The sequence below is a fragment of the Grampus griseus genome (assembly GCF_964374135.1).
Source record: "Grampus griseus genome assembly, chromosome: 6".
Classification (NCBI taxonomy): domain Eukaryota; kingdom Metazoa; phylum Chordata; class Mammalia; order Artiodactyla; family Delphinidae; genus Grampus; species Grampus griseus.
The window spans coordinates 75,368,843-75,440,931 of NC_139000.1; the positions used below are offsets into that span (position 1 = coordinate 75,368,843).

General features: G+C 40.0%; 1 pseudogene across 1 annotated transcript; it reads left to right on the plus strand.

The window, feature by feature from the left end:
• The first annotated feature begins 2,380 nt into the window (after window positions 1-2,380).
• On the plus strand, window positions 2,381-55,241 carry LOC309824167 (protein disulfide-isomerase A3-like; annotated as a pseudogene). The gene is made up of 3 exons: window positions 2,381-2,488; window positions 10,931-11,034; window positions 54,085-55,241. The product of its transcript is annotated as a protein disulfide-isomerase A3-like (transcript).
• Window positions 55,242-72,089: the final 16,848 nt, after the last annotated feature.

The following is a 72,089-nucleotide window of genomic DNA, read 5'->3' on the forward strand; positions in this document are numbered from 1 at the left end:
CACATGTGGAACCAACGGAACTGTTTTTTTTGTTTTTTTGTGTTTTTTTTTTTTTTGTGGGACGCGGGCCTCTCACTGTTGTGGCCTCTCCTGCTGCGGAGCACAGGCTCCGGTCACGCAGGCTCAGCGGCCATGGCTCACGGGCCCAGCCGCTCCGCGGCATGTGGGATCTTCCCGGACCGGGGCACGAACCCGTGTCCCCTGCATCGGCAGGCGGACTCTCAACCACTGCGCCACCAGGGAAGCCCTTGGAACTGTTTTCTCCGTATATTAGTTGGAGTATGTTGTCATTAGACAGGAAGTCAGCCGTAGAATCAATAATTCTCTGGATAAGAGGCATTAACCACTCGACCATTGTTAATGAAGAGGATTTACTGACTAATATGAAAAATTACAGACGATGCTAACATTTGTCCAGTTTTCTGGAGGTAAGGTTAACGTTTGAATTACAACTTAATTTACATTAATATAATCTATAGTGTATAATACCATACACTATGTTTGGTGATTTATTCCTCTTTTCCTTGGCCATTTCAAATGTATCCTAGGTCAGGAAATAGATTTTCTTTGCTTTTTTGGTAACTAGCATTTTGAGGCTGGATTGCGGATCATTTGAGTATTATTATCCTTGGTTCCTCATGAATAATATGTCAATATTAACTCTGAATTTTGCCTCTTCAAATACTGTCTATCATTAAAAGTCCATATCAAGCTGCACTCCCATGAAATCTTTTCTGTCAATAACAAATCCTAAATGGGAGCTCTTTTTACTTTTCTTAATCTATGTTTAAAGAGATAGGAATTAATAATTGATCATTTCTTTATATCTAAATATTTATATGTACTCGTCTTCACCACTATACTTAATTAGAAATTCCTTAAAGGGAGGTAATTTTATATTTTAGCACTCACCCTTAGTACCTAGCTTAGGGCTAAAAGCATATAAAGAGCTCAACAAATGCTTATTTTATTTTAAAAAAGATTGATTTATACTTTCACAGCACACACATACATATCTGTTACTTTCAGCTCTAATGGACACAGCTTTCAAAGAACCTCTTGTATAGGGATATGTCCAATTGAACTTATAATCTCCCAAAGAGGAATTTAATATTCACACACATTCAGCAAGATTCCTTGCAAAACTATCAGTTATTTCTGACACATAATGGTTCTTGCTGGTTTTATACCAAATTTAATCAAAGCCCAGGACAACTGGCTGCAACATCTGTAACTGGGTGAACCACATAGGCTGCTCAAGGTCAGGCCTAATTATCCACATTTGCACTCATCTGGCAGATGTAGAAAACTTAAGAGTTTGCATGTGCTCATTAATTGGGGGGCAAGCTCTTCTCTGCAGAATTCAGCAAAACTCCAGCTGAAATATAATGGCATTCATTTTGAGGTAAGATTCCTAGGTCATTAAGCACTTTGAGATATGATACTCTCTCTAGTAAGAGAGAATTTGGCTCTTTTCCTAAAAGCTGTGTGACCTTGGGCAATTCCCTTCCCCTTGCAGAGCCTCAGACCACTGCCTATAACACAAAGTTGTTTGCTAATGGATCACTAAGTTCTGTCTTTGATCAGACTATGATTCACTATTATTTAATTGAATACCTAGATCTAATTTTTATTGTGCACTTACTATGTGTGAGGCAATATATTTTTATGGGTTTGCACTGTGCACCAGGCTGAAATTGGGTTTAACCACCATGAAGATACATTTGCTAAAATATATCTGTTTGCCTTGTCTGAAAGCTACCAATAAGCCAGTAGTTTGTTCTCTCTTTAAGATCTAATGGTTCTAAAACAAGTTGGATGCTACTTTAATGCAGTCATTTTCCAGCCACTAAGCAAGTCATTCATCCCTACATTGTGTTCACTGGAGCAGCTGATACTCCTTTCTAAGTGTGGGTTTTCAAGGTATTTATTCTAAATGGATTTTAGGAAATGAGTTCACATAAGCTTTTTTTCTGAAGTGGACATCAGTCTATGATTTAGTCGCTATTTTAAAAATTACAATGTGTTAGTTTTCTATAATACACTTTACTTGATACTCACTGTGGTAGCTTGTCTCCAAGATGACAGCCATCAATACCTTTTCTCCCTGTACACACTTCCCTTGAAAGGGAAGTTCTATTACTCTTCCTGCTTGAATCTGGGCTGGCCCAGATTCAACTACTTTGATCAACAGAATGTAGAGAAAGTGGTACCGTGTGACTTCTGAGGCTAGGTCGTACAAAACTTTTCAACTTCCACCTGAGTCTTTTGGAATGCCCACTTTGGGGAGGCCACCTGCCATATAAGAAGCCCAGCTGCTCTTAGACCATTATGCTGTGGGGAAGTCCAAGCTAGCCATGTGAAGAAGCTTCACGTAGAGATGCCTGACCAGGCCTCAGCTGTTCCAGCCCAGGCACCAGTGAGGGAATCTTCAGGTGACTCCAGTCCCAACCAGCATTTGACTGCAGGTGTACAAGGACCCAAGCAGGTACTGCCCAGCTGAGGCCTAGAACTACCAGTGCATGAGACAAGAATAAATTATTACTTTAAGCCACTACATTTTGGAGTGGTTTGTTACATCACACTAGATAAATAGAAAAAACACTAAGCCCAGAAGACCACAGTGGATAGAAATTTATTCCTTATGTCCCTTAAGTGCCTCCGATTCTACTAGTGTGTACAGATTAGGGGCAACCTAGAATTCTGTCTTATTTTTTTATGCTGGTTAAGATGTTGGTAGAATAGAGAATTCAAGCACACTTAGGAATGCAGAATCAAGAGTCAAAAGGTCTCTTTTGAGACCAAACTCAAATATACCTAGAGGAAGAAAGACATTGGGCCTTAGACCTCAGGTTCTAGATAGTGCACCTGGCTAGAAATTAAACAAACAAAACAAAACAAAAAGCACCAAGACAGAGAAACTAAAATGGATTAGGAAGGCCATAACCAGAAAGCATAAACCACGTAAACTATCATGGAGAAATGCCTGGATGAGACACTGATGGAAGAGAGAAAACAATTACGCTTTGTGTGCAAGTGCAACTGGCCAGGTGACAGACGATCTGAATTCACAAACCCATTCAGCTTAATCACAGCGTCTAATTGTGAGAGTGTATGCATGTACGTATGTCGGGGTGTGGGAGGCCTGACGTGAAGGATACTCATTGGGCTTTCTGCCCTGGAGGCAACAGATGTATGGGTGGGTGAGTTGTTTCCTCTGGGGTCTCCCTGGTGGAGACTGCCACTCAGGCTTCTGGGATGCCCTGCCAGAAGTCTTCGTCTGAATTGTTAGCGAAGTCATTGTACATGATAAGGGATATCCCTAAGTCCAATGAAACAGAGGCTGTCCTAAGGCTTGTTACAGCTTGAGAGAGAGAGAGACGGAGAGAGAGAGACAGAGAGACAGAGACAGAGAGACAGACAGAGAGAGAGAGAGAGAGAGAGAGAGAGAGAGAGAGAGACTGATTTCTAGGACTGGAGAACTCTCAAACACAGGTTATTTAACATAGATATAATGGAAATTGTACAGGAATAGAGGGCAGAATGGATTTTAAATGACAAAATTCTCCTCTCACCCAATATGAGATCCTCTATCAAATCATTGCGATATCAAATAATTGTTGTTATGGTACTTGATTAGCTTTTGAGGGGATTGGATTGTTTTCTAAAACCTCTTTCTTAGATATGTAACAATGATGTGATATTGATTTTAGATACTTAACAGGATAAGCTCAATGAAAAGACCAGAGAGCGAAAGAGAGTCTGAACACCACCAAGAATTGCTCTGGGGGGGGTTGTATTAAAGCTTGAGGAGTAGGACAGAATGGCATTATTCCAAAAGCAATGTGTGAGTCATTTTCTTTCTAACTTGTGACAGGTTTTTAACTGAAACAGCGTTATAAAGGATGGTTAGCGCTATCGGGCAGCCTTCAGTAAACAGTCTCAACATATCATGTAGGCAAACAGTGGTATTAATAGGCCTGAAAGAAGGAGAAAAAAAAAAAGAGAGAGAAGGAAGACTGGGTGTTAGCTTCCTTTCGGCTCCTTCATTATAAATTTTAAAAGTCTGAGTCAATGGGGTTTGATTAAATGCTTTAATAAAGATATCGTGGAAAATCCTTTCTTGATACATGGGACTTTTAGATGGTTCTGTGCTTATCATATAGTCAACTGGATTTGCTAGAATACAACCTCTGTGTTCTTGGCACACTGTTCAATCAGACAAGCATCTATTGAGCACCACTTGAAAGCCTAGCGCTGTGCTAAGTGCCATAAAGCAATAGTTCGGACATCAGTGGATGTAATAGACTTACAGAATCTTAAAAAGTGGGGAAACTATCATAAAGTTGACAAGTCTTTTTATTTTCCAAGAAAGCAGATATAAAAGAAAACAACTGCTACCTGTTCTCATAATTATTCTTCACTGCAGCCTGTCAGGAACTTTACTCAGACTCTCAATTGGAAGTCACTGCACTGTGCAGTACCTAAAATTCATATAAAACATATTCCCACCTGCCTAGTCATTTTCTCCTGACATGTCAGCTTAATTCTTAGTTGAACAGTGACTAAAACTGATGTTCCCTGCAAGACAATTCCAAATTACTTTCATAAAATATTTTAGATTGACTGATCGTTACACACAAATCAATCTGTTTAATTCTAGACCATAATCACCGTCAATGTATTTTTACACAATTTTAAAGGACGTTTCTTAACCTACTATGAAAGGTTTTCAAAATTTCTTTTAAAAAACATAGAATCCTTTCTTCAATAAAAATCTTATTCAGGAAGGGCTTCCCTGGTGGCGCAGTGGTTAAGAATATGCCTGCCAATACAGGGGACACAGGTTCGAGCCCTGGTCTGGGAAGATCCCACATGCCGTGGAACAACTAAGCCCGTGTGCCACAACTACTGAGCCCACGCTCTGCAACAAGAGAAGCCACCGCAATGAGAAGCCCACGCACCACCACGGAGAGTAGCCCCCGCTCACCGCAACTAGAGACAGCCCGTGTGCAGCAATGAAGACCCAATGCAGCCAAAAATAAATAAATAAATTTATATTTAAAAAAAATCATATTCAGGAAGACCTGTCTCCAAAATAGATCAGGGCTTCCCTGGTGGCGCAGTGGTTGAGAATCTGCCTGCCAATGCAGGGGACACGGGTTCGAGCCCTGGTCTGGAAAGACCCCACATGCCGCGGAGCAGCTGGGCCCGTGAGCCACAACTACTGAGCCTGCGCGTCTGGAACCTGTGCTCCGCAATAAGAGAGGCCGCGACAGTGAGAGGCCCATGCAACGCGATGAAGAGTGGCCCCCACTCGCGGCAACTAGAGAAAGCCCTCGCACAGAAATGAAGACCCAACACAGCAAAAAATAAATAAATAAATTTCAAATGATATAAAATAGATCAAAGTGAGCTGTTCTGATTAAGCAGTCTGCTGGGCTCCCCTTCCCAGCTTCTCCATGCCACAGTGGCCCCCCAAAGCACCTCCGCACAACTCTCAGGGCTGCATAGAGCAGCCTTGAATGGCTCCTGATTTAACAAAGCTAGAGACTCGTAGAACTTCTAGGTCAGAAGATACCTCAGAGATGATCATAAATGACAGAATACTGAGTGAAGTAAGTCAAACAGAGAAAGACAAATATCATATGATATTGCTTATATGTGGAATCTAAAAAAAGTGTACAAATAAACTTGTCTACAAAACGGAAATAGAATTACAGATGTAGAAAACAAACTTACAGTTACCAAGAGGGTAAGCAGGGGGTAGGGTGGGATACATTGGGAGATTGGGACTGACATATACACACTACTATATATAAAATAGGTAACTAGTAAGGACCTACTGTATAGCACAGGGAACTCTACTCAGTACTCTGTAATGACCTATATGGGAAAAGAATATAAAAAAGAGTGGATATATGTATATGTATAACTGATTCACTTTGCTGTACACCTGAAACTAACACAACGCTGTAAATCAACTATACTCCGATAACAATTTTTTTAAAATGGCAGAATAGCAGAGCAGGAAGAGTCTTGGAGCTCAACTGGTTTACCCACCTCAATCCACAGATAAGAAAACCAAGGCCCAGAAAGGTAGCAAAATATCCCCCCAGTGTCACATACTTTGCTACTTAGTGGCAGACACATGGCTAAAAATTTGGACTCTTTTGCTCCAGTCCAATGTTTTTCTTATCTTATTTGCAACTCTTTTGGAGGTACTACGTACAGGGAAAATGGCAGGAGCATTTGAAACGGAATTATTGAAAGTAGAGACAGTATCTAGCAGACAAGAGGAAGCCTGAGACAGGCAGGAAAAGAATGGACAAATGGATCCTATCTCTTACTAGTTCCTCTTATGTTCAAAACAAATAGCAGCTGAATCATTGTCTTCAAGAGGCTTCCAATTCAGTTAGGAAAAAACAAAGAGGTAAAAAAAGAATGCTTATGATTTCTGTGATGTTCTAAGAAGACCAACTCCAAGTGATAAGAAGTCACAAAAATCTTGATAATTGATAAATTGGAAGTTACACAGATATGTGAGGAAACATTGCTGCCCCATAATCATAGTGGTTACAAATGAAAGTTAGACCATCATCTGACAATCGAGTTTATAAAAGCTTAGTTATTCATACACTTTGGGAGGGGGTGCTTGTTGCTTTTCAGGATGCAGAGCTGAACTGGGGCACAGCTGGCCCACCCATCAGACTGAATATTACAATGTGAGCACCACTGGCGTGGACAACCCATGAACATAGATAAATGAGTTCTGGGAGCATGCAGGCTGCTTGATGTACCAGCATTGTTTTTGTCCAACTTGAACTCACAGAGCTCAATACATATAAATTCTCTCTTCCCTATCCTCCCTCCATTCCTTTTCTTTCTCTTTCAAACTTCAACTTATTTCAATATATGAGAAATAAGTGTATGTGTGTGTATGTTTAGAATCACTAACTTGATAGAAACTCAATATTTTTTCCTAATCTTTAACAGCAATTTGTATTCAAATTTCTACTCACATTTAAGAAAATGGTGTACCCATGTCTATAAAATTCATCCATTAGCAAGTGGTTCTAAGTTAGGAAGCACTACAACTGAGAAAGCAGAAGCAGACCTTCTATTTGTGCCAATTCATTAATTTTTCTTCTGTTAAAAACCACTATAATAATATTCAAGAGAATTTTTCAAAGAGGAAAAAAATCATTCTCATGTTTGTATTATAACTATTCCCATGTGTCCATGTTCCCATTCAATCTGTTCTTACATTCTTACATATTTTTAAAATAGTTGAAATCATGATGTGTCATGTAATTTTGCTTTCTATTTTGATCGCTTTGCATACTGTAAGCATTTATCTATGCTGCTACCTAGTCTCTTTGTCAGGGTAGACAAAGCCAGTATACATGATGGGGAGATGGAAGGACATAAAAACTAGTGATCCTGGTTGGAACCAAGTTTCTCTCTCTTTTGAATCCCACTATATCAAAAACTCAGGATATGCAAACATTGCTGATTTTGACATATTTTTTTTAAATTACCCATCTAAATAAAGGGTGAACTTGAACCCATTGTGTGGGTAATTTAACCAAAAGGTAACATGTTTTCTTTTTAAGGACAATGAAATAACTGAATTAGCCTTCAGTATGAGAAATACAACTTGTATGACATCCATATTGGAACACTGGAAACACTAGCTTTTTATTAACTTAGCTTTATGAGACAGTGCATTGTTTTTAAAAAAGGAAGTATTATGCAATACAATCATTGTGATACACCATATTAACAAATTGAAGGAGAAAAACCAAATGATCATCTCCATAGATACAGAAAAAGCTTTTGACAAAATTCAACACCCATTTATGATAAAAACCCTCCAGAAAGTAGGCATAGAGGGAACTTACCTCAACATAATAAAGGACATATATGACAAACCCACAGCCAACATCGTTCTCAATGGTGAAAAACTGAAACCATTTCCTCTAAGATCAGGAACAAGACAAGGTTGCCCGCTCTCACCACTATTATTCAACATAGTTTTGGAAGTTTTAGCCACAGCAATCAGAGAAGAAAAAGAAATACAAGGAATCCAAATTGGAAAAGAAGAAGTAAAGCTGTCACTGTTTGCAGATCACATGATACTATACACAGAGAATCCTAAAGATGCTACCAGAAAGCTACTAGAGCTAACCAATGAATTTGGTAAAGTAGCGGGATACAAAATTAATGCACAAAAATCTCTTGCATTCCTATACACTAATGATAAAAAATCTGAAAGAGAAATTAAGGAAACACTCTTATTTACCATTGAAACAAAAAGCATAAAATACCTAGGAATAAACCTACCTAGGGAGACAAAAGACCTGTATGCAGAAAACTATTAGACACTGATGAAAGAAATTAAAGATGATACAAACAGATAGAGAGATATACCATGTTCTTGGATTGGAAGAATCAACATTGTGAAAATGACTCTACTACCCAAAGTAATCTACAGATTCAATGCAATCCATATCAAGCTACCAATGGCATTTTTCACAGAACTAGAACAAAAACTTTCACAATTTGTATGGAAACACAAAACGCCCCGAACAGCCAAAGCAATCTTGAGAAAGAAAAATGGAGCTGGAGGAATCTGGCTCCCAGACTTCGGACTATACTACAAAGCTACAGTAATCAATACAGTATGGTACTGGCACAAAAACAGAAATATAGATCAATGGAACAGGACAGAAAGCCCAGAGATAAACCCACGCACATATGGTCACCTTATCTTTGATAAAGAAGGCAAGAATATACAGTGGAGAAAAGACAGCTTCTTCAATAAGTAGTGCTGGGAAAACTGGACAGCTACATGGAAAAGAATGAAATTAGAACACCCCCTAACACAATACACAGAATACAACATACACAAAAATAAACTCAAAATGGATTCAAGACCTAAATGTAAGGCCAGACACTATAAAACTCTTAGAGGAAAACATAGGCAGAACACTCTATGACATAAATCACAGCAAGATCCTTTTTGACCCACCTCCTAGAGAAATGGAAGTAAAAACAAAACAAAAAAAAACCCAAATGGGACCTAATGAAACTTAAAAGCTTTTGCACAGCCAAGGAAACCATAAACAAGACCAAAAGACAACCCTCAGAATGGGAGAAAATATTTGCAAATGAAGCAACCAACAAAGGATTAATCTCCAAAATTTACAAGCAGCTCATGCAGCTCAAAATCAAAAAATCAAACAATCCAATCCAAAAATGGGCAGAAGACCTAAATAGACATTTCTCCAAAGAAGATATACAAAGTGCCAACAGACACATGAAAGGATGCTCAACATCACTAATCATTAGAGAAATGCAAATCAAAACTGCAATGAGGTATCACCTCACACCAGTCAGAATGGCCATCATCAAAAAATCTACAAACAATAAATGCTGGAGAGGGTGTGGAGAAAAGGGAACCCTCTTGCACTGTTGGTGGGAATGTAAATTGATACAGCCAGTATGGAGAACAGTATGGAGCTTCCTTAAAAAACTAAAAGTAGAACTACCATATGACCCAGCAATCCCACTACTGGGCGTATACCCTGAGAAAACCATAATGCAAAAAGAGTCATGTACCACAATGTTCATTGCAGCTCTATTTACAATAGCCCAGACATGGAAGCCACCTAAGTGTCCATCAATCAGATGAGTGGATAAAGAAGTTGTGGCACATATATGCAATGGAATATTACTCAGCCATAAAAAGAAACGAAAGTGAATTATTTGTAGTGAGGTGGATGGACCTAGAGTCTGTCATATAGAGTGAAGTAAGTCAGAAAGAGAAAAACAAATACTGTATGCTAACACATATATATGGAATCTAAAAAAAGAAAAAAAAATGGTTCTGAAGAACCTAGGGGCAGGACAGGAATAAAGACGCAGATATAGAGAATGGACTTGAGGACATGGGGAGGGGGAAGGGTAAGCTGGGACGAAGTGAGAGAGTGGCATGGACATATATACACTAGCAGATGTAAAATAGATAGCTAGTGAGAAGGAGCTGCATAGCACAGGGAGAGCAGCTCAGTGCTTTGTGACCACCTTGAGGGGTGGGAGGGAGACGGAAGAGGGAGGAGATATGGGGACATATGTATACATATAGCTGATTCACTTTGTTATACAGCAGAAACTAACACACCACTGTGAAGCAATTATACTCCAATAAAGATGTTAAAAAAATAAATAAAATGCCAGACAGAATTACAGTGTATTATTTAAATATAGCATATTTGTGAATGTACAGAAGACTATTAGATCCTTAAAGGTAGGGATTTTTGTCTGATTCATTGTTCTTCTCCTCACAACTTACAGCACTGTGATATACAAGTAGCATATGATCCATAAAAGTTCATTGAACTAAATTGATCTTAGCTTCAAAATAATCAGTGAGCAGGGGACATATCTTTCTGACAAATCTAAGCCAGTTTGTAACCTAAGTTCTGACACTTATCAGATGAGTCATTTAGGGCATGTACCATTCAACTTTGTTGGTGGAAATATATACGCTCAAATCTGAAAAGCTAGTACCTTGAGTAATTTTGCCATTTCAGCCACGGAGTAAATCAATTAACTGATTGCTGACTCCAGCAGCATTCAGACCACGTGGCCTTTTATATTCTGTCGCTTTGTTTAAATTCAGTTTGAGTGTGCATATTCACCTTATAGAGAGTGTATATTATATAATACCCAGGTCAGAAAAGAGTTCCAAATGAAACCCACGGCCCCTGCTGTATCCTCTCAGAGGACTGGCCCCCTGGTAACCCCTGTCTCAGTCTGTAATCGTGTATTTGTGTGGTTACCTGGTTATAGCACATACCCCTCAGAGTCTGTAATGACCATGAGAGCAGAGGCTGCATCTGTTGGTGTATTATTTTATCCCTAGAGTTTGGTACAGTCTCTGGTCCATAGCGCATATCCAAAAAAGGCAGCTGAACAAATTACTGAAATCCAAGGGAAAACACAATTGGAGCTGAGTTTTGAAGACAGGTGAAAGAATTGATCTAGCAGCAAGATGAGAAAAGGCCACCAAGTAGGGTGAGGGCTTGAAATGGGGTTGTGGGTTCGGGTAGAAAGACTGGAGAAGATCCCTAAGGAATGCCTCTTAATACAGCAGGCGCCTCTGTGTCTTAGGAGCAGGTATGTACATAACAGGAGTTCCTTCCAGAAACAGGTTTGTGTTTTTATCTGACTTGATTTCTAAAACCATCAAGAAGCCCAGTAATACTGAGTAGGCAAGGACATGAGAGGCTTGTTTTCTTAGACACACCTTTGTCATGCAAGAAGAGGAAACTTCCATGATACCCATAATTAGGCAGTGTTTCTCTAAGTGGCCAGTTACTGCTTACTGTGGTTTCCCTCCCCAGAAAAACGAAAACTTTAACCATTTTCCCAAGAGCACATGACTCTCACCCCGGTAAACTTTTTATTTCCCAAAGGGTGTGATCAGCTGAGATCATACAGATTTAATGGTGCTCCGTCAAATAGCCGTGTCAGACATTTTCCACTATTCTATAATGTTCTGTGTCCACCATGGACACTTTAGAAGTTTGGAATTTGCATAGCCATGTCACCCTTAGGTGATTTAATTACCATGTTACTTTATCCTGGTCTGGTGATGGAATAATCATATCTTGTGCTTCCCAACTCCTCTGAGATGATGTCAGAACAAATTGAGGGTTCCAGAATTTTCCTCAGGTCCTCCTTTTCCCTCTTCTCTCTCCCTTTCTCTTGCCAGTTCTGTTTCCCATCTCCTTTTTTTCCCCATAGTTTATATCTATGTCTCCATACATCCTCAGATATGCGGTATCCAGCGTCCCAAATTGGTGTACTTATTTTGTACATAGAAAGTTCAATTTTTACCTCCTCCCAAAGTTTTATTCAAAGAATATGGCTGCTCCCAAGTGTCCCATTGGGCTGTAGGCCTATATATTTTGAGTGTGTTATGTTTGAGTGATTTCTGAGATTCCTTTCAGCTACTGGGGGAAGTAAAATGGCCACAAGTTGGATATATTTTGTATATATTTTCAATACATCATCTCTTATTTTGATTGTAGCTTTGACAGAAATGCATTTTGCAAATCCCCACCTCTCCAGGGCAGGCAAGTCAAAAGAGGAAGAAGAAAAGCTTTGTGAGAAAGCATCCAAAATGCATAGATGGCCTTATCATTTTGAGATAACCAACCTGGCCCAGTATTCGTCTGATTTCTATTAAAGCTATTAAGAATGGATTCAGTGGACGCACTTTCTATCTTCCTAGAGATGTAAACCCCCGGTGGCATCAGAATCATATGAATAGGACTGTATGTACTGATAAGCAATTATCACTGGGGTAAAAAGAAGAATGATAAGGTCTAAGACTATCACAGGGCAAAGACATAAAGGTTTATTTCCAGTGTTATCAGAAGAGCTTTTCTTAGCCACGCAAAGCTCCTTCTGGGAGAGAAAAAGGAAGAGAAAAGCATAAGGGTAGATTATATTTCTTGCAAACATTTATCAATCAAAACAGGAAACTCTGAATGCAAAATTGAAACACAATCACAAAGTCAATTTTAAATGGGTGGAAAAGCCACAGAAAACATGGGCCTTCTGAGAATTAAAAGGAAGAAATCCTTATTTAAGATTAAAAAAAAAATCCTTACCAGAGATCAAAATAGAGAGGGGCTATGAGAGAGAGGAATTGTGAGGAGATTGCTTTTACAAATGATTTGGGATTGAAATAATTTATATGGCTTGTATTCTGCCATTGAACACAAGATGGAAAATTTATAGAACTATAGAAAATGGCCTGCATTAGATCAGAACTATAAAAAGTAGAACACAAGCTCAACTCCAGGGACCCAGTGAGATTTTTTGTTGTTGTTGTTAGGAAATACAAGTTGTTCACGAAATACAATTTTAATCATGAACTTGAGGATGATGTACATGAATTCCAACAAATCTTTTTAACGACAGTATCTTTTGCCCCAGTAGGTCGACAATGATTTCTCAAGGAAAGATGAAAACTCTATGAGGAAACACTTCCTACTTTGTGTTCTTTCTTAAGGACATCCTGTCTGAAATGAAAATTTCAAGGCATCAGCCAGTTCAGAAGCTAACTAGCAGATCAAAGAATGCTAAAATGGTTTATCACGATCAACCTCTATGGTTCTATGTCTCAGAAATGCCTTCCACTGAAACTGACAGCAAAACTTAACAAATATTTAGGATTGAACAAATTTAGGAGCCAATGATCCTCATATACTGAGCTAGTCTCATTCATTTCATACATTCACTCATTGCAACAATTATTTTTTGAACACCTGATATGTGTTAAGCACTGGACTAAGTGCTGGGGATGCTGAAGTGAACAAACAGACAAGACACCTGCCCTCTTGTGACCTGTCATATAGCAAACTTGAATTTCACTACCCTGTTAGTTTGCAGTTAAATTTTTTCTAAGCCAAGAACTCCTTTTTCAAACAAATTCACTTATAACACATAGAATAGCAGACTCTTATAGACAGAAGGGATATTAGAAAAAAATCTCAGATGCAGGTCATCTAGCCCAAATCCTTAACCTAAAAAAGATGTGAAATCTAGAGTCCCTTGTCCCGGGTCTTATCTTCATCACAACGAGTCCTGAAAGCCAGGAAATGATGATATGCACAATAATAACTGAAACCTGAGAAAATGCTTTATAGAAGAATTTAAACAATTGCATTGGTAGAAGAGGTAGGCAGGAAAGGCAAAAAGACAGAGCCATGCATGACAAAAGCAAAGAAACTGTCTAGTAGCAAACAGAGCCTTGAGATTACAATGTCCAAAAATGAGCGGTAAACCTGACTGTGAAGATGTCCTTTTAATTATTTTCTCTCCAAAAAGATAACCCCACTTATCTTTATTTCTGGAGCCTAAAATGGCTCTATTGAGAGTTAAAATGAAATGTCCTTGGTGGACCCTCTCTCAGTCACTAAATGCCCTTATGAATAGAACAAAATGTTGGAAAAAAGCGATAGGAAATGATTTCTATCATTTTTACAGCTAACTTCTGACGAATTAACTCATACCTATTCAAAGTCTGTACCACTGAAACTGCCATACCTGAGAGTTGCAGAGCAATGTATGGTTTCCTAAGTACTTCTTAAATATGAAAATTATCACATTTTATTTTCATAACAACTCTCTGATGGTTGGATGGACAGCTACACCAATTTCTATTCTACTGATGAGAAGAACACTTAAGTCAAAAGAAATCAAGATTTTAGATCACGTTTTCTGGCTCCTGGTTTGGTCTTCCTTCCATTGTATCACAGGGCCACTCACCAGCAGCCTAATGTCCAAAAGGCTCAGCAGCTGGACTCCTTCTCTCTTATAACGTTCATGCAGCATCTTCCAAGGAGCTTGGGCAGTGAGGATGCTCAATGCATGTTTACTGAATAACCATTTTTACTTTGAAATCAGGGTCTTTTATTATATATTTTAACATTGCTCCCAGCTTATACATCTGTCTGCAAAATTACCCCACCCGCCTCTCAAGAGAGGTCTGCAAAGGTGGGCAGACTTTCTGTGAAAAGCAACAAAGTAGGGAAAAACTGAAAGTTATTATTTTGAGTTGCAAACTGATGGAAAATACTAAAATTTAACCTAATTTCCTTATGGTATTTCTCAGCATTCTGGTATTTATCTGCCCTGTAACCATAACTTGTCTGCTCTTACAAAATACACATCTTTCCATTTTATATATATATGACAAATAATATGTATAATATATAATGTAACTTACGCAAATATAACCAGAAGGGCACAGTGTACACCTCCTAAATCATAGAAAACATCAAAGTTAAGTATAATTCTACTCTCACTATCTCTATTCAAATTGTGCTGGAGTTTCTACCCAGGGCAATTAGGCAAGAAAAAGAAGTAAAACTTTTTGTTGAAGATATATGATCTTGCATATAGAAAATCCAAGGAAATCCACTTAAAATATCAGAGCTAATAAATGAGTTCATTGAGGATTCAGGATATCCTGTCTATCTATCTATCTATCTATCTACCTACCTACGTATCTATCTATATTAGTTATATTTGTATGCATTAGCAGTGAAAATCTGGAAATGAAATTAGGAAAACAATTCCATTTACAAGAGCATCAAGAAGAATATAGTACTTAGGAATACATTTAACAAAAGAAATGCAAAACTATGAAACGTTGTTGAAAGAAGTTTTAGCAGACATAAATAAATGGAAAGACACCCTACATTCATGGATTGGAAGATTTAATATTGTTAAGATGACAGTACTTTCCAAAGTGAATTACAGATTCAGTGTAATCTCTATCAAAATCCCAGTTGCCTGCTTTGCAGAAATGGAAAAGTTGATCTTAAAATTCATATGGAATTACAAGGGGCACAAGTAGCCAAAACAATCTTGAAAAAGAAGAATAAAGTTGGAAGACTTCCACTTCCTGATTTAAAAACGTACTACAAAGTAACAGCAGTCAAAACATTGTGGTACTCACATAAGGATAGACATATAGACCAATGGCATAGAATGGAGAGTCCAAAAATAAATCCTTATAGCTATAGTTACTGATTTTTTGATAAGGTGCCAAGACAATACAAAGGTGAAATAATAGTTTTTTCAATAAATAATCCTGGCACAACTGGGTAGCCATATGCAAAAGTTAACTCAAATGGAAAACATAGGATTAAATCTTAACCATCCTGGGTTAAGTAAAGCCCCTTAGATAAAACACTAAAAAGCACAAGTGATGAAAATAAAAGATAAATTGTACTCCATCAAAATGAAAAACTTTTGTGCCACAAACAATATCATGAAGAAAGTGAGTAGGCAACCTAAAGAATGGGTGAAAACATTTGTAAATCATATGTATCTAATAAGGGACTTTAATGTAGACTACACAGAGAACTCTCAAAACTCATTAATAAAAGATAACCCAATTAAAAATGGGCAAACAATTTGAATAGACACTTCAACAAGAATATGTAAAAATGACCACTATGTATATGAAAGGATGCTCAACATCATTAGCCATCAGGAAAGGCAAATCAAAACCACAACAAGGGCTTCTCTGGTGGCGCAGTGGTTAAGAGTCCGCCTGCTGATGCAGGGGACACGGGTTCGTGCCCTGGTCCAGGAAGATCCCACATGCCGCAGAGCGGCTGGGTCCGTGAGCCATGGCCGCTGAGCCTGCGCGTCCAGAGCCTGTGCTCTCCAACGGGAGAGGCCACAACACTGAGAGGCCCGCGTACTGAAAAAACAAAAATACACAACAAAATACCACTTCACACCCAGTAGGATGGCTATAATTAAAAAAGACAGACAATAAAAGTTGGCAATGATGTGTAGACATAGGAGCCCACATACATAATTGGTGGGAATATGAAATAGTGCAGATTCTTTGGAAAACAGTTCATTTAGCAGTTGCTCAAAGAGTTACTGTGGTAACACAGATTTACCATATGCCTCAGAAATCCCATTCCTAGGTATACACTCAAGAGAAAATATATATCCACACAAAAACCTGTATGTGAATATTCGTAGTACCATTATTCAAGGTAGCCAAATGTAGAAAAGTAGAAACCCAAATGCCCATCAACTGATGAATGAATAAATAAAATGTAATATATCTCTATAAAAGATTATTTGGGGGCAATAAAAGGAGATGAAATACTGTTCTATGTTACAACATGGATAAACCTTGTATATGTGATATAAATGAATCACAAAAGATCACATATTGCATGATTCCATCTATATAAAATGTCTACCAGTGGCAGAAAGTGAATTTGTGGCTGAAAGGAGCTAAGGCATGGGGGGAATAGGAGGATGATAGCCAAAGAGTACAGGGTTTCTCTTTGGGGTGATAAATATGTTTTAATATTGATTGTGGTGATGACTGTATAGCTCTATGAATATTCTAAAAACCACTGAGTTGTAGAACAAGAGTTGTATACTTATGTATATGTGTATTCAACAAATTTTGGCCATCAAGTTGTGCTAATTAAAGAAAAAGTTAAGTATAACTGACTTGTAGGGAGGTCATTTGTCTGAGTTGTGAGAACATTGAGTTAGCAACTCAGCAAAAACTTTTTTTTCTGAGTAAAATCTTACATGGAAACAAAGGAATCAAATATTGTGCGCATTGTTCTGCGTCGGAGAATAGTAGGAATTTTGGAGAATGGTGGGGTGTGGGTCCAAGGAAAAGAATAAGAATCCCTGACTTGGAAACATGGATACATAGCTGAAAAGCTTTTTAAGAAGAAGTTGTTTGCACTTCTGTGCTGTAAGTCCCTCTCTACTGCCCCAAATCTTGACTTATGTTTGCTGCACACACACTCATGCCTAGAGATTTAACAGTAGAAGGTCAGACAAATGGGTGAGGTTATATGGGTCATTTTTCCATTCTTTTGCCTTAGAAGTGATGTAATCTTATTCTACGTATATGTGGGTTAGAAGCTTCATGACCAAAGGGATTGCTGAGGTCTGTGCATTGTCATCTTGCTGGAGAGATGGAATACTCTACCTATAGTCACAAACTATGAGGCAGCCTCAGGCTAAGCATTTCTGATCTTATTCCCAAAGAGAGAAGTGGCTTGATGAGGAGGGAGCCTCCTGGGGCAGAGAGCCAAAAAGACAGACAGAGCAGGAACTTGGATCCAAGGCAGCCTGTGTGTACCAACAACTGCCCTGCATGTCCAGGGGACTGTGGGTCTTACCTGGCAACCCCATGCCTCTTAAGGATAGTCACACTGTCACTCATATGATTAGAGCATTATGAAATGTATTTCTTCTTCTAGGACCCAGTGGAACTTGGTGATTATTTTCATTTAAACCAGGCTTGTGTCAATACAACCTCATTACCCTTTTTTCCCATGTGAGTTTAGTCAGAACCTCACTAAAGCAATAGGACTCCTATTATTAGAGTGCAAAATAAAGCACCTTTCCTTCTCTGTCTTTTGGGTAGTGGTCGGGGCAGGAGAGCAATAAGGCAACATGTGTAAGTTCACATACGTGTGAGTTCATTCATGTGGAGGGTGTGAAGGTGGGTAGGAGTTGGCCTCTTGTTGATGTTACGCCCTTCCTACTTCTCAGAGGACAGAGTGTTTAAAAAGTGCTGGCTTACCTTGCTTTTTAGGTATGAGCAAAAGGGTTATAGATTTCTCATAATTTACCATTCAAGGTTAAAAAAAAAAACCATGAAGGATTGTTAGTCAAAGTCAGGGTTTTCTAGTTTCAAGCCTTCTCTAACTGCTTTTACCAAAGTTCATTCAAGGGCAGTGAGTGCAGTGGGATGCTGGTCCTGTGATCGTACTTGACTCAGCCTTATCTCTTGCTCTTGAAAGGATCCCTCCAAGGCAACAGCCCCTCCCTGTTGTCACCCAGCTCATCTCTTGCCAACCCCTCTAGACTGCCTGTCTAAGTCACTTTTTAAGCCTGAGTCAGGAGAAGGGCTCCCCACATTGCTGATGATTGGAATTTATAATAGGAGTGGGGTGAGAAGGAAGCACCAATCTGCTATAGTCAGAGAAAACTCTGTTGTTGTTAAACTAGTGTGGTCACTCCTTCCTTTTGCCACTCATTCAGGAATCCATCCATCCACCCATCTATCCACCCATCCATCCATCCATCCTCCAAACATTTAGCTTGACCCTTTAATCAGTATTTTTAGCAACTATAAAATACACCTGTCCAGAGGAATGTGGAAAAGATGGGTAGAGGGTGAGCAGAAGCTGAAAACTGCTTTCCACTAGTGTCTTAATGTCTACATTGGCTTTCCATTTGGAAGCCTTGGCTCTACCTTGCTAACAGGAAGTAGAGGCTTCCCACAAAGAAGGAATTTATAGTTTTTCTTTTGAGAAACTCAGATTTTTACTTGGACATCAGTAAGTGAAAAATTATTTATTACCTTCCTCCTCTTAGCACTGCAAATTGGTCCATGACAGGGTTTTAACTAGTCTTTTAAATGTAAGGATATTTCTAGCTAAAGAATGGTGCATTCATTGCCCTTATTTTCTTTTCAATTCTTTCTTCAATTCCTAGGAAGAACTGAAACTAGTTACATTGCTAAGGTGAAGAGGTACATGCTCTGGTATTCTGCCCTGCAATTTCTGCAGTGAAGGTCGTGTGCCTTCACATCTTGCAAGCTCACACGTCAATCATCATTTCTAGCACGCACACTGCTGTGTAGGATGCGGTTACCACCCAGAAATTATAGCAAGTTAATTTAAAGGCTTTATTAAATCATTCTTAAAAACACATGAACACAGTTGGTGTCCTTGAGCATTTGGAAAATTAAGTTATTCTTTAGAATTAGCCTACTGAGCTAGAAGAAAATAAAGAACACTCATGAAATGGGGAAAAAGTGACAAAAATTCCAATGACGGATGGTTTTTAATTATAATTGCATAAGAGTCTCTTGTTATAAGTGCCACTTAGTGCTTTGATAATTCCCACCACTGATCCATTAGGCCCCTTCATACATGTACAGGCACGCAGAGTAGAGGACAGAAGAATATCAGAATATTCTCTAACTGCACTCGAGTGCCTTGAATTAGATCAATTTAGTGGCACTCCTAACCATCCTACTATTAGCAAATGCTGGCAGAATGAGAAATGATAAGCCACTTCTAGCTAATATTCTAGTGAATAGTTTTATGCTGGGATAGAAAAGAAATAGAATATAACAAAGGTAACATTTAGTTTATGGTAATATTTTATTGTTTTAAGTTCCTGATGATTATGAATGATGCTGCTACAAACATTCATGTACTAGTTTTTATGTGAACATAAGTTTTCATTTCTCTAGAATAAATTCCTAGAAATTGGATTGTTGGATCACATGGTTATTATGTGTTGAGAAAGTCTGACTTTGAAGAATCCCCATGAGATACCATCTGTCTGCGATGGTGGTTGTATTTGTCGTATGTGTTAATTACTCATAGAACTATGTGTAGACGTTGAGTCCACAATTTTTTAGTGGAGAATTGTTAAAAATTTTAATAATAAAAGTGCGTAGGACAAGCACATAGTGAGGCAATAATGAATTGAAAATGTTAAACTAAATCAAAATCTTTACCACCAAGTCCACAAACAGCAAATCAATGAAGAGAGAAATTTGAGGTCTGATGTTTAAATAAAAAGAGTGGACCACTACTCTTCCCTCTATCTTTAAAATTCTAAGTGTTTATGATTGTCTGGAAATTTTATGTTAATAAATATTACCTGTGATGTTGGCAATTTTCAAAGCCCTAAATATATTAGGAAAAGAGGTTTTTGAAAGAACCAGACATCACTTCCGTGAGAGGGCAGAGATACAGAACAGAGCAGTTCTGCTTTTAATAAACAGAGTAAGTCAGATTATGCATTTTCACAAATAATATGCCATTTCACGGCAATAATTATAAAACTGGAGCTATCTTTGTCCCTTTTCTACACTCAGGAGGAGCCATCACTTAGATGATGATCCCAACTTACCTTAGCCTAATGCTAGGATGAGAGATGAGACGTGAAGAAATCTTGAGCTCTTAGTTTTCATTCATTGATTTGTTCACTTAACAAATATATGTTGGGTACAACTACGCAGCACAAACTGAGTGTTTGGGATTCAGTGGTGAGTGAATTGGAATCTGACTTAGCAATAGAAGAAGCCAAATGATCACGCAAGCATTTAAGTAGAAACTGTATTAACTATTTCACAGAAAAATAAAAGGGACCCCCAAAAAGATGCATCAGGGATATTTTAGGGGAAGGTATCTTTTCTGAAGTTCCAAGAAGGCTTCCTTGGAGAAGTAACATTTGAACTTAATTTTGTGACTGCTGATCTACAGTTCTTCATTCCAATTTCCTTTTTCCTCAGCACTCTGGCTAATATCTATGAATAATCATCTCAGGGTATTTGCTTTAGGTTCCAAATGGGACCTAAAATTATATTAAAACCTGGCGGTAGAACCAATGGTAGGGGCTTAGGTGGCACTGTGAGAAGCGGCCTGGCATTACCCACAAGATTTCTGATGAAGTTCCCACCACTGAGCAATATTTACACCAGACTATCTGAGGTACAACGTGAGATGCAAACACTCTTATCCCCTAGGCTACTCTGGTGCTCTGAAAAAAGGGTTTAATTCTTAGATGTGTTACCTGGGAACAGAAAGAAGAACATGATGTGTATCTGACAAACATGACGTTTCCAATCAGAGGTAGAAGCTCTTCTATTGAGAAATACCAGTTTCCAACTTATGAAACCCGGGGGAACTACTTTCCCCATTATCTAGCAATGGATTAGCAAACTAAAAGCTCACTATAGCTAGGGAGCACTGGGTAAAGAACTATGGGAAGAAACAGAGGAAAACTAGAACCTTGATCTGGTCCTTCATGTTACTCTCTTCAGGAAAATACAAAACTCACCTATTAAACAAACTGAAGGTAATGACAAAAAATATTATAAATGATAAATAATACAATCAGACATTCAATCTGAACGCCAAAGAAATACCACATCACAAAGTAGTCAGATACATAAAAATTTAACAGGGTTTCTCGTGAAGTGGTGGAGTTATGACAGATTCCTAATGTATTCTTTTTGCTTGTCTATACTTTCAAAATTTTCTTCCATAAACTATTTTTCTCTAAGAATACAAAAATAATAAAAATTTTGTAAAAAAATTACATTACTATGAACTTCAAGTCTTCAACTCGATTATTTCTTTGGCTGTGTCTAGTCTACTAACAAGCCCATCAAAGGCATTCTTCATTTCTATTTTTGCTTTACGGTATTTTCTTTTGATTCTCAGAGTTTTGATTTCTCTGATTACATTACTTATTTTTGCATGTTTTCTACATTTTGCGTTAGAGCCTTCAGCATAGTTATTTTAAATTTCCTGTCTAATTCCAAAATCTCTATCATATCTGAGTCTGATTCTGACGTTTGCTTTGTTTCTTCAAGACTGTGTTTTCTAGAGTTTTAATATGCCTTCTAATCTTTTGTTGAAAGATGGACATGATTTATCAGGTAATAGGAACTAAGATAAATAAACTTTTACCCATCAGTTTAATTTTTATCTGGCTAGGAGTTCTGCTTATATGTGAAATTTAAAAAAATGATACAAATGAACTTCTTTACAAAACAGAAACAGACGCACAGACTTCAAAAACAAATTTATGGTTACCAACGGGGAAAGGGATAAATTAGGAGTTTGGGATTAACATCTACATACCTCCTCCTCCTTTTTGCCTCCTACTTAAATGGAGCCTATGCCTTGCAGTTCTTTAAGCTCTACTCCACTGGAATTATGCTGTAGCACTGTCAGTGTGGTAGTAAGGTATGTGGAGGAGAAGTGCTCCACAGTCTTACAAATATATCTCAGTCTTTTAGTGAGCCTGTGTTTCTTGGCCAAGACCTTCACGTGTGTTTCTTAGCTTCCCTACCTATCCGGTGAAACAGGAAAGCCAGAGGGTGCCAGAGTCAGAGAAATGTCCTTTTCCCCTGGAGGGATAAGGCTCCGGTAAAGTCTTCTCTTAAGTGTTGGTATTTGTTACAGAGACCGCTCTGGGCATATTTCACAGTGGTTGGTCCTCCTCTCCCCTGCCAGAGCCAAGAGGAAATCTTCCTTGCCTCTCTTCACTATGAGAACCTGGTAAGGTTTCTGGAGGTGAAACCGACAAAAGTATGGAGGTGCCCCTAAGACTGTGACCGTCAGGAATTTCTCACTCTGCAGCTAGTCTACCCCATGGCCCTAGCAATTCATCAGAATTATCATTTAAGTTTCCCTATCAGTTTATGGCTCTAGAAGCTTCTGTCCCATGTAAGCAAGTCTCAGCTATGACTCTTTGGATTCACCAGTGTCACGGACTGAATATTTGTGTCCTCCTAAAATTTACATGTGGAAACCCTAACCCCCCATGAGATGGCATTAAGAGTGGGCCTTTGGGAGGTAATTAGGGTTAGATTCAGTCATGAAGTTGAAGCTTCTATGATGGAATTGATGTCCTTGGAAGAAGAGGAAGAGACTGGAGTGTTCTCTCTCCACCATATGAGGATACAGCAAGAAGGTGGCCATCTGCAAACCAGAAAGTGGGCCTTCACCAGACACCAAATCTGCCAGCACCTTGATCTTAGACTTTCCAGCCTCCAGAATTGTGAGAAGTAAATATTTGTTATTTAAGTCTTTCAGTCTATGCTATTTTGCTGTAACAGCCCAAAATAGACAATTTGTCTCCTTAGGTTTCAGCATGGCAGTTTGCCCGGCATCCTTAATTCTCTGACAGGTCCAAGGAAAGTCATTGATTTTGAGTTCATTCAGATTTTTCTAGTTATAACAGAAATAACCATTGCCAAGCTGTTTGAATGGAAACCAGAAGTGGCCCCCTTTTATAATTACATATAACTAGTAATACCTTTGAGCAAAACTGTATGGTTTTAAACATTGAAGTGTTTTAAGGGCTGCTGCCTACAGTTGTGAAATGTGTGCTCTACACAACGGCACCCAGCCTAGGAGGCAAGCAGGGATGGCATTTAACTTGCGCAGAGGTGCCCTGTGGGCTGACAGCTGACCCTGCTTTGCAGATTGGAAAAAGGGAGATCCAAGCGGGAACCTGTCAATGATAGCCATCCTACAAAACTGTCCAGTGGCTCTTCCCAGCCTAGTTTGTGGGGTACATTCAGACCTACCCTTAGAATTTCTCCAACCTGATGAGGACTTGATAGAACTGGACCACCAGCACAGAGTCCTTGCAGATCCTTCACTAATTTCCAGCCTCACTCTCTGGGAAGGTCAGAGCCTCGCCTGACAATTTCTTCATCTTTATTGTGCCTCCTGCTGCCTCTTGCCTGCCTGGAGTCTGGTTGACTAATAACAATTGAAAGCAACAAGTGTGTCCCCGTGTTCTACAATCATAGCCCCTTAATGGACTCCCTCATGGTTCTGGGAAGCCAAGTGGTGAATGTAAACTTGGGTGGAACAGAGAGGACTTGTGCAAGGCAGCCAACGTCCCCAGTGTGGAGCCAAAGGTTGCATCTAACAGGGGGGTTTGAGCAGCATTTTCCCAGCCCTAATGATTAAATCAGGCCCTTACAAGACGGGAGGGGTTGGTGGTATAGAACCTAGTAATGATTCTGGCCCTGCACCAGCAGTGGGCAACCCTCATTTGTTTTGCTGCCTAGCGCTAGGGCAGGATCATTGTTTTTTATGGCTCCAAGGCAGTAATCATTTCACATAATGTGAAGATTTTTTTTTTCACTCAATTTACTCTCATGCTTTAGGCTGATGAGAATAATAATGACATGTTGATTACTGGTCCCTTGACAGATGATGCTTGCAAATGCAGGTCACCGCTCATTCCTACCCTTTTCCCCCTCAGACATCGTAAGACTGTGATTTGGAATCTCATTCAGTCACTACTTTCCCATCCCAAGGTTTCTGATACTGAGAAGACCAAGACAAAATATTTCTTTTAGGGGCCCCCAATTCCTGCAGTCTGCCCTATGGGATAATTTATGCTGATTTGTTATAAAGAGACAGGCATACATAATTCATGTCCTGTGCATTGTGGCTTTTAGCCATTGAAAACACTGTCTTTCTTTTGGCAGTGCTTGCAGGAACTAGTTACAATAAACATGTCATACCTCAGTGGACACTCTTTTCTCAGCTAATAGGAGCCTGACTTAAATGTAGACTCCATCATGAGAGGAGTGTATTTAATGGTGAATTCAGCTGAGCATTTTCATTCCTTCCAAAGCATAAAATGAGTTTATTATCAGTATCAATAGTTGGTTTTTTTCAAAAGGAGTCAAGGTGTGAAAGGGCATGAAAGGAAAATTAAAATGAAACTCTTGGTAGTTTCATGGTTGGAGGCCAGTTGAAAACTCAAACTTAATAGCTGCTTTTGAGCTAGCCAGGAGAATTTTAGGGTCGGAAAACACACAGATTTGAAAGGAAGCATCAGGGCTGGGCTTACCACCCAGAAGGCAGAGGGCTGGACAAACTAGAGGCTCCTATGGGTTTCGGGAGCACCGCTAAGGATGGCTGAATTTATACCTGTGAAGATTACAGCGGCATTAAGTATAATCTACACCAGCAGAGCCAAAGTGGTCTTTTAAAAGTGCAAATCTCAACAAGCTCCTCTTCTCCCCCAGACCCTTCCCTGGGCTTTCCATTTCACATGGCTTTGTCCCAAGGCCAACAGGCCTACGTGTTCAGGTTTCTGCTCATGTCCCATCCACAGCAAGCCTCCTCTTGCCCTTCCTAACTATGCTCTAGCTACTCGGGCCTTCTTTTACTTGTCCACAACTGCATACTTTCACCTGAAAAACTCTTGCTCTCACCGTAAAATTCATCCTAAGGAAAAATTTCCTATTGACTCTGGAAAGTTTAAGTCCTTCTGTTAAATGTGCCCACGCACACTTTTGCTCCTGTAATTGTTCGATTGTTTGAAATTTTTGGTGTTTGTGTCCTTCCACTAGACTGTACGCTCCTTAAGGACACCTGGACCCTGATTCACAGATGTAGTCTCCTAGGGCATAATCAGCCCTTGATAAATAGTTGCTATATAAAGAAATGAATAAGGGCAATAGTTCTCAAATTTGGGGGGCACCAGGATCACCCGAGCAGCGGGTTAAAGCACAGGAGTTCTGATTCATGGGGGTGAGACCCAAGACTCTGCATTTCTAATGGGTTCCCAGATGGTCCTGGAACAGCACTTTGAGAACCACACAATATTGGGAAGCCCTTCCACAAATGTGCTCTTACCATGGGGGTCCCAAGTGAGGAGATGTGCATTCTGCATCCATCGATGCAACTACCCAGCTGGAGGTCCTTAAGCAGTCCCTGATATTTTCTTCCTAGTCAGTTAATCCTTTTGCTTCTTCCTTTGCGGTATCCCCGTTCCTCCCCTTCTAGATGGGAACCTTTTAACCTTACCTTTGGACTATAATAACCACATTCTAATCATTTTCTTGGCCCCCGCTGCCTGCCCTATGAACCCCTCATTGACTTTATTGCCAGTTTTAAGTGCTTCAGAGACCATCATGACCATGCCCTGCCTTTATCTAAAATATTGATGGATATATCAGCAGTCAAGGTTTTTCACAACCCGAACTTCCTGCCCTCCTGCCCCAATTCAGCATGAGACTCCCCATAGCTTATTGCATTTACCTAATCGCCCATCTTTCCTGACAGGCTATCAGCTGCATAGAAGCAAGCATCGTGCTAGTCTTGTTTAACTGACATAAACTTGACCCGTATTTGTTGCATCATAAAACATTACTGAACAGAGAGGTCGCTGAACATTAGATTTTCCCTTCTGTACAAAAACAATAATCCTAGAAAGCACTTAACTTGGGTTACTCTAAGCCAGATTTTTTCTAATCACTTTGTACATATCAGTTTATTTAATCCTTGCAACGAGCATCCCCATTTTACAGATGAGAAAATCGAGGCACAGAGAAGTAATGTAACCAAGGTCTTACAAGTGGTGACTCAAGGATTCAAATCAAGGAATCCGGTTGTAGAAGTTCATGATCTGACCTACCATGCTATATTGAACAGAGGAGTAGCCCAAATGATGCCTAAAATTACGTAGACTACCAAGAATATATCTGTGCCCGTTTATTGAGCTACACATAATCACTCACACACAAAATTTATTATGTGCAGGGGGCTAAGACAGATACTAGGGAATCAAGCATGAATGGTAAACAGTGAATAAGGTGAGAGGCAGATGGAGTCAGACAAACCATGTTCCACCATTTTCTGAGCTATGTGACCCTGGGGAGTTACATCAGGCCCCAAGGTAACCATCAAATGCTGCACAGACAAGTGCTTAGCAGATGCTTACTAGGAAGGCTCACAAAAGCTTTCAGAAATAGGACTGGCAGGCCTAGATGAGAGTGAGTATATAAAAGGCCCTCTATGTAGAGAACTCCAGCATTGTGTCTTTCTTCCTATGAAGACACCTATTTCTTATTTTGTTTGATGATTTAAAAATGTCTGAAAAACAAGGCCAGTTTAAGAATCAAGTGGTAAAACAATTTTTATCTAGAGTAGTGATTTTCAAATTGTATTGTGTATTACTATCACTAGACTCTTGCAAGATTGCAAGGTCAGACCCACCAAATCATCATTTCTTGAGACTGGGATCCAGGAATCTGAATTTTAACAAGCATCCCAACTGTTCTGCTGCCTTTGATCCATGGCTGACACATTGAGAATCACTAAGGTGTAAATTAAAAGCAGACAGGGTACTCCTCAGAGCTATTCAAAAGACAGAGAGGAGAGAGAAGATGCAAGGCTTGCTGATCTGTGTGGGAGAAGAAATGGTTAAGCCGCTTCGAAATTGAGATGCAGGTAGAGAAATTTAGCGCTCAGAGTGCCAGCACAAGGAGGGGCTATGAAAGGAACCACATTTGTAATACAAAGAAGAGTCAAAAATAAGATGAAGGAGATGGTGTTAGGAGATAGGAAAAGTGACCTGAGATAAACAAGAATAAAAGATAAATTTTAAAGGCACAGTCAAATCTTATAATAATTAGGAAACAGGTAGTAGATTGTTATTTTGATTATTGTTTCTTTTTTTTTTTTTGCGGTACGCGGGCCTCTCACTGTTGTGGCCTCTCCTGTTGTGGAGCACAGGCTCCGGACGCGCAGGCTCAGCGGCCATGGCTCACGGGCCCAGCCGCTCCGCGGCATGTGGGATCTTCCCGGACCGGGGCACGAACCCGCGTCCCCTGCATCGGCAGGCAGACTCTCAACCACTGCGCCACCAGGGAAACCCTGATTATTGTTTCTTTAAAAACTTCTCTGGTTATTTTCCTACTTAAAATGAAAACTTTTTTCCGCCTGTTGTCTAAATAAAGTCCCCCCCGCACCCCAACACACACACAGACACATACCCACATATGCATGGCTCTATAGGTTCTGCATTAATTTCATCACTGGCTGATGGGAATTGTTAGCTATTTTAGAGATTAAAGGTAACTTCCATGGGGTGCTGTGAAGATTAAATATAATAACGTGTGGGAAGATCTTAGTTTCTGGCAAGTAGAATAAAAAAATTGTATTTATTAGTATTAATTATTAATGTGCAATTATGGGACTTGGAGAGCATTTCCTGTTAGTTGGATCAAGGTTGTAAGCCAGAGAGCAAAGCTTAAAGGCACAATAATCCCATAGTCTCTAGAGAAGCAGCAAGGTTCCTATTGAAGCAAAGTACAAATTTCCAGTGATAAGCATAAGAAAATGAATTTGGAATCCCAGAAATCAGAGAGGATGATGCAAGGCCACCAGAGAGCAGAAACCTGATCTCTCAGGAGAAGGTGTTCTGACCTGTTAACATCTTCCTTACACTTCAGGCCATAACTGACTGTCACTGAAGTTGCCGGTAAGGCCAAAAATTATGGGGAAGTAGTAATAGCGGTAGGTGTGACCTTGGCCACGAATGACTCATGTTCAACACAAGTTGGGACATGAGAAAACGGCCTTCTTTGCGTGAGGCCACTTCTGAGACCCTGAGAGAGAAAGTGCTTATTTATATACTTTTATGTTAATTTCCTTCTAACAAGTAATGTGGACTTTTAATTCATAGACGATATTTACGTATTGACTAGTAAGTATCACACCCCGAACTAACAGACTCACTGTTATTTAAGGAACTAATTTAGAAAAAGTCTTACAAAACTCCTGAGAAATATAAAAAGCTTACTACTGCATGCAAGATGAAAAAACACAAGGGCCCAGAGAAACTTCTCTGATTCATGAGCTAGATATCTGGCAATCACAAACAGGCAAACTGGATCGGAAACACAAAATAAAGAAAGCATCGAGTAGCCAATGTGCATTAAGTATCTAACAGCAGATGGTAAGTGTGCAGGGTCCTGGGATCACAGTGACCCTGCGGGAACGTGCCGTCACTTCAGCCTGAGGGAGTGAGTCACACACAGGCTTTTCTCTGAAGCTAATTAGTAGTATTTGAGGCACAACTCTAACACGTTCTGACCCTACCATACATTATAAACAACAGGCCAGAATGTAGCTTGAGAAGGTGGTGCTGGTAAGAACAGAAAGTGACAGGGACTCGTCCATTAGTGATGGAAACAGACAACCTGTGAAACACAGACACGGATTCAAAATGACACTGTGAAGTTATTTAGTTACTATTTCCAACACATTATAAATTCATGTCCTTCTTTTACAAATGTGGAAACAAATCAAAGCAGTGGACCACAGCGTTCCTTTGTTTGCACACTATACATGCTTCCTTCGCACCTGCAGAGACTCTGATATATATCTTGAGGTGCAGGTAGCGCCTCAACTAAGGGTTGGTAGTGATGTCCCTCATTCATAGGTTAATTACTTACATAGGCAGCTAATAAGTCCCAACGATGTGCTAGGTGCTCTTCTAGTGGCTGGGAATACTGCAGTGAACAAAAGAGAAAAATCCCTGTCCTTGTTTTGCTTACATTACGTTGCGTGAGTGTGGAGAAATCAAAATAATTAAGATGCGTAGATAGTCTGTCAGTGAAAAGTACCATGGAAAAAATCAGGGAAGGAGGAAAGGGGGTGCCAGGTGGCGAGGCAGCAGTTGTAAATGGGAGGCTAAGGAGAGCCTCATGTGAAATGATCTTTGAGGGGCTTCCCTGGTGGCACAGTGGTTAAGAATCCGACTGCCAATGCAAGGGACACAGGTTCGAGCCCTGGTCCGGGAAGATGCCACAGAGCAACTAGGCCCGTGCGCCACAACTACTGAGCCTGCACTCTAGAGCACGTGCTCTGCAACAAGAGAAGCCACTGCGATGAGAAGCCTGTGCGCTTCAGTGAAGAGTAGCCCCCACTCGCTGCAACTAGAGAAAGCCCGCGCGCAGCAACAAAGACCCAACGCAGCCAAAAATAAATAAATAAAATAAATTTATATTTAAAACAACAGCCCCTCAATGGACAGGTTTAAAAAAAAAAATCTTTGAGCAAAGACTTGATGGGAGTGAGGCAGGGGGTGATATCTGGAGGAAGACTATTTCTGACAGAAGGAACAGAAGATGCAAAGGCCCCACAATAGAGGCAATCCTGGCCTGTTTGAGAAACAGCAGGGGGCAGCGAGAACAAGAGAGGGCACAGGGGGAGACAGTCAGCGAGATGAGCCAAATCATGAAGGTCTCCGTAGGCCACGTGACCTGGACATAGCTGCAAAACCACTGCAGGGTTTGACGTCTTACAAGTTCAAAGGATCACAAGAGATTCTAAGGAGGCAAGGGCAGAAACTTTAGAAGGCTACTGGAATAATGCTGATGAAAGATGACGTGGCTTGTACCAGCAGATGGAGGTGAAGGTAAGAAGTGGTCAGATTCTGAATATATAATGAGGGAGACTTGATAGGCAGTGGGAGAAGAAGAAAGGACCCAAGATTGACTTTGGGGCTGAACAACCAAAAGGATAGAAGTCATCAACATATGCTGCTCAACAGTGTAGGCAAGTATACTTTATCCACTGAAAAAGATTCCAATTCAGAATGGATACCATAACACTAAGTTTGGTGCTTAAAAGCCTCTGTCACAGGATCCCTCAGTCCCCAAAGATATTGACTAGAAGAGACACTGTTGTCTTTCAAAATCAGGCCCTCCCTTCTACGGGGCCTTTCTAATTTGTTACATTGCAATACCAATGGTGGAATTAAAATTCAATTTCTTCATGTGTAATAATACTAACACATGGCAGTTGACAAACCTATTTGGTCCACACAGTACAGATGAATCTGGAATCACGTTGTTCAGAGGAAATTAGGTATCATCTGGTGACTCTTTAATCCTCTCCCCACACCCCAGGGCTGCCCATGTGGTCTTAAGCGTTCATGAATGGAAAAGTTGTGACGTCTTGAGAAGAAGAAAATTCAACTTATATGGACCTTTTCTAAATAGGAATCATGTCTTATCCGCCTTTGGATTTCCAGGGCCTAACACGGGGCCTGACACACAGGAGGCACTCAATAATTACTTCCGGGTGAAATATTTAATCTGGGTTTGGGGGTAGGAGGGCCAGATGTCTATCTGAACCAATGAAAAATCTGAATTAAGACAGTTTGTTTTCCTAAGATAGATATATTCAGGAATGTTTACTTAATAAAGTTGTACCTAACAGAGGTCCTCAAGGGAGCAGCCTTTAATGAAAAGATAAGACTGACTTAAAATTAGTATATCAATCATTTGCATGTGAATACAATGGAAGCAATTTATTCCAATTGCTTGGAAGCAATTTATTCTCTTGACTAGCTTAAATATTCCATTGCAAGTGTGTCTACCTGATTAATTTGCTTAGCAAACATTACCTTCTAGTCAGTACGAAGCCTGAGTTCAGCCCACACTCCTGTCCTGATATGCAGAAATTCTGAATCCTGAATTTACTTGTGCATTTTTGACAAGCTGCTGAACTTCCCAGGGCCATGGGGCACTTGAGAAAGTGGAGGAGGGGGAGAGAGAAAGGTTTCTTTTTGAGCACAAGGACTTAAATCATATAGTCACTTCCAACTTTTTTGATTCTGATGTTTGATTCTATGATAGTAATGAATGGAGTCTAGTTTAATGAAGCTTTATAGTGTTGCGTCAAGTTCTCCCCATATTCAAGCTTCTTCTTGGCTAATCAATGAGTCTTTAAAATGGAAAAAGCAATAACTCTTCCTAGAGACTGAGATCCTATAGAGGTGTGATTTCTCTGATATACTGAAAACATCAGTGGTGGCCTTGTGTTAGGTTTTGGAGACACTCACTAAAGAAAAAGGGATCATCCCATCATGTTTTACTTTGTTATGCACGAGTTGAGCAGTCAGTCTGTGTTCTACCCACTTCAGTAGAAGTAGATGGCTTCTGACGGAGTCAGATTGCCTGCGTTGGAACCTGGGGTCTGCTATGTGCTTCCTGTGTGACCTTAGTTACTTAACCTCCCAAAAGCTCCATTTCCTCATCTATACAATGGGGACAATGAGACATCTGCTACACAGCGTTCTTGTTGGGGTGGGATTAGTTAAGATAATTATGACCTGCTCACAGGCGTCAGCTATGATTACTGCTTGTCCTGGGCTGCTGTGGTACATCTGGGAGAACCCTGCCAGTTCCCCTTCAGGTCTGCATTGCAGTAAATTGTCCAGAACACACACTCACCTATCAAAGGAAAACAAATGACTACAGGGAGATATTAGCGATTCTATTCTTAAAACTATTGGGCAAAACCACACTTCACCATAATCCTCAGAACCCTCCTTAAAATACCTTTAATCTGGTGTGTTACTGAGGCAGCCCACAGCTGGGAAGGCAGGCAGTACCTACTAAAAGTTGTTTGGAAATTAATTTCGTTTCTTTTTATGGCTGAGTAATATTCCATTGTATATATGTGCCACCTCTTCTTTATCCATTCATCCGATGATGGGCACTTAGGTTGTTTCCATCTCCGGGCTATTGTACATAGAGCTGCAATGAACATTGTGGTACATGACTCTTTTTGCATTATGGTTTTCTCAGGGTATATGCCCAGTAGTGGGATTGCTGGGTCATATGGTAGTTCTATTTGTAGTTTTTTAAGGGACCTCCATACTGTTCTCCATAGTGGCTGTACCAATTCACATTCCCACCAACAGTGCAAGAGTGTTCCCTTTTCTCCACACCCTCTCCAGCATTTATTGTTTCTAGATTTTTTGATGATGGGCATTCTGACTGGTGTGAGATGATATCTAATTATAGTTTTGAAATTAGAACTCAGAGAACAGCTGGGTACCTTTGTTACCGGCAGGCTGCTGACTCAAAATGATGGGAAAAAAAAAAGCCTCACTGGAATGAAGAGAGAGAAAAACTGCAGAGCTGAGGGTGAAAAAAAAAAAAAAAAACCAACCAGCTCTTGGCCTTTGAAAACAGATTGCTCTGCCGTCCTGTCATGAAGTAGGTGTACAGGCATTCACAATTCCACACAGGGCCTAATCCAATTTTGGGGGGGAAAAACCAACATCAACAACATGATAAAAACCCAGGGCCAGGTGCAGCCTGTTTCCTCTTGCTGCTCTGTCTGAGGAGGCATTTGTTGTTTTATTTGTATTACAAAAGTCCACACATTTCCCTCACTCTCTCTGCCCAGCCCCACTTCAGCCTCCCGGGCGGCAGGAATGCTGATCATAGAAAGGCTCCCGCCAGGGAAGGAGAGGAAGCTCCTACCCTGTTGACAATTCAATGTGATTCACATAACTAAGTGCTCACACCTCATGATTCTAGGCACTCGACTCTGTGTGTGTGGATCCCGTTATAACTCAGGGGCAGGTCACAGAAATATCTTCCATCTCTCAGTGCCTTCAGGCACTCTCATTGGGTCTTTTTTTTCCTTAATATATTTATTTATTTTTTTTGGCTGCATTGGGTCTTCGTTGCTACGTACGGGCTTTCTCTAGTTGTGGTGAACGGGGGCTACTCTTCATTGCGGTGCGCGGGCTTCTCATCGCGGTGGCTTCCCTTGTTGCGGAGCGTGGGCTCTAGGCACGCGGGTTTCAGTAGTTGTGGCGTGTGGGCTCTAGAGCACAGGCTCAGTAGTTGTAGTGGACGAGCTCAGTTGCTCCGCAGCATGTGGGATCTTCCCGGACCAGGGATTGAACCTGTGTCCCCTGCACTGGCAGGCAGATTCTTAACCACAGCGCCACCAGGGAAGTCCTCACTGGGTCTTAGAGTAGCTCACCAAGGCAGGCAGAATGGAGTTTCTTAACCTCTTTTACAGGTGAAGATGATGAGACCCAGAGTGGTCAAGCAGCCCACCCAAGGCCACAGAACTAGTGGGTGACAGACCTGGAATCCAGGGAAAAGAACCTGTAACTCACTACTGAATATACACTGACATAGGGAGATCCTGCCAGAAACACGCTCCTACAACGTCATGACGAACAAACACTGCCATCTGAACGTTCTACGTTGGTTAAGTCATCTAGTCTTCAGTGTCAGTGACATGAAGGGAACAGCGTGCAGCAAAAAAAAAAAAGGGTACAATTTTAAAACGAAGCCTTTCATCAAGCTTCACCTTCTCTTGTGTAAGAAAGAGATTTGAGCCTGAACGTTTCAGGAGAGAGCACTCTTGCTATCCTCATCCTTTCTCTGATTATTTGTCCAAACGAAATTCCTGCAGCTCTCCACTGAGATGAGCAATGTGCTTGAAAACTAGAAAACATGGCATCGACAGAAGCCAGGACTACTGCAACCGATAACACAAAGCCTGTCCCCTTCGGCATTTGCTTCCTTAATCCCTTTAGTTACTTATGTGACTTCAGTTGTGTATGTGAAGATAGATACATGTACTCCCTTTGTACATGTCCACTGGGCCCAGCCCAGTGTGTTACACTAAATAGCTATTTATTCATTCTTTAAACAAAATGCTCATTGAAGAGTTTTGGAGACACTGGCAATTTTAGGCAAAGGATCTTGTATTAGGAGTCATCCAAGGCTCTTGCTCTTGCCATCTGCACTGGCTCCCTGCTCTGCCATGCTTCTGTTAATGGTAGGCAGAAGCATAGCAGTAGGGGTGTAAGTTGCCATGTTATAATTTTAAAAGGCTCCCAGAAAGTAAATACATCAAGATATCAATTAAGGAATTTCATCATGTAAGCAGCTCTTTGCAGGAAACTGCCCTCAGCAGGAAGCCCCTTTTCTTGTCACTTTAGCAAAGTTATGTTGTAACTAACTGTTAAACTGAGGACCCACATGCTCTACTTTATCTCCAGCCCAAGCACGCCTTTCAGATCTTTTAATCATACAATACCTTGCCTAACCTGTCATTTTTTCCCCATAGATCAAAGAAGTAGAAATGATGACCAGATCTCTTCCCTAGCTTCCCTTTCAGTAATCTCACGAAAAAACTGTGTGGCCAAACTGTATGAACACGGTAACATCTAGAGGATGGTCACAATGAGTCGATGAGGCTGCCCGCAGTGGGGGGAGGGTGACAAGTCTGACACCCCCGCATCTCAATGATTAACTGAGATTACTTCCTTTCTTCCCTTTAAAACTTTCATGGCCCAGCAGAATCTTCGGAAGTGGTTTTTGGGGGACACTGAGTTCACCATCTCCACAAATTGCTAGTATTCTGATTAAAGGCACCTTTCTCTTCTACCAACATTTGTCTCTCTCTCTCGTATTGATTTTTTGAGTGGAGAGCAGCCGGACCTGATTGAGTAACAATCATGGACTGATTTTTTTCTCCTAGTTTTTTATAGTTTGAGAATGAATTCCTTTCATATTGGCAAAATCCCAACAATGACATGAAAAATTTTCAAGTGTTTCTATTCCACCTAAGATTAATACCGTTCTGAATGAGCTTGTTTCCTCTGTGAAATATGAAGAAGTGTTAAGAAATAACCAGGATCATCTGCTAAATCTATCAGGAAGAGGGCAGAAGACTTCGCTGAGTTCAGTCAGTCAGAGCTTGGTGTGCATTTGGCCCAAGTCGTGCGTTTCGTCTCCTTGAAGGACGTTTGTTTAGCACATGAAGATTTCACACTCCCTTCCCTCTCTCCCCCCAAGCCCCACCCCGCTCATCACTTTCCCCTGGGCACTTATGGATTCTATTCTTGTAAACACAACTTTAAGTATCAGTTTCTCTAAAAAGGCGCAGTTCCTTTTTAGGAACGTCTGAAGGTCTTCCTTCTACGAGATGCCTTGGCGAGGCCTCATTGGCTCTGGAGGTCTTGGGCCCTCCCCATCGTTTAGCAGGCTCTTCCCAAGTGAATCAGCTTCATTTCCCCTGTTGCTCTACCTTAAACCTGGGAGGTGTTTGTTTCCTGGGGCCAGGGCTTGCCGGGGCGTTCAGCTGCCTGCACACCAGCTGCTACTCCACTCCCGGGTGTGCATTTTGTAACCACACGGCTCCTTTGCCGGTTGTTGAATAGGGAGAGGGGCAGCTGTGAAAGGGAGAAGGCTGATTATTCATTTTCTTTCCTTTGGAAATTCTGCTTTGGGATCCTGTTCCTACTTAGAATGTTTCCCCAGCAGCCCATTCCATTTAGCTCTCTTGCTAGGGAGCATTTTCTGTCAATTTTCTGAAACGTATATATTCCAGGCAGTTCGTTGGAGGGTTTACAGAGATCCTTGTTAGCAAAGCTCAGCCTGGCCTTACTTTGTATTCCAGAAGCCTAGAATTTTAGCAACTCACAATGAACTCAAGTACCCTTATGTGTCATACTCAAAGGATAGGGCTTTGCGAATCAGCCTAGAAAACAATGACAGCATCTCTTGGCCATAGAACAAACAGAGAGTTCATCCCATCTCCTTGGCTTGGAGACCAAGGATTTATCTCCTGGAACAAGTTCTCAGGGAGGATAGCCAGTGACCTGACATTTTTCTCATATGAGTTCAAAAACAATATTTAAGCTAGTAATTGCTATCTTCTCTTCTTCAGAACTCATTTTTTCCCCCTCTGACTTGTTTTGGCTCCAGTCTTTAAAAGCAGAACCAAACTACCATTTCAGGTGGATGAGCTGCAGATTAAGGGTGCAGGGTGACTGTGGCTAGCTGTAAGCCCTGGAGTCCCTTCCCGTTCCACAGATATTGCAAACCACAGAGCTAACTACATCCACGCAACTCCAGTGCCTGTTTGGATATTCAAATATTTTCTCAAGAAGCAACAATTACATATTAACTTACAGCACCTGCCCTCCGGGAAATTCAACCCTCGGGGTCTTTGGGTATAAATGGCCTGAAGTTGCTTTTATTTTCCTAGTTCTTGTCAGCACTCTGCTACTCAGCTGATACGTGTTTTTTTCTCTGTTTTATGATTTATGCTTCAGAGGGACTTGTATAGGCAAAGTGGATAAAGCCATAAATTTTCTTATAGGGCGTATTTTAAATATTACTTTGAATTCAGAACCTGTGTTCTCACTGTGGCTATAAATGCTTTTCTCAAAACAATTCAATAATTTCAAGGGCAGTGTCTCATTTATGAAGGCCTTTCACAGTTAATAGGACTTCCTCTGACAACTGTCAGAGTGTTTCTGGTATGCTACAGTATATTATAGAATCCAGTGTTAGCAACTATGAACTAGTAGAATTTCTGTTAAACTCAACATAATTTGATAATTAACCACACATGCTATTATACATTACCCATTCACATAATTAATGAATGTTATACAGGTCTGTCTTCAGTTGAAGCATTTACTTTACGTATCGTATTGACTTTCCCCTGAATAATTCCATGTATTTCAGGGGCAACATTATTAGTAAAATTCTAAGACTGTGTTAGGACATAAAAATTGAAGTGACATCAATCTTTCCAATGTACAGAGCTGACACCACAGTAGGGGTATGTATATTGAAAATGTATTTGTTAAGAGTTAGGAGGGTCTATATGAATGTAAAAGTTTATCATTATTGGCTTTTATATATCCTCTTGCTTTGAATTCCTTATTATTTAAATGGAATGGAAACAGCAAAACTACACAACACGTGCATATACAATACTAATACTGACTCATCAGGTATTTGATCCAATGTGGTCATTCAATATCTGTCCTTCAATGTTGAAAATTATTGTTGGAACAATGCCAAAGATAGGAATATAGTTTACTTATTTAGTAAAGTGCTTTCTTAGGAAGTCTCTCTGCTGAATGTCAGGAAAGAGTTAAAGAATTTAAATGAGCCCCAAAGGGATTTTCTATTGGGGAGGAAACAATTATAAGAGAAGCCAAAGCATCACGTATTAAACAAGACTGTCTTGTTTTGTAGGCAAAAAGGGAAGTTTTTGAAAGGGAAAACAGACAAAGACCATGTAGAAATGACATGCTGTTCTGAGGCAGACAATCTTCTTACCAGCAATTAACTAATTAGTTATTTCTTTTTAGGAAAGCAAAAGGGTACAGAAGTGTCCCAGGTCATGGGAAAGAAGAGGAACCATTAGAACAGGCTGGACACATGTGACATCCCGGGTAGAAGTAGCTTTAGCCTGGTAGCCAGGTTCTTTATAGGGGCTCCTGGTTAGCCAAACTGTGGTTGTCAGGAAAACCACAAAGACTGAAGTTATCAATCTAGCTCTAGTAGACCTACGGCTGGGGGCAGAGTTTGTAATCGATGAAGGTAAAAATCTTTTGGCAAAAAATGGTTTTCATTAGAAAAGTGTCCAAAGAAAAAGTGCTGCTTTGGGAAAGCTACGAAGAAAGACAAGTGAAGTGAGAATACGTTAACCCAAAGATTGGTGCAACCTAACCTAAACCAAGATGCCTCCTAAGTACTTAATTAGATAGAGGGAAGTGGTTCCCTTTCAGCACTGTACTGAAATAGCATGAATGGAAAAATGCAAATAGGCACGTGAGTAAGATGGAAGACAAGTTAAGGGAAAGGCTCTTTAGCAACTTAGTTTAAAAAAATTCAGGAGAAGGGTGAGAAACCAGAATATTTCTAGAAAGAGGAAGTGATGACTAGCTTAGTCCGGACAAGAGGTTCTAATGAAAACTTGGATCCAGAAGTTAGAAAAGTATTCATCTCTACAAATGAGGAATTGGTGTTTAAATGGGAAAGGTGTAATGCTTATTGCAAATAGTTCTGTCAGGGCCTCTGCACACATCTTGATATATCTGTGTGTAATTCGTTCATGCTGCTGCTCTGCTTATTCTAGAGGAATTCCTATTTCCAAGGTTCCAAACTCAAGCACTCCATTCAAACGGTGCTAATGCAGGAGAATGATGAGTGTGGATATAACTAAATAACTGCCTGGTCACAACTGCAGTCTTCTCAGGGTATGGAGGCAACTTTGAGTTGGGGCCCTACTTACATACACACTAGATGTGTAATAAACGGCAGCCTTCTCTGACTTAGATCTATCTTAACAGGGCTGACGGGTCTTCATGGCTCCCACCCACTGGTCTAGCTCCATCTCTTCCCATTTCTTGACTCAAACTCTATATTCCAGTAAGACTAAATTGCTTGCTATATGATAACTGTGTACGCTATTTACTTTGCCTGCAATTGATTTCTTCCAATCATTTGCCTAGTGGGTGCCTGTTCACCCTTCAACAACTCAACTAATCTTTCATCTCATTTAGGAAGTCTTCCTAGAGCTCCTGGACAATATTACCTGGTCCTTGTTTTGCATGAGCTTTGTACCTTATAGGCTTAAAAAAAATTCTTGCACTTTCTTGCTACATTTTGTTTGTTATATGCTCTTTCCCTCTGTAATCTGGGGACTCTTTAGGGTCAACAACTGTGTCTTATTCATCTTTGTGCCATGATTGCTGGCATAATGTCATAACTGTCATGGCAGGGGCTCAATGAATCACCACGGAATGAGTGAATGGATATATCAGAACCCAGGAACTCAAATATGAATCACCGAATAGGGCCACCTTCAAGTCTACCAACTTTTCATGCAATATTTGCCGTACAGCTTCTTTTAAAACTTTTACTTTTTATTGAAGAATAGTTGATTTACAATGTTGTGTTAGTTTCGGGTATACAGCAAAGTGCTTCAGACACACACTCACACACACAGATATATATGGACACATATATATTCTTTTTCAGATTCTCTTCCCTTATAGGTTATTACAAAATATTGAGTAGAGTTCCCTGTGCTAAACAGTAAGTCCTTGTTGGTTATCTATTTTATATATAGTAGTGTATGTATGCTAATCCCACCCTCCTAATTTATCCCTCCGCCCCCCCTTTCCCCTTTGGTAACCAGGACAACTTCTACTTTCTTTTGTGTATGGGGGGGCAGTTATTTTGTTAAGTGCCAGCTACTCTGAGTTCTTTACATGAATGAACTCATTTACAGTGTTACCACAATCTCATGAGGTTAGAATTACAAATATTCTCTTTTTAAGTGAGGAAACTGAGGCATGGCAAGGTCAAGTAACTTTCCCAAGATTAAAAACAGACTGTAGTAGCTGGACTAGGGCTGAACCATGGGGGAGGAGCTTCAGAGCTGAGCTCTTAACCACCAGGCAGCTCCATCCTAATTGTGAGATGATTGATGAGTGCAAGCTTTCCTTAGCTACTTCTGGAAAATGAGCCTGCAATTTCATTTTCTGAGATGATAAGAGGCATTTTAGCCTAAGCAACCCAACATTTATAATGAATTTAACTTGAGACCATGCCAGGACAGACATTTATCATGGTTCATTTAAGTAACTGTTCATTAAGTGATGGGGAAAAGGAAACCACTATGAGACCAGAAGGGGCCTCTAATGAGAAAAAGAGAGGGATGTGGGAAACCAAGAATATGAGCTATTGGGAACATATATTGTAGAAAATTGTAGAGATGTGCACATGCTCATATTCATAAGTTTTAAAAGCACTGCTTATAAAATCATAATACACGTAGTAGTACAGAACCCTGTTGAGGTCACAGAAAAACACTCCAACAAACAAAATCTGTTTTCAAAAAACACAGATTTTTTTTTAACTTGTATTTTTCAAACACTGGGAAGGATATTCACAAACCACAGCAATATATTAAAGTTCCCATTTGTTTTCTGTATTTGCTTCTCTGAGACACCATGGTTGCTCGCTTCCCAGCATTTTCCTTTAAATCTCTTCTGAATGAACTTTCTGAATTTCCTTTTCCTGTACCACTATTCTTTATGATTCTGTGCCATGACATCCCAAAAAAGGAGACTGGCATTGAAAGAAGGCAAGTAGGGCACAGCCAGAATCCTTTTAGCACGCAAAGGGAAGAGGACTTCTATATATTCACAAGTGTTAATATATATATATTATATATATTAATTATATTATATAATATATATAATAAATAATATATTTATATTATAAATATATAATAAATATATAATAAAATTTTATATATATATATATATTATATATACATCCCCTTCGCAGAATTAGAAACCAAGTGCGAGCTGCCTGCCAGTGGGGCTGTGCCGACTGGACACTCATGAAGTATAACTGTCTATATAAATGTTTCTCAAAGGGATGAGGCTGTGCCCTTAATTTCAAGAAATGAGGCGAACAACAACAACAACAAATCAATAAATTTGACTACGTAATTTTAAAGTTTTTGAAGCTCTACATAAAAAATTTAAATTTAAAGAGACCCTCAGATTTTCATTTAGGCAATATGCAAGAAAAAACGCATTACTGCATACACATTCTAACTAATAATAGAGGCACAATTAAAGGTGGGGAGGGGCAGGGGAAGTAAAGTTTACCAGAGGAAATGCCTTCTAGGCTAGCTTGAAGCATAGGAGGGGTGTGTGTGTGTGTGTGCACGCGCCTGTGTAAAAGTATGAGTAGGACAAAATGAAAGTGGGATCCCTTACGAATCCATTGAGTACATTTAAGTCTTTAGGGTCCTGTGTGTAAACAGCCTTACATCTGGGTGGACCAGCTCTTCACCGCAGAAGAGGAAGGGGTAAGAATATTTGTGAGTCCATGGCGTTTACTCTTTTTTTTTTTGCGGTACGTGGGCCTCTCACTGCTGTGGCCTCTCCCGTTGCGGAGCACAGGCTCCGGACGCGCATGCCCAGTGGCCATGGCTCACGGGCCCAGCCGCTCCGTGGCATGTGGGATCTTCCCGGACCGGGGCACAAACCCGTGTCCCCTGCAGCGGCAGGCGGACTCTCATCCACTGCGCCACCAGGGAAGCCCATAGCGTTTACTCTTTGAGGGAGTGAGGGCTAACTCAGTCACAGCAAATCTCAAATCCTGACGTCATTTGATGAGACAGAACAATTTAGTCTTTCAATAGTTTCCTAATAAAAAATTTGGTCCCTCATAGACACAAACGCCAGTGCTCTGCTCATCTGGTGTTGGGGCCCATGAGGAGGTGTATTTCTGCTGTCTTTTCTCCCAGGAAATGCCCCCCTCTGACCCACGACCTTGTGCCTTCTGCTAAAACATCTCCACGGGGTCGCAGATGTGTTCCTCTTTACACATCTGCCACACTCCCTGAAAATGTGAAGTTTATGAAAACATATGCCAAGCCGGAGCCCATGTGCTCATCAGCATGAGATAAGGTGAGCAATTTTATTTTGGTCCTGGGAGATTTTTCAAAACCACTTTCCTCCATTCCTTGCATTTACAGTGTAAATCAAATGTTGAATGATTATCACTCCCTTCCTTACAAACTACATTGTGCCTTCTTTCCTGTTAGTTTTTGGTTGATGTTAGCAAAACAGACTGCTTCATTAAAAGTTAGTTGTGGTCTTTTCAATTCCTCTCCAAAGAATCTATGCTAGTGCAGCAAAGGCAAACTACTAATAATCCGTCTTGAACATTATGGCTTCATGTTTGACTGGGAAGCCTTCACAACTGAAAATGAACCCAGATATCAGAAATGGAGAAACTGCTGAATTGGAAGTCTCCCAGTAATAGCCCAGTGTAACTTCCTTTCCATCTTTTACTGGTTTAAAGACTGCTTGAAGTCTTCTTTTTCTTTCCTTTTTTGGGGCAGGCATCTTCTCACCTCATAAGACAGACCACTCTTAATTGTTAAAACACTTTTCTTTGTATTTTAAATGAAAAAAATTCTTTCTTCCTGATAGGTTCATGGCAGTTTCCTTCTCTACTATGACACAATGGTTTATAACCCAGCCCTTGATAATAATTCTATTGTTCTAACATTTATTTAGTCCTGCCTACCTCCAATATTGCTGCTGTTGGCTATTGCCCAGTGAGTGCCCACAATTCAATAGCTGCTTTGCCTATACTGTCTCTAAATCTTAAACAACATCCCAAGAAGTTTTATTCATCCAATTGTACTGATAAGAAAACTGAGGCTCAGAGAATCGAACCAACATTTCCAAAAACACACAGGTTAATTAGCAGAGCCAGAACTTTGAACACAGGGATGCCTGGCTCCAAAATTCATGCTTTTTTTTAACCCCACCACAAAATACATGCTGCTGTTTACTTGATGTACTGCCACTATGTATCAGGCACTGAGTTGGGTGCTATAGCAATAAAGGGATGTCTACAGTACATAGTGGGCTCTTGAGAAGTTATCAATTTGGCAGGAAAAACAGTCACATACTGATAGTATCTGTGGCAGGAAGACTTCGTCAAGCTAAGAATCTCATTCCCTCACTAGGTGGAATCATGCCACAGCATTGCTGGTTAACATTTCCTCCTTAGAACCCAAAGTCTATATACAATGAAATGCCAAAAAGTGACCACTGTGGACAGCTGAAAAAATATCCTCTCAAAAGAATATCCAAGACCTGCTATGTCTGAATCTAACATCTATTTCTTCATACTGCATGTCACAGTCTGGTTTCTGAGAGCTTGGAGGTAGGTGAGGCCAATATAGACTCATAGCAAAGCAGCCAGAATTCTAGACTTGAGTCCAGATCAACAACCTTCCATGAGTTCACAAGGGGTGGTAGAGGACAGTGGGATGGACAGATGGGCTGTTGTCTTAATGTTCAAGTTGTGCTGAATAACTAAACTGCCTGGAATTCCTCCTTATCTGTGTGCTTTGTCTCTGAAACCAACTCTGAACTGCCCTTCTTTGAGTATAAATAATAATTCTAATTGTACAGAGTGTGCTGGGTGTGTGTGTGTACATGTATGCAGTGCGTGCATGTGTGTGTGTGAGACTGAGAGAGAGCAAGAGAAATTGGCTAAAATGGAAGGTCACTTTAAGAAGATTTTTAAAATCCAACCCAAAAGAGCATTCATATTTTTAAAAATCTCAATTTTTTTTTTAAAGTTTGACAAACTTATTGGTATTTTAGTAAAGACATTCATCTCAGTCGTTTCTCCCTCCCATCTTCTTTTTTTTAAATTGGGGTATAGCTGTTTTACAATGTCGTGTTAGTTTCTACCGTACAGCAAAGTGGAGCTCCCTGTGCTATACAGCAGGTTCTCGTTAGTTATCCATTTTACACATTAGGGTATATATGTTAATCCCAATATCCCAGTTCATCCCACCCACCCTTCCCCCCTTGGTGTCCATACACTTGTTCTCTACATCTGTGTCTCTATTTCTGCCTTACAAACCGGTTCATCTGTACCATTTTTCTAGGTTCCACATATATGTGTTAACATACGATATCTGTTTTTCTCCTTCTGCCTTACTTCACTCTGTATGACAGTCTCTGGGTCCATCCACATCTCTACAAATGACCCAATTTCGTTCCTTTTCGTGGTTGAGTAATATTCCATTGTATATATGTACCACAACTTCTTTATCCATTCATCTGTTGATGGACATTTAGGTTGCTTCCATGACCTGGCTATTGTAAATGGTGCTGCAAGGAACATTGGGGTGCATGTGTCTTATTGAATTATGCTTTTCTCTGGGTATATGCCCAGCGGTGGGACTGCTGGGCCATATAGTAATTCTATTTTTAGTTCTTTAAGGAACCTCCATACTGTTCTCCATAGTGGCTGTATCAACTTACATTCCTACCAACAGTGCAAGAGGGTTCCCTTTTCTCCACACCCTCTCCAGCATTTACTGTTTGTAGATTTTCTGATGATGCCCATTCTAACTGGTGTGAGGTGATACCTCATTACAGTTTTGATTTGCATTTCTCTAGTAATTAGTGATGCTGAGCATCTTTTCATGTGCCTCTTGGCCATCTGTATATCTTCTTTGGATAAATGTGTATTTAGGTCTTCTGCCCATTTTTTTTTTTTTTTTTTTTTTTTTTTGCGGTACGCGGGCCTCCCACTGTTGTGGCCTCTCCCGCCGCGGAGCACAGGCTCCGGACGCGCAGGCTCAGCGGCCATGGCCCACGGGCCCAGCCGCTCCGCGGCATGCGGGATCCTCCCGGACCGGGGCACGAACCCATGTCCCCCGCACCGGCAGGCGGACCCCCAACCACTGCGCCACCAGGGAAGCCCCTGCCCATTTTTTGATTGGGCTGTTTGTTTTTTTGATATTGAGCTGCATGAGCTGTTTGTATATTTTGGAGATTAATCCTTTGCCCGTTGCTTCATTTGCAAATATTATCTCCCATTCTGAGGGTTGTCTTTTCTTGTTTATGGTTTCCTTTGCTGTGCAAAATCTTTTAAGTTTAATTAGGTCCCATTTGTTTATTTTTGTTTTTCTTTCCATTACTCCAGTAGGTGGGTCAAAAAAGATCTTGCTGTGACTTATGTCTAAGAGTGTTTTTCCTATGTTTTCCTCTAAGAGTTTTACAGTGTCCGGTCTTACATTTAGGTCTTTAATCCATTTTTTAAATTAATTTTATTTATTTTTGGCTGTGTTGGGTCTTTGTTGTTGTGTGTGGGCTTTCTCTAGTTGCAGCGAGTGGGGGCTAGTCTTCGTTGCAGTGCGTGGGCTTCTCTTTGTGGTGGCTTCTCCTGTTGCACAGCATGGGCTCTAGGCATGTGGGCTTCAGTGGTTGTGGCTGGCAGGCTCTAGAGTGCAGGCTCAGTAGCTGTGGCATTTGTTGCTCTGCAGCATGTGGGATCTTCCTGGACCAGGGCTTGAACTTGGGTCCCCTGCGTTGGCAGGGGGATTCTTAACCACTGTGCCACCAGGGAAGCCCTTTAACCCATTTTGAGTATATTTTTGTGTATGGAGTCATGGAGTGTTCTAATTTCATTCTTTTACATGTAGCTGTCCAGTTTTCCCAGCACCACTTATTGAAGAGGCTGTCTTTTCTCCATTGTACATCCTTGCCTCCTTTGTCATAGATTAGTTGACCATAGGTGTGTGGGTTTATCTCTGGGCTTTCTATCCTGTTCCATTGATCTATATTTCTGTTTTTGTGCTAGTACCGTACTGTCTTGATTATTGTAACTTTGTAGTACAGTCTGAAGTCAGGGAGTCTGATTCCTCCAGCTTTTTTTTTTTTTCTCAAGATTGCTTTGGCTATTCGGGGTCTTTTGTGTCTCCATCGCATTTTAAGATTTTTTTTGTTCTAGTTCTGTGAAACATGCCATTGCTAATTTGATAGGGATTGCACTGAATCTGTAGATTACTTTGGGTAGTATAGCCATTTTGACAATATTGATTCTTCCAATTCAGGAACATGGTATATCTCTCCATTTGTTTGCATCTTCTTTGATTTCTTTCATCAGTGTCTTACAGTTTTCTGAGTATAGGTCTTTTACCTCCTTAGGTAGGTTTATTCCTAGGTATTTTATTCTTTTTGTTGCAATGGTGAATGGGATTGTTTCCCTAATTTCTCTTTCTGATCTTCCATTGTTAGTGTATAAGAATGCAAGAGATTTCTGTATATTAAGTTTGTATACTGTGACCTTACCAAATTCACTGATTAGCTCTAGTAGTTTTCTGGTGGCTTCTTTTGGATTTTCTATGTACAGTATCATGTCATCTGCAAACAGTGACAGTAAAAATCTCAATTCTGATTTAGTGGAACTTACAGTGCGTCAACCAGGAAAAGAGAATCACAGAAGACAAAGATAATTTAGACTTAACCTAATAAATTATCTTGTATTTGGCAGCAATGATCTGGGCTCAGAGCATTTAGACATTTGTTCAAGGCCACACAAATAGTTAGTGACAGACTATAAGTTATGAAATTTTTCCGTGCCATGGCACCTCACCCTACAACATACAAGTCTGCAGTTATAATTATTGCAATATGGAAACTTTTACAACTCCCTAATGCCTGGAGTAAGGCGTGTAAGACATAGGCGTCAACCATAAGTAACAAGAACTGACATTTTGGAACGTTCTTCTAAAACCAGAAACTACTTTAGCACTATCTCCTTTACAGTAACAGAGTCAGTGAAGTACAGTAGAAAGGAAACAGGTATTTCATTCAGACAGAGCTGCGTTAGAAGCTTAGCCTTGTGACTTCTTAGTTATGATTGTAGCTAATTTACCAAGCTTCTCTAAACTGTTTCCTCACTGGAAAGTGGGGAGAATAAAATGTACCTATGTATATGTTTCTAAAGGTTTAATTAAGTGTGTGAATTACCCAGCTTAGTGCTGGTACAAATGTTAGAGCCTGCCTAAGACTGGTAAAAATGGTGTATACAGATAAGACAGAAACTGAGCATTTCATATTTCCTTTTCTTCCATTTGCTTTCAGTTCAAAACTCTGAAGCATTTCCTGATAATGGCTGTTTTTCAAAGAATGAGATCAGAAAATTCACTTCATTACTACCTTTTAATCTCCACCACATTCATCACCTATAACTTGCCCCTTGGGCTCTCCTCTACAGAAATCAACGTGCTCCTTACTGAATTGTCAACTTGCATAAAACTGTCAAGGCCAATGATACGGTTTTGGGAGAAAAAGATATGAAAAAGTCCCTGGTACACACTGGGAGTTTGATGATGAGATTTGTCTTTGACTGTAATGGGTATCTTTTTAATGACATTTTTCTGGTTTCTTTGAATTTTGTAGAGATGTTAAAGAAGGTGACATAACCAAAGGCCACCATCTTTCACCCTTGAATCCTGGAATTAGTTTGTACTGGGTATGAAAAGAAGCTATAAAATTCAAGGGATTTTTCCCCCTACACATTAAATTTCATTGTGTTCTTTATAGAAAAATTCACATCTTTAATCTATTTTTTAGTATTTTGCCTCCATTTCAGAATCCCACCAGAATCTCAAGGTGATAATGTACTTGTTCATTCATATTCTGCAATGAACAATATCTTACATTCTTTACTGTCCCTCACTTTCTCTCCCATGTATGTTACCTTTGCGCCCTTTCCCCCTTCTTCCATTTAACAAATATTAATGATTATGTGAATGACAATTCTGAATGATATTGAGAGGGGAAGAGAGATGAATGAAATGTTACCTCCTCTCATGTCAGTGGGGCTGGAATTGCCAGATACCTGGTTCAGTAGCACAGGGAGAGGTGAGGGGAGGAAACAGTATAAACATTTCTAAAGACCCCCTTCGGGGGTCTAATGCAACGTGACGTTCGCACATTTCATAGATCGAATAAAAACTGTGCCCGGATAGCATGCATGCTCAAACTGGGGCACCCTGCCTGGCCAAGCCCCTGGTGTTAATGAGACACTCTGCAGCACATCCTGGCTTCACCAACCAGAAAAGGAGATGCCAGTGTATGCCCTCCGGGCATTAGAAGTTGGCACTTATTTTCCAATTTCCTTCCTGCCTGGCAGAGGAAACACTTTCTCAGACACATGATAAAACTGCAGCATGGAGTGGGATAACGAGGCTCTGGCAGGGACTGTTTCAGAGAACTGCCGTGCTCGCCAGCTGCATTGACTGTGTGCCCTCAACACACGCACACACACACACACACACACATCACTCAAGATCACGGATGACCTCTTTTTACCCCACAATGAAGAAGAATTTTCATCTGACATGGCTCACCCAAGAGAAATTTGTCAAGTGCTATATAGTATGTAAGAGGAATGTGGTTGAGGGTAGGGGGCTGGGGGATTGGAGACTGGAACCAAAATCATACAAATGCATATTTGCTTAATATTATTAGAAAAAGAACTCTTCCTTGCTCAAAACTCAGGAAGCGTAGGGAATCCTATTCCATTTTAGAAAACATTTCTTTATGAAAAGTTTCAAACATATACAAAAGAATGGGAAAACGAACCCCCAAGTACCCATCACCTAGCTTCAGCAATGATCAAATGATGGCCAATTTCATTCCCTCTATCCTCCCGACCTCCACCTAAGCCTCTACAATTGATTCTACTTGTTGTCATTACATTGTGTTTGTATCAGGATTCACCTAAGGTTATTACATTGCAATTGGTTGTTGATACATATTTTAGTTTTCTTTTAATCTATAAGTTTTCCCCATCTGGTTTGAAGTAGCCTTTGAATTCTAAACTCCGGGTCCTTGTACTAGGAGGTGCAAATCTGCCTTTAAAACAACCTGTATCTAACAAACGTAAGGTAGATAGCTAGTGGGAAGCAGCCGCGTGGCACAGGGATATCGGCTCGGTGCTTTGTGACCGCCTGGAGGGGTGGGATAAGGAGGGTGGGAGGGAGGGAGACGAAAGAGGGAAGAGATATGGGAACATATGTATATGTATAACTGATTCACTTTGTTATAAAGCAGAAACTAACACACCATTGTAAAGCAATTATACCCCAATAAAGATGTTAAAACAAACAAACAAACAAAAAAACAACCTGTGGCAACTTAAATGTCTAAATATGGAGGAATGGTTAAATAAACAGTGGTGTATGCATTTGGTTAACTATTGTGCACAATGTGGTTGAAAGAATGCCCTCTCTGTGAAACCTAGGGCAAGGTTTGTTTTTGAGCCTCAATGTATCTATTTGTAAAATGAGAATAAAGGATTAAATAAATTAAACCCAAGGATTAAATAAAGTACATACATCTCCAATCACAGTGCTCATTACATAACACCAGAGCATACAGGGGTGTTTTGATATCATTTTAATATATATAATACTTATAAATTTTTAATGGACATATTTTATTTCCCCCTAAAATCATGTTAGGCTGCAGCTGAGCAATGAGGTTGGTGCTTCAGGGAAGCAGAGAATGGGGACTGCCTCATACATCATGGCATCATGGGTCAGCCTTAAGTCTCACAACAGACTTTCCTAAGAGCAGTGACAATCTGAAAGCCAGGTTTGTGGAGCGACAGCAAGGGTTTCTAAATTTTAAAGTTCCCTTTCCTTCATATCAAGAGTTTGGCCTTACCAAAGTGTTCTCTGTTTGGTTTGGTTTCATTTTTTTAAGTGTAGAGAAAACACAAAATAGTATGGTATGGTAGTTGTAACCAGACAGGAAGAGGAAAGAACTGTTCTATCTGTGCTGACACAGGGGAGAGTCCAAACAAGAAGGGAGAAGAATTTGGGGAAGAAGGTGGGAAGCTCGTGTGTCTTGACTTCTCTGAGGCAGGTATTTTAAGGGTGGGGAGACTCTTGCATAAGTTGATAAAGAAAGTTGAAAGTATCTGTTGCCTTTTCTCCATTTGAAAGAATCTCACCTCAACTAAGGACGGCACCCCAGATAATGCAGGAGAGATGGTGTAAAACTGACTGATGAATATGGCTAGACAGGTGACCTTAAAACAGTTCTGACTCCCCCCGAATACTGCGTGTGCATCCCTTCTGGGGGCCTCAATGTCTCAACTGGCTCAGGAGAGTGAATGTGGGGTTTCTGAGAAGGCCAGTGAACCAGCAGAAGCCAGGCACTGGAATAGATGGAAACACCTGAGACCTCTTCCCTCATCACCATGGTCTCACATAAGCCATTCACCTACCCACTCCACCCAACCCCCAAAAATCCCCCACCCAGATGCCATCTTGTAAAGAAGACGAGGGACAGAAATCTGAAACACTGAGCATTTTTCTGCAATAAACTCAATTGAACTTACTATTTCACAGATACAGACTGTTTAGCTGGAAAAGACTAAGCTATCATTAATTGCCAATTTTTCCAATTACCTACTAGGTCGATGAGAAAGATCGTTAGCTCCAGAAATTTAAAACTCTGTATTCTCTCTGCACATGTGAGTGTATCGTATAATCCGATGCCCTAATCTACAATGAAAAGGGAAAAAAGCAGAACGCCAAGTATGATTATAACCATGTAAAACGAAGCTTTAGAAAACGGGAGAAAAGATCGAGAGTCATTACAAATGTAATCTGAATAAATGTAAATTTGTCCAAATTACAAAATGTAAATAGTGGTTGTGTTTGGTTTGGGCAGCCTTGGGTTCTAGTCTTCTCTGTTTTATTTAATCACAATACTTTGATTTTGTATGAAAAACATATTTTGAAACTTGGAGAACTTATTACCTTAAATACATTATATTTAATAAGCAATGACTGAGCACTAACGTTTCACAGGCATTGCACTAATCACCATGGAAAATACAAAGATGGATGAGATATGCTCCCAATGCCAAAGGAATTCACAACACGGTGGAAGAAACAGATGGCTAAGTGGCAAAGGGAATTCAACATCTACTGTTTCCCAGCTATAAGAAATTTCGTTTTTCCCATCTACTCCAAACCACCTCCAGAGGACTTCAATTCACTTTGATGATGAAAACAAAAGCGTGAAACTAGTATGATAATTTGCATTTACATATCTATCCTTGGAAAAAAAAATACACATATAATGAGGGTATGCCATGCCTTTACTAGTGGATACAGCTTGCTGTGCACGTATTAGAGACCTCCAACCATTTACTGGGACCACTTTATAATGAGGTCCCTTTGTTATTTCAACAATGAACTTCCCTTAGGTGTAGTACACGATTAGTATCACACTGCCTGATATAAAAGTGTACTGCATGACAAACAGTAAGAAGAGTTAAACTTCAGAGTTTTAAGAAACATTAGACTTTATCTAGGTTAGTAGTTTTCAAATTTTAGCATGCATCAGGGACCACCTGGATGGCTAGTTAAAACACAGACTGCTGCCTCATCTTAGTTTCTGATTCGTTAGTCTTGGGTGGGGTCCTCTAATTTGCATTTCTAACAACTGTGGTTTCTGGCTGATTCTACAGTCGTTGGACTTGCGCTTTAAAAACCATTAATCTACATCAACTTCTTTTGCAATTTAGAAATCACTTTTCTGTAACCTTTGGTCTCTGCTCAAATAATTCAATGAATGAGGCACTCACTAAATTGCAAGGAAGCCAGTTTCCCTGTTGGACAGGCTAATTCTATAAGAATTTACTGGAGTCAAAATATGTTTCCTTGAAACCTTTGTTCACCACATGACTATTCCTTTCTGCTCTAGACAACTCTTCAGATGTCTTCTCTTAACCAAGCTGAAAGTTCCCATCCCTCAACCATTTATTCTACATAATTCCTCTTTATCTACCACATTATCATCCCTTCCTGAAACTCCCAGTTATAAAGACCACTCTCAAAACAGGGGGCTGAGAACACAGCATTCTAGATACTGATCCACTGGTACTATCCCCTTCCATAAGCTGACGTCATATGTCCATTAACAAAGAACTGGGTTTTATTATTTTGTTTAGAGCAATCATGCCACTTCAGTAGTTGATACTCCACAGAAGGTCTGAACTCTTTCACATTCTGAACAGATACTGACCTTTCTCTTCTTATCCACTTGAAATAAGAATTCTGCTTTTATTCTCGCTAAATTTCATTATCTTATTAGCTCATAATTCCAGTTTACCAAGTATAGGATGGTGGTTAAGAACAATGCCTTTGAAGTCAGACAGTCCTGGGTGCAAATCATAGCTCTACCGTTTAACAGCCATGTGGCCATAGACAAATTACGTGACCAGCATAAACCTCGGCTTCCTCACAGGCATTATGGTGATAACAGTGGCTACCTTACAGAGGTATTTCATGAGATAATATATACAAAGTGCTTAGCATAGTGTCTGGTGCATATTACATGCTTAGTAATAGTTAGCCATTACTATTTTATTAAAAGCAATCTGAAACACTAAGGTTTATGCTGTACAAAGTAAGAGCAGAAGTCTTTTACAGAAACTTAAAAACCCTTATTAGAAGTTTTCAAAAAATTAAATAGACAGGAATAGTTTTTGCCTCAGTGAGACTGGAAATCATAAATCTACATGTTCACTCCAAGGATATTTACAGACTTAGCACAATTTCAATCAAAATGGCAACATGGGGCTTCCCTGGTGGCGCAGTGGTTAAGAATCCCCCTGACAATTCAGGGGACATGGGTTCGAGCCCTGGTCTGGAAAGATCCCACATGCCGCGGAGCAACAAAGCCCGTGCGGCACAACTACTGTGCCTGTGCCCTAGAGCCTGAGAGCCACAACTACTGAGCCCACGTGCCACAACTACTGAAGCCCGTGCACCTAGAGCCTGTGCTCCGCAACAAGAGAAGCCACCGCAATGAGAAGCTCATGCACCACAACGAAGAGTAGCCCTCGCTCGCTGCAACGAAGACCCAATGCAGCCAAAAATAAATAAAATAAATTTTAAAAATGGCAATATGATTTTTTAAATTGCAACAAAATTTGTATGAAAAAATATGAGAAAAGGCAAAACTCTGATAGACAATCCAAGCATGAGAAAAGAGAAAGAAATCTAGCCATATCAGACATTAAACTTATACAAAAGTATTAGAACTTAAAACTGTGGTATTGACATAAACACAGAAAGGCACACCAACAGGAAAAGGTGGAAACATTAGAAATAAACCCCAAACATATGTGGAAAGCTAAGTCAGTTTTCCCAAACAGAGGGACAAAGGAGGCTTATTTAATAAGTTGCATTAAGATAAAATAGGACAATTTAGAAAACCAAAGTGTTAGAGCTACACCTTATACAAGAATCCACTGAGGAAACGCAGAGGGATGGATGTGTTGCCACTACTGAATATACGGAAACTGAAAGCCTCTGTAAGTGAAAATGTTGTAAATTCAATTTTGTCCTATAAAAACAACTGATTCAGAAAAATATTGTACTGAAAATGTCAGGTAAATTAACATTTGTAATATATGAAGAGTTCATTCAAGTTCAGAAGGAAAACCTCAAAACCTAAAAATCGAATAAGCCATGACATTAACACAAACATTACATAGAGAAATATCAGTAATAAAGAAAAACAGGGGAAAAGACCATCCTTGATGGAGCCTGGAGATACCTTTAATCACCTGTTTAAGTAGCTAAGAAATTTTAAAAATGGTAGCCATTGCTGGTTAAAGTTTAAGGAAGCTGTTGTTTTCATTTATTTATACTGATCATTTCAATTGATACATTCTTTCTGGAAGGCAATATGTTAAGAATAATAAAGATGGATATACTCTGATCCAAATTTAGACTCCAGAATTTCTCCTCATGGCATAATTCAACAGAAACAAAAACCTATGCACAGAATAGCTATCTATGATTCCAAAAGACTGAAAAAAAAGCATAAATGTCCAAGATTACAGGGATAATAAAATCAATTCAGCAAAATATATGGTAATTAAAATATTATGAAGACTATATAGACACGTCTAAAACATCATCATTAATGAAAATCGCTCATGCATGCATTTTGCTTTTTGCATTTTACATGCCCACAGGATGTATTTTATCCTGAGCGTAACAAAGTAAATGCGGCGGTCTGTAAAATGAAAAAAGGACTCACAGTAGAGGAGAATTATTTTAATTTTAAATCATTATTTACTTAAGCACTATTCTTGAAAAGTTTTACATTCTGTTTTAGGTGCTATGATGGGCCTAGGACTGCTGACAGAACTGTCAGCCACCTGAAGAAGCAGGCTACACCAGCTTCAGTTCCTCTCAGGACTGAGGAAGAATCTGAAAATCCCTTACTGATAAAGATGCTTCTGTAGTGGGTTCTTTCAAAGATTTATTCAGTGAAGCTCACTCTGAGTTTCAAAAAGCAGCCAGCAACTTGAGAGATAACTACCAATTTGCACACACCAATGCTGAGTCTCTGGTGAACAAGTATGATGATGATGGAGAGGGTATCACCTTGTTTTGTCCTTCACATCTGATGAGCAAGTCTGAGGACAAGACTGTGGCATATACAGAACAGAAAATGACCAGTGGAAAGATTAAAAAAGTTTATTCAGGAAAACATTTTTGGTATCTGCCCTCACATGACAGAAGACAATAAACATTCGATACAGGGTAAGGACATGCTAAACGTTCCAACTGCTGGAGAAACAGAGTGATGATGGTGGCAAAGAAATTCCTGGATGCTGGGAAGAAACTCAACTTTGCTGTAGCTAGCTGCAAAACCTTTAGCCATGAACTTTCTGATTTGGGCTTGGAAAGTGCCACTGGAGAGACTGCCATTGTTGCTATCAGAACCGCAAAAGCAGAGAAGCTTGTCATGCAGGAGGAATTGTCGCGTGATGGCAAGGCTCTTGAGATATTCCTGCAGGATTACTTTGATGGTAACCTGAAGAGATACCTGAAGTCTGAGCCTATCCCAGAGAGCACTGATAGGCCCGTAAAAGTAGTGGTAGCAAAGAATTTTGATGAACTAGTGAATGATGAAAATAAAGACGTGCTGACTGAACTTTATGCTCCTTGGTGAGGTCACTGTAAGAATCTGGAGCCTAAGTATAAAGAACTGGGAGAGAAGCTCAGAAAAGACCCAGATATTATCACAGCCAAGATGGATGCCACAGCCAATGATGTGCCTTCTCCATATGAAGTTAGAGGTTTTCCTACCATCTGCTTCTCTCCAGCCAACGAGAAGCTAAATCCAAAGAAATACGAAGGTGGCCATGAATTAAATGATTTTATTAGCTATCTAAAGTGACAGGCCACAACACCTCCCCACCCCCGGCCCCCATAATTCAAGAAGAAAAACCCAAGAAGAAGAAGGCAGCACTGGAGGATCCCTAAAGCAGCAGCCAAATATACCACTTGCTAAAAGGACTCTTCCAGGGACTTCCCTGGTGGTCCAGTGGTAAAGAATCTGCCTTCCAATGCAGGGGATGTGGGTTCGATCCCTGGTCAGGGAACTAAGGTCCCACACGCTGCAGAGCAACCAAGTCCACGCGCCACAACTACTGAGCTCGTGTGCCTCAACTAGAGCCCACGTGCGGCAAACGGAAAGAGGCCACGCAGTCTGGAACCCACAGGCCCCAACTACAGAGCCCACGTGCCCTGGAGCCCACACACCACAACTAGAGAAGTGAAAACCCGTGTAGCCACAACTAGAGAGAAGCCCTCACACTACAATGAAGGGCCCACGCGCCACAACAGAAGATACCGCGTGCCGCCACTAAGACCCGATGCAGCCAAAACTAACTAACTAAATAAATTAAAAAAAAAAAAAAAAGGACTCTTCCACCAGAGATGGGAAAACCATTGGGGAGGACTGGGACCCATATGGGATTATTACCTCTCAGGGCTGAGAGGACAGAATGGATAGAATCTGAATCCTGTTAAACTTTCTCTAAACTGTTTCTTAGCTGCACTGTTTATAAGAATACCAGAACCAGTTTATGTTTGTGGTTTTGGGCAAAATTGTTTGTGTTGGGGGCAACGTTGCGGGGGTGTGGGGGAACTGCACTGGGAACTTATCTGTCTTTTCTTTTTGTACATTTGGGAACAATGACAATACATGCGCCCCCTCTAAAAGAAAAGACAATACTGAATTTGAGCTCTGTCACACAACTTAGTTACCTCTTTCGACTGCAAATCTGTGTCTGAAAATTTGCTAAGTGTATACAAAGTCTTTATACAAGCCAGCCATGTGTAACATGGCAGCATCAGGAGCTCTGCGGTCTGTCCACCGCACTGACCCGGCAAATATTTACTGAGTTGTTACTTTGACTCTACTCTGGATATCTAACAAGGACACGATATGGTCTCAGCTCTGGTGGTCGAGTGGGAAAGACAGATGTACAGATATATAGAGTGATCATTAAATTATAATGCAGGTACAGCACTAGAGTTATACCAGGATATTTATTTTTTTATAAATTTATTTATTTATTTATTTATGGCTGCATTGGGTCTTCGTCGCTGCGCACGGGCTTTCTCTAGTTGCGGCGAGTGGGGGCTGCTCTTCGTTGCGGGTGCGCAGGCTTCCCGTTGCGGTGGCTTCTCTTGTTGCAGAGCAAGGGCCCTAGGCACGCGGGCTTCAGTAGTTGCGGCACGTGGGCTCAGTAGTTGCGGTCCACCGGCCCTTGAGCGTGCGGGCTTCAGTAGTTGTGGCGCGGGCTCTAGAGCTCAGGCTCAGTAGTTGTGGCTCACGGGCTCTAGAGCGCAGGCTCAGTAGTTGTGGCGCACGGGTTTAGTTGCTCCGTGGCATGTGGGATCTTCCCAGACCAGGGATTGAACCCGTGTCCCCTGTACTGGCAGGAGGATTCTTAACCACTGCGCCACCAGGGAAGTCCCCCAGGATATTTTACCTAATACCTAATTTTACCTTGTACCTAATCCAGCACAAGATGTAATAAAAGATACCAGCTCTGAGCTCTACAATGCGACAAGAATAAACGGCTGGGGGAAAGGTGTTACATGCAGGGAGTAGGCATGAAGGTAAGAAATAGCGTGGTGAGTAGAGACCACCTCGGCAGGGTGGAAAGGCAAGGCCTTCAGGTTCGTGTTTAAGTCCTGCTTCTACCACTTATTAGCTGGGTAATGCAAATCATTTCCTCATCTCTAAAATGCAAATAATTCCACCTACCTCACAAACTGACGTAAGGATTAGAGGAGATGGTGTATGTAAAGGAAGCACTAACGTGCCTGACATGTAGCTGGCCCTCAACAAATGAAATGCCGTTTCAAGGGTTTCAGCGGTAACTGGAACAAAAGGTACAAGGCAGGATGAGATACGAAGTAGGAGGCAATCAGATCATAGAGGGCTTCTTTAACAGGCTAAAGAGCCTGGACCCCATACCATAAATCACTGATGCCTTTGAAGGGTTTTAATCAGGAAAACAATATAGTCAGGTTTGCTTTTTAAATGGGTCAGTCTCAAAACTGGCTAGAAGTTGGATTTGATGGGGCTGAGACTAGCAGTAAGAAGGACTGTTAGTGGGTTGCTCTAATGGTTCCGGAGAGGATGCTGGAGGCCTAATATAGGAATGCAAATGAAGGAAAGGTTGGAGGAATATTCCGCAGGTATAACAGGTAGGGCTTTGTGATTACTTAGAGATGGGAGGAAAAGGAGAGGAAAGTGAGGCGTCAAGTTCATTAACTAGTTTCCCGGTATGGGTGGTTGGTGAATGGTAGTACAGCAACTAAAATTAGAAATGAAAAGAAGGAACAGGTTGGGGGACGATGATGAATTATTAGGTACCCGCATGTGGCACGCACTGCTGAGTTCTGAGGTTACAAAGACGAGTAAGACACGGCCCCTCTCTGTAAGAAGCTCACAGGCTGGTAGGAAAGACATAAAAATGAAGATGAATAAAAGACAGATTGTTTGTATAAAGTCACCTATCTGGATTCTGAATAAAAACCATTAAATATCTAATCGTGAGGAAATAATCAGACAAATCCCAATTAGGAGATATTCTGCAAAGACAATCTGACTCTTCACAAGTAATACTGTGACAGATTTTTAGAAAGTGAGTTCAATGTTGAAGGACAATAAATACGCATGACAACTAAATGCCAGGTATGGTCACTGGTTGCAAACTAATAAGAAGAGTTCAAAGGACATTAATATGATAACTGGGAAATTTTGATTATGGAACACGAATCAAATAGTACTATCATATCACTGTTAAATGTCTTAGGTATACTAATGCTATTGTGGTTATGTAGAACAGAGTACTAGGTATGCAGACATAGATGTTGAGATAGTTAAATAGTTAGGGTAATATGCCATGATGCCTGTAACTTATTTAGAGATATGTACGTTATTTGTATACATGTATATTTATACATATAGATATATGAATACATGTACATTTCATATATATAGATATTATGAATATATATAGAGAGAGCACATGTGTGAATGTGGCAAAATGTTCAGATTTGGTGATTTTATATTCATTTTATTATTCTTTCTTCTTTCAACTAAAATCACCAAATTTGGACATTTGTATACTATCATATCAGTAACAAGTGTAGGAGAAATATAAGAAGATGAAACGAAGTTTTTTAGTTAAACCCTTCCTCCAAGATTTTCTCCACGGTTCTATTTTCCTACACATGATACTCTATGAAAACCTTTACTTTGCAAGAGTTCTGGCTTTGACAGTTAGGTGAGCCACATTCCAGGGTATCATGGAAACAGACACCATTGATGTCATAACTCTGCACAATCAACCAGTGTAGCTTTCGTTTTCTCCAATGGGAAGACTGTGCCCATGAGAAAGGATATACTCAGACACATTACTGGGACAGTTTCATAAGACATGTGACAAATCCTCAGTCTCCTGCAGAAAATTTAATCCACTTTCAAAATGTCACTCGACAGCATTCTACATCCTGAAGACTTGCCTACTGAGTAGATTTTTCCTGTCTCCCATTAATTCTGGAAACAATCCTAGCAAGTTCCATTTACTGAATACGCCTACGCACCAAGTACTGTGGCTGGTATTTTGCATATATGATATTCATTTATCCAAAATGTATTTATTAAGTCAATACTATGGGCCAGTCACTATTCTAGGCACTGGAGACATAGCACTGAACAAAACAGATATAAACTTCTGCCTCTTGGAGCTGAATACATCTCAATGATCTCATTCAAACATCATTAATGATTTCATTTAATCTTCACAATAAATCTGAAAGGGAGCTTTGGTAAGATTTCAAACCTTGCCTAATGTTATAGTTGAATTCCAACTATACTCTTTCAAATTCCAAGGTACCATTTTTCTTCTATGTCATCCTTCTTTCCAATAACTCAGCATCACTGGAATTTGAAGAACTTGCAAGGTGATGTAGTTAAACAAAGATCTGATCAAGAAGAAAGATATACTTTTCCCAGAACCCAAGTTAATAAAAAACAGGATACACAGTCCATCTAAAATTATGCAAGAGAGTCTGGGGGACAAAGTTTGCACAGCAAAGTGTTGGAATTTCTTGTATCTAACAGTAAGTATATAATATTCAAAATCACAGTTGCCCTGGGCACTGCAGGCATTCCCTCAAATTCCGTGTGTCCTCTCTCTCATTATACAGTTAGGGTTGTCTCTTGCACTGTGCTCTCTGAGCTCCTATCACTTTGATATGCTAAGCAGCTTTGCATCAGCAGGGGTGAATTGGGCCCAGCCAGTGTTCCCGATTTAAATTTTAATTCATTAAAGAAGCATGCAGTTCTCTGTAGTGAACTGAGCAATAAAAGTATGAATTCTGAAAAAGACAGCCCCAGTTTATTCCTTTGGCAACTTGATCTTTGACAAAGTTGGAAAGTGGTGAAAGTTTGAGAGCTGCTTAATAATGAAAGTGACGATAATCATGGAGAATGGAAATGTAAAGTCCTAATGCCAGCAATTAGAAGTAATGACTAGTTTATCAGGCTATCATTTGAGCAAAGTTATTTCCACTTCAACACAAAGCACATTGGTCACATCTCATGCATAGGAGTCAGTATCCACTGTAGGGAATTTGGGGGCTTCCAAGAAGAGCTTAGTTCTGGGACCTCTGGTTCTCACTGTTAAGCACATCAATTCCCAAGATACTCCAGGACTGGCTTTAACACCATCTGTCAGAGAGAGCGTGATACAGTCCAGGAAGTCCTTTACCAATCACAATAGCAGACACCTAATTTTATGTGAACCTATGGCATGCATCATCAAGGATGGGACTGAGAAATTAGAGCTCTTTTCAGCCTAAGCTATTCACTCCCAACCTTTCTGACAGGAAGGGCCTTACAATTACAGATAATGAACTAAAGCCCAAGGAGGCCAAGATAAATGGGAGAGAAGTGACATCTATTAGTTCTCAAATGCATGAAATCTGGCATGAAAGGGTTTCCTCAGAGGAAAACACCAATTATATGACGATTTTAATGTGAAAGTGATCTGTGCTTGCAAGAGCTAGATAATTGATACCACAGTTTACTTGTTGTACGTGTGCATAAATAAACATCTGTATTCATATAAATTCAACAGATATTTATTAAGCATCTACTACATGCTTGGCAGTATGTAGAAAATGGGGATGAAATGGTAACTATTACAGGTATGCTTCCTGTTCTCATGAAACGTATAGTCCAGAGAGGAATACAGAGCAATACATAAGCAAGACTATGTGACAAGGCCTAGAGAGACAAAATGTAAGGTATAATGGGAGTCACAGGGAGGCTTCCTAACTCGATGTGGAGTCAGGAAAGATTTAGCAGAGCAAATGGTATCTATACTAAGTCCAAGAGAAGGGACAGGAATTAGATGAGAGGGAGGGGGAGAGAGTGGATCCGGCAGTAGCAACACTATAGTCAAAGAGAAGGTGAAAAACTCTGGGAGGATTGCTGGAAGTTGAGTACGGCTGGATCTCAGGGTGCAAGGAGAGCTCAAAAAGGATAAAACTGGAACACTAAGGAGAAACAAGGTGATAAATGATGGCCGAGCAAACATTGGCTTTTGTGAGCATACCTTTTTTAAAGAATTTTAATTGTATACAGTTTAATATATATTTATATATCTGTATTTATATCAAAATTAATAGCATAGAAACCAAATCTGGTCCAACTTTTAAAGAAGTACTAATCCCAACTTCAAAGAGTCTAAGGCCTCACCTGATGGTGTTAAGTTCTGAGTTCTTTCTGGAGATAACATAGTTTGCTTCAGTTCTGGCAATATTTACCATCAAGGTATTGTGGCCAGGGTCAGGGGTTGCCAACGATTAGACTAGTGGTTCTTAACGCTGGCTGTAAATTAGGATCACCTGGAGAATTTAAAAGTAAACTGCTGTCCAGGTCTCACCCTGAGATTTTGAATTAATAGGTCTCTATTAGGATTGGATATTGGTATTTTTAAAGAACAGAGATGTAAATGCCAAAGGCAGGAAAGAATCTGAGCTACTCTCGACTTTCAGAACTGATAATAACTTCTCAGCTAGACCATGGGCTGCTTGCAACTGGGGACTATGGTTCCTGATTTTTTGTTATTATAATTATTGTTACTGTTATTATTTTTTCAACAGCTAGCTGCAGAACAAATATTCAATAAAATATAAACAACTATTGATGAACAATAGCCATGGGGGAGAAAGGAAGGGCAAGTACTATACAGTCTGTGTTTAGTATCAGTTACCAGTTGATGAGGGTCTACTCTAAGTCCTTCTGTAACTCCAGCACTTAGCACAAGATGTGTCACAATGTAGGTGCTTAATAAATATATATGGAATGGATAAGTTAATTTCTGTCGCAAGAAGCTCAAAGCTTCTTATTTGGGGGTCAAATAATCACATCCTTCAAGACAAAGCTGATCACACTCAACTGACTCTATCACACCATGTTCATGAGATTTATCCAGGGCACTCTATGGGCAACAACCCTCTTAGATACCTTGCCTTTCAGAGTCATGGGGAATGTCTGACCCATTTGCCTCTTTGCTGAAAACTTTATCCCCTCTACTAGCCAATGGTACCACTCAAAAATGTCTCGTCATTACAGACACATCTCAGTCCACCTCCTCCCACTGACACAGCACTCTGCTGGGGGTTGTGGGGGGAAGCGGGGGGACAGCTTGTAGCCCAGGTGACAGAAACAAAATCCTGGGAGTGGATTTGCTGATGTAACGGAGCTGCGCGGAAGTGTGATGTGGGAGGGGGACTCTGGTGAGAGAGGAGGGAGAGCCTGTAATAGAACTCAAGGTGTTCATGCTAGAGGGTCACTGGGAACCCCGGCCCTTCCCGTACTTATCATCAGGGTAGCAAGAGAAATGTTGACCACGAGAAAAGAAGGAGCGCCAGACAGACAAATTCGTAGAGGACCAGGAACCTTCTCTCACTTTCTTTTACTTTCACTTGGTTGAGCCACAGGAGCTATAGTTACATCTTAGTCTTTCCTTGTGACTTGGCATTTCTGTTGGTTTGGCGATTTTTACCACTATTACTTAGAGACTACGGAGGGTGTAATTCACAAATGAGGCAGACATTTGATAAGACCTGCCTTGGTTTCCAAGTGTTATCGCCACACCTGCATACACATATAGAAGCTTCTTCCTATCTACACCTTAACTGACAAAGTACTTACTATGGGTTTTAGAGAATTAATAATATGTTATATTTATTGGCTGAAATGTGATGCTCCACAATCTAGGTTTATCAGAATTTTAGAAATAAGAAACTTAAACCTTTTCTATCACCCCCTCTTTTCTTCCTACCTCTAAAATAAAATAAAGCAAGGAACAGGCATTAATTTGAGTTTGTCTTTCCTTGTGAACAGGTTTTATGTTCTATAAGCTAATTTACTAAAAATTATAGTAAATAGTTTTATAAATAAAACCCAAAACCATCATATTGATATTACCTATAGATATTGAATTTTAAGTAGAGATGATCATATTAGAGTATAATTTCCAAAGATTTTTAATTTTCAATATTTCCTTAAGCTTTGATACTGAGCCTGAGCTTTTGATTTTTATTCTGTTAGTTTAGAAATATAGGTTTATAACTACCTAAGCCCTATTTTCACACGTTCCTCAATCTTTGAGTGCATGCCTCATACTGCAGTGTTATATAAATGAATGTGTCCTCTCCTTTTCTCTAAAAATGTAAATCCCTTACATGGGCATTACCAAAACATAATTTGCTTTCTGATTAAAACGAACAAATAAAAATCCCACACAAATCTACAAGAAAATATACAGCCTCCCAGAGGGATCCTAGATTTCAATCAAGGAATTTCCAGAAACCATAGTATGGTTTACTTAAGGAATGCATTTCAAAGCAAAATGCTGAAAACTCTTCCTTCCTTTTCCTTGTGATTTACCTTCACGTATGAATTGGTTTTATTTCTTACATTCCCACAGACTTAGTTCCTTATGAATAAGGAGCAGGCCTCAAATTCTTTTCCTTTGCCTTGTGCTAGTGTGGTCTTCTGCTTTGTTTATAAATGGCTTAGCAGTGTCCTGACAGAGCAGATGTAGGTGGTGGGGAAAGGACAGCTCAACGAACAAGTCCCAGCCATGGATGCTGAAGGGCTAGGCCATTGTGGGCACTGCCCATTTCCATCACATTCAATACTGTATAAGGGCATTTGCAGCAAGACTAATGCATAAAGCATTAAAACTTATGGAAGAAGGGGAATAGGGCCCAACTTTAGTAAAATTATGAAGAGATTTTGTGGCTTCCACATTGAATGGGACTCTTCACTGGAATGTTAGGACTTCAATGTATTTTCTCATACTTTTTCATCTATTTCATGGACTTAGGTGAAAAAGCAGCCTTGCTTTTAAGTTAGGTTTTCATGGAAGAAAAGAACTTATGGAAACTTTTTCGTTAACCATCTGCTATGTTGCTTAAAAATTTTAATTATCTTTTTTTAAAGATATATACTCAAAATTCTGTTTCTCTTAAAATTTAAATAGCTTTCTTTAGTTCTATTTGAAGCCTATGGATATAATTTGATTTAGAAGAAATAAGTGTAAGTTTTTACTTATTCTATGTGGTCACAACCTGTATTGGTTTGAGTAGGTATATGGCAAATGTTAAGAGTGTATGCTTTTGGGGCTTCCCTGGTGGCAGAGTGGTTGAGAGTCTGCCTGCCAATGCAGGGGACACAGGTTCGTGCCCTGGTCTGGGAGGATCCCACATGCCTCGGAGCAACTAAGCCTGTGTGCCATGGCCGCTGAGTCTGCGCGTCCGGAGCCTGTGCTCCGCAACGGGAGAGGCCACAACAGTGAGAGGCCCGTGTCCGGCAAAAAAAAAAAAAAAAAAAGTGTATGCTTTTGTCCTGTCTTAGCACTCTTTCCTTGGGTAAACTATCCTTCCCACATTCTTGAATAAATATTCAGAGCTCTTGAGGTTCAGCCGATCGGCCCCACTACCCCACCCCTTCACATTCCAGAGATGCTCCAGTGATTTGCATATGACTCAGGCCTGACTACTCCACTCCTGGCAGTGATTCACCCAAGCCAATCAGCCCATGGCAGGAGCTATCAAGGTAAATGCACTATAGGATCTGCAGCTCTAAGAATGATCTTGGTACTGCCACCAGTCATTCTGTTGGTTTTTGGAGCGGAAGAACCAGGCCCCATGGCTTCAACTTGTATTGAGTTGTATTTTTGCCACTTGCAACTCCGAAGAATCCCAGTCCATACAGAGAGAAGTTGAGGGGATAGCATTTGTTTTATAATGAAGTGTCACAGTATATTTGACATGTGCAAACTCACTCAGTCCATTCTTTTCTTTTAAGAATGACAGAATGTTTATGACCTTATATTGAAATACTATACAATTTTCACAGAAATATTATGTTGGATTTTAAGGGATTATCTTGATTTAGGTTAATCTGAGAAGTGGTTTCCATAGATGGTGCTATATACAATGACCGAAGAACACCATGAAATAAAATAAAAATCTACACGATGATAGAAGGTTTGCTATTCTCATTTTGGAGTAGCAGCTGTTACACTTATGAATGGGATAACTGATGATCCATTACCAAAAAATTCAAACTAACTTAAGCCAGTTTGTCCTTGTCTTCCTGATAAGGTATTGGGTATACTAATTTTATTCCAATTTATTAGGGGTGAAATATACCCCATGCCTAACTCATTTTGGAACCACTAAGTTAAACAAAGCTAAAGTTATTGTTGTTGTTTTTAAACTGTATGCCTTCTCAGAACTTAATTTACGTTCATGTGCGTTTTAAATCTACAAGAAGGAAACAGAATATTCGGCCTTTCCTAAGCTTATTTAACCATGGATGGAAGCATTTACTACTAAGCATTTTCAGGGACTAGTGTTCTACAAGATACACTTTGGGAAGTTCCAATCTATGTTGTTAAAATGAGCCTGTATATAGTGCTTGACAGTTGCTAATGCATATTAAAATAACTATCCAAGTAAAGAAGAGATCTCTCTTCTTTATGCATTTCATAAGGCAGGATGGTACAGAAGCAAGAATACAGAGATTTGAATACCAGTTTTACTTATTAATTGCTCTTTAAGCCTGTAACATCCTAAGTTTTTGGTAAAAATCAGATAGGATCTTCTCAGTGTCTGGGCTACCCTTCTACTTCTATGTGTAGTTAACTCCTTATTCTTCAAAAATCAGCTTAATCATTGCCACCTTCCCTAACGTCCTCTTTGCTTCTGTGTCCTATTACATCATAGCACAGATCACACCGCAACATAACTCTTTTTATCGATTGATTTCCCCTATTAAACCTTGAGCTACTTCAAAGCCAAAAATATGATTTGATCATTTTTTTATCTCTAGAGACAAAGCATAGTGCCTGACATTTAGTAAGTTCTCAGTAAGTAGCTGTACCAGTCAGAAAGTCATCCCTCTTAGCTGTTTATGCTTGCCGGTGAATAATTCCAGCTGCTAGCTGATAGGAAAAGGTTTAAAGGTAAAAGTACTTGATCGTATCATCACGAAAATCAATTCCAGTGGTCTCTAAGATGGGATGCTCTCACTAATAGTGGTGGGCGGAGAAGGTGTGATGCCATCACTGCCATGCTCAAAAGAAAATATATATTATAATTATATATCTGCATTTTATAATTAAGAAAAAATTTTAATCTGTATGGATATATGACATACTCATTGTCACCCATATATGGTCCATATTTCAAAAGGTATCCAAGGTATTTTTAGGCAAAAGAGGAAGTGTTACCATACAGAGGTATAAAAACAGGTATAAGAGACCTAACTCATTCCCTGTTTTTCAACACACTGCAATTGCTTAAGTAAATGTACAGTTTCTATAACCAGGCTTAAACAAAATAAGTGTCACAAAGTAGACAAATGGCTTTAAAAACTTCCTTGCAAGCAAACCAGAGCTTGAAGATAAGGCAAAAATGCAAATTATATAAGCACAAATGAACTACAAGAAACTTGCAGAATTAAGTTGCCTCCAATTTCTAGTATAAACTTTCAACCAATTTAAAAGGTAAACACAGTAACAGTCTAATTAGGGGAAAAAAACCTCATAAAATTCCCAATCGATCAAGAAATTCTGAAATATGAACGTAAATCATCTCATAATACATTAGCTAAGATTAGTGGATGATGGAATAAAGAAGAAAGACATTGCAATTTCTAAGACATTGAAAATACAGATTATTCCAACTAAATCTAGTCTATTTAACATTTACTATTTTTCTTAGGTATGCAACAACTGTACATATACACTAGTTATTATATATTATATATTAATATAATCCTTATTATCATATGAGATGTATTATTAATATATATATTTCTTAAGCACTGGGGAAAAATGGGATGGCTCTGGGGTAGGAAAGGTATTCTGTCTCATTGTGAGTAAGTCTTTAGACCAATGCTTTGTCTAAACTTCCCAGAGGCACAGGCTTGATAAGTCCAGATATTTAAGTGCAGAAACAGAAAAAAGTAACTCAAGGCTGAAAGAGAAGTGGGATATGGAGAGGCTGCAGACTGAGATCTGAATCTGATACACCTTGTCTGATTCCCATGGAATGCGGTGCTCCCCAGCATTGCTCTATGATGCCACAGCACTGGGGACTACCTTCTGCTCTCTTCCTCTTTCTCTATTAGAACGTTTAATTAAGGAATCAGTATTTTCCACTTCAGAGCCATACAACCATCAATATCTACCCAGTTCTTGCACTGTATTCCCTAATACATGTATGAAAGTATAGTATAATTTCTAAATGTACCTTTTTGGAATAACAGTTTTACTGAGATATAATGCACATTTAATACAATCCACCTATGTAAAATGTACAATTCAATGGTTTTCAGTATATCCATAGAGTTGTGTGACCATCACCACATTTTCATCAGTTCTCCAAAAAGTCCTGTACTCATCAGCAGTCATTCCGTCTTCACTTTTCCCACCCACAGCACTAGGCAAACACGAATCTACTTTCTGTTTCTATACATTTGCCTATTCTGGACATTTCACATACCTAATATATTTTTAGTACTATGTCTATTCCTTATCCCACACTGCAAAATTCTACCCAGGTTCAGAAGGATGTAACTTTGCTCTGACATTCTCTTGCCCTGACAGAAGAAAATCATAGACCCAAGACAGAAGAAAGACCCAAGAAAGCTCTCTAGTATCTAGTATCAGGCTAGTAGTAAACTAGTATCAAGTTAGTTTCTGGAATAATCCACAAGTTGCAGAATATAGCTAGTAATAGTTCATACTTGTTTGTATGGAAATGGAGGAATGTAATAAAATATCATGTATCACTACAAAGTCTTTTGTTCTTAAGTCTTACACGATTGTAAATACTTAATACCTCTGGAACATTTTTCTGGAATACTGTGTTTTAAAAATTTAATCCAGTTAGTCTTTCACATAATATTAATTGAGCTATAAAATATATGCCAGGCACTATGCTTGATTTTTACAACAATCCAGAAAGTAGGTCAGTATTATTATTCCCATTTTAAAGATAAGGAAATTGAGGACTTCCCTGGTGGCACAGTGGTTAAGAATCCGCCTGCTAATGCAGGGGACACGGGTTCGAGCCCTGGTCCGGGAAGATCCCGCATGCCGCAGAGCAACTGAGCCCATGCGCCACAACTACTGAGCCTGTGCTCTAGAGCCCGCGAGCCACAACTACTGAAGCCCGCGCGCCTAGAGCCCATGCTCCGCAACAAGAGAAGCCACCGCAATGAGAAGCCCGCACACCACAACGAAGAGTATCCTTTCCTCGCCGCAACTAGAGAAAGCCCGCGCACAGCAACGAAGACCCAAAGCAGCCAAAATAAATAAATTTATTTAAAAAACAATAAAGATAAGGAAATTGAGATTCATAGAAGTAAAGTGAGCTGCCCCCAAACCACACAACTCATACATGGAAGAAATAAGAATTGAATTTAGGTCTTCATTCTCCATCGTGTACACTTTCCATCATGTTACATTTTCTACCCTCAAACAACCACAGTCCTTCTGGTATAAAGACTGTGCAAGAGCTAAGTCCATAGGAAACAATTTATACTCTTCCAAGACCATTTTTTAAAGTTACCTATGATTATAGTTCAGACACTTCTATATGCAACAGAAATGCTTCACTATAATTGATACTGTGGGTCTGAGGACCCAGCATCAGGTTAAAAAAAAAAATTCCTCTTTCCTGGTTTGCTGCTTCCCCCAGTGGCCCCAAATGCAGAAGGGCTTAGACATTTGAGCTCTAGAATTTACCATTCTCCTCATTCACACCTCAATACACAATTCTCTCTCCTGGTTATTAAATCCCAGTGGGCTTGTTGCAAAATAAAAAAATAACCTAAGACAAAAAATAACATGCAGTCATTTTACACAGAGTCTGGCGTTAGAAATTCAGTAGGGGGAGAAGAAATGAAATGAGGGGAAAAGAACTGGCAGATTACAAGGTCAGCCCCCATCAGCAGCAACAGTGACATAACAATATCAGAAAAATGTCTGATCACCTTACCAATCATTGTGGGCTCTTGTTGTGTTTAGTGCAGTGTGTTCCGAGTAGATTGCTGTTTTTCTAGCTTCTAAGTGCCTTTGGCTTAAAGACACCAACATTTCCACGAGGTGTACACATTTAACTCGGGGCAGGAATCATCTTCTGCAGAAAACAGGGCTGCCTTATGCAGGTGGGGTTTCCAGAGCCCACTGGCACAATTCCTCTGCGAGCGGACACAGGCCAAAACAGGCAGGACCGCTTGGATGGATCAGCTGGGCTTGTCTTGATACAGTAACCTAATAAACTGTGCAAGGCACCACTGGTGCTGAGAAACCTGACTGTTCATAGTAACAGGACTTTCTTCAGTACTGTTGGTGAGAAATTCAAGTGTCCTCTCTGCTAGTAATTTCTGGGGCACTACTTCATTTAATTAACCCCCAGAGAGCTAGCCAAGGCACTGCTCTGGTTACAAAATAATGGGTCCATCAGGCACGATCAGTACCCAAGTGAAACATGGCAGTGTGCATGAAAACGATTGAAGTCAACAATTTCAGGCGCTGAAAGGGGCTCGCTTCCTAATTAACCCTTAGAGGGCTCATCTGTTTGCCTGAACAAAGCCCAACCACAAGCCTTTGCCAGTTGGCATGATGGGGAAATGGTTTTTGCATCAGATCTTGCTAGGCATGGCACTGGCAAATGGAAATGACTAATCCCCGAAGACTTACACCATAGAACACCTGGAAAACACACAGGGTTCAGTGAACGTATTAAAGAGTGGATATATTATGGAGAATGAGTCCTAGAAAGAGTCTTGGAAAAATCCAAATTCTTGGAAGAACAGCTTCCCTGCCCTTGCTACTTGAGGACAAGACACGCTTTCTTCTCTCTGACAGCTCCACAGAAATTAGTATAAGACCCTCCGTGCAGGATGTGTACAGCCTAACTTGGGGGTGTGATTTGTTTTAGAGCGAGATTGGAAGTGATAAAACTGTTGGTTTTTTTGGACTCTACATAAAAAAATAAACCAACTACTGTCTCAATATCCATTTTAATAAGCATATTTTAATTCTGTATTCTGATGAGTGTTGCATTTGATTTTTCTTTGCTATATTGCTAGCTCCTAGAGCAATTCTCAGTACAAAGCAGGTGTTTCCAAAAATACTTGTCGAATAAATGTGTGAATGACCTAAAAAGAGGCTACTGTGAATGAGGGGGTAGAGGAGTGGGCAGCAATTATCCAAAAGCACATATTTAACAGGTGCATGGATAAAAGAGTAATGCTTTACATTTGCTATGTTGTGTTGGGTCTTTATTACCTTTAACAGTATATATATTTTTAATTATCTTTTCAAAATATATACCTTCTAAAAGTCTAAGAGGGTCAGATTCAAGATATTGGTTACTAAATAAACAAAACTCCTCTATTACTCCTTAGATTTTAAGTCTTCCTGGGAATAGGGGTGAGCATGTGTTGGATGCAACGTGGTGTGATGGTAAAAGGTGGCACCTTTGGAGCCATAGCCCCTGATTTTGAATAACTGACTTTGCCAAAATTTTGCTATGTAAACTTTAAAACGTATCTAACCTTCCTAAACTATAGTTTCCTCATCTATAATAAAATGGGGCTAATACCACCCACCTTAATCTCCATGTAAAGGGCTCAGTAATTGTTAGTGATGATGATAATGATAAAGTTTTGATTCTCATGAGAAAGAAACTTACAGCAGCAGCTCACAAATTAAACACAGCAACATTCAATTGTTCACAGGTACAGGAAAGAACTTTGACTGAGTTGTCTATATGCGCACACAAAAACACATTAACGCAGACAGTGTTCTCGATATAGATCTTGACAACATACCAAAAATAAGACCTAGCCAAAGAGGCTCTTTTATGGATTCTATCATGCCCAAAACAGCACCTCAGAGAAGCATGTCCTGAACAAGGATGCCATGGTCTGATTTGTGCAAAGCCCCTGGAAATCTTCAGTGTGGCAGAATCAACACCTGTTCCCTTATTTACCTCATCTTTAAGCAAATGAAGCCTACTGACTTGGGTGTACCAAAGAGAGAGCCTGGATTTCCCCATGATTTTGATTGCCAGATCGCCTGCCATGTATCCTATTCTCTCTATATTTGTGGTCAGCAAGAGAGAACAAAGCTTGGAAGTTATCAGTGGTTGCTTATGTTTCATTTGGTCAAAGGAATACTGAGATCCTGGCTTTTACTTGCCTGTGTGGCATGAGTTCAGGAGTGGCACCATGGCAATCACAGTAAGAAGCCATGATCTCATGCTTAGAGGAAAAGCTTCTCAGCTGGGCTCCTAGTGGTCCTGAAATTGTATCGTGACCTCAGCCCCTTTGGGGCTTCCTAGGCGGAAATCTTAGCTAGGAGAATAGGAATACTCCAGAGGATGGCCCCAGGTGCCTTTCCACACGAGGCTCAAAATTCTGAGCTTAGTCTTCCCTTATTGAACTGCCATTGAATGATAAGATTTAGAGGGAAGAAATGTATTTCACTCCAGAAAAAATTATCTTTTGTTCTTCCTCCAAGGCCGACTTAACAAGGTCTTTAAAAAATAGAAGGGGTCTTAAAGAAACCCATCTGGCTTCTGAATGCCAAATTTGCTCTAAATTCCTGGGACTCAGGCTACGCTGTCAATATACTCTGAGCTGTAATATGTTCATGTTTCTCTGAGGTCGTCAATGTCTTTGCTTGCTTTTCTTACCATTCCTCAGAATAATGGCGCTTAGTGAAGCAATTTCTTTTTAACTCCTACCATGTGCCTAGTTTCAGGCTATATTCAAAATTCTATTTTAAAATTCTACCTCTCATCACCATCCTTCCTCCAGAGGTTTAAATCCAATCTAGACCTCTCCGCCCATCTTGTTACTTGCTTAATAACGAATATCTACAGATAATGGATTAGGAACCTCAGTCCTCTTCTTATATGCCGGCACTCAAAGTTTCAAAATATTCAGGATCACACACCTTTTAAAATATTTACAAGCACAAAATATTTTTATAGTACCAGGCCATTTAAAAATCTTTGTGAAAAATTAAATACCAGCCAATCCATTCTCCAGGGACGCACGATTAAATGGCACCTTGAAAATAAGTTAAGAAGAATATTGCACATTTACCAAAACTTAACTAGAAAATTCCACAAAAATCCCGGATGTTAACTTTATTGGATTAAGTGTGACAGTAAGGAATACCAGGGCTCATTGAAAAA